Source organism: Morus notabilis, unplaced genomic scaffold (genome assembly GCF_000414095.1).
Source record: "Morus notabilis unplaced genomic scaffold, ASM41409v2 Scaffold49, whole genome shotgun sequence".
NCBI lineage: Eukaryota > Viridiplantae > Streptophyta > Magnoliopsida > Rosales > Moraceae > Morus > Morus notabilis.
Window position 1 is genome coordinate 179,393 of NW_010358054.1, and position 71,023 is coordinate 250,415.

The 71,023-nt window shown below is 39.7% G+C and overlaps 6 protein-coding genes across 8 annotated transcripts; 3 read left to right on the forward strand and 3 right to left on the reverse strand.

The window, feature by feature from the left end:
- Positions 1-1,644: 1,644 nt before the first annotated feature.
- Positions 1,645-18,073, forward strand: LOC21397085 (mediator of RNA polymerase II transcription subunit 25). The gene is given in 13 exon segments (XM_024161218.1): positions 1,645-1,719; positions 1,876-2,085; positions 2,329-2,394; positions 2,674-2,875; positions 3,321-3,388; positions 3,512-3,617; positions 3,620-4,311; positions 4,993-5,046; positions 5,369-5,397; positions 5,785-5,853; positions 5,956-6,040; positions 7,689-7,775; positions 16,939-18,073. Coding segments are annotated over 13 exon segments (2,310 nt in total). The 5' UTR covers positions 1,645-1,716; the 3' UTR covers positions 17,578-18,073.
- A 4,148-nt stretch (positions 18,074-22,221) lies between these two features.
- On the reverse strand, positions 22,222-24,413 carry LOC21397086 (60S ribosomal protein L6-1). The gene is made up of 4 exons (XM_024161219.1): positions 24,072-24,413; positions 23,873-23,979; positions 22,792-22,973; positions 22,222-22,594 (listed from the first exon to the last, which is right to left on the reverse strand). Exons 1-4 carry the CDS (start codon positions 24,326-24,328, stop codon positions 22,439-22,441), a joined length of 702 nt encoding a protein of 233 aa, XP_024016987.1. The 5' UTR covers positions 24,329-24,413; the 3' UTR covers positions 22,222-22,438.
- Positions 24,414-25,519: 1,106 nt separating this feature from the next.
- Positions 25,520-30,886, reverse strand: LOC21397087 (phosphatidylinositol 4-phosphate 5-kinase 4). 3 transcript variants are annotated; one of them, XM_024161213.1, is made up of 10 exons: positions 30,762-30,886; positions 30,311-30,674; positions 29,454-30,076; positions 28,687-28,854; positions 28,096-28,261; positions 27,892-28,011; positions 27,587-27,780; positions 26,786-26,916; positions 26,622-26,691; positions 25,520-25,808 (listed from the first exon to the last, which is right to left on the reverse strand). In XM_024161213.1, exons 1-10 carry the CDS (start codon positions 30,872-30,874, stop codon positions 25,520-25,522), a joined length of 2,238 nt encoding a protein of 745 aa, XP_024016981.1. In that variant the 5' UTR covers positions 30,875-30,886. The 3 variants fall into 3 exon arrangements, with proteins under 3 accessions (XP_024016981.1, XP_024016980.1, XP_024016979.1); XM_024161212.1 differs by having other exon boundaries at positions 30,311-30,886; XM_024161211.1 differs by having other exon boundaries at positions 26,622-26,692; positions 26,781-26,916; positions 30,311-30,886.
- A 1,481-nt stretch (positions 30,887-32,367) lies between these two features.
- Positions 32,368-34,635, reverse strand: LOC21397088. Its single transcript, XM_010091431.2, has 4 exons — positions 34,556-34,635; positions 34,285-34,411; positions 34,067-34,139; positions 32,368-32,719 (listed from the first exon to the last, which is right to left on the reverse strand). The coding sequence occupies exons 1-4, from the start codon at positions 34,584-34,586 to the stop codon at positions 32,468-32,470; spliced, it is 483 nt and encodes a 160-aa protein (XP_010089733.1). The 5' UTR covers positions 34,587-34,635; the 3' UTR covers positions 32,368-32,467.
- Positions 34,636-36,018: 1,383 nt separating this feature from the next.
- Positions 36,019-36,357, forward strand: LOC112090283. The gene has a single exon (XM_024161201.1). The coding sequence runs from the start codon at positions 36,019-36,021 to the stop codon at positions 36,355-36,357; it is 339 nt and encodes a 112-aa protein (XP_024016969.1).
- A 2,332-nt stretch (positions 36,358-38,689) lies between these two features.
- On the forward strand, positions 38,690-39,232 carry LOC112090287 (coiled-coil domain-containing protein 96-like). The gene has a single exon (XM_024161206.1). The coding sequence runs from the start codon at positions 38,690-38,692 to the stop codon at positions 39,230-39,232; it is 543 nt and encodes a 180-aa protein (XP_024016974.1).
- The last annotated feature ends 31,791 nt before the right edge of the window (positions 39,233-71,023 follow it).

Consider the following 71,023-nt stretch of genomic DNA (forward strand, 5'->3'; position numbering starts at 1 on the left):
TTATTATTTTATTGCATTCTAAGATAACCGGTACGTTTTTTAGGAATATAACATGATTCTCTTCTGCTTCTTCCAACTCATGTGCTCCATTACAAGACAAATTTTCAATGAAAGTCATTCCGAGTCTGCAAAACTAAGAAAATTTTCCATTGTGCTTGACATTTGTGATTGAATTTCACTTCATAGAATAACTAAAAATTTTATCCCGTGTATTTGTGGTCACGAGTTAGAGATTAGGTTTTGTACATAAAATTCCTTGAAATGTCTAGTGTATGGATAGTTTTTCTAGATTTTTAAACTTTTGAATTGAATCCAATAATAGGAAATTTAGTTAGCATGGAGAAAGTCCTTGTAATTGCTATCTAATTCATAGAACAGCCAGCCGAGAATCTGACTCTACTTTTACTTTCCATTTTGCAGGTTGTCTAGTGCAGCGGAGTGGCTGGACCAGAGACATTGATAATTATTTGCAGTGGCTTTCAGCCATACCTTTTTCTGGTGGTGGTTTTAATGATGCTGCAATTGCGGAAGGGCTTTCTGAAGCTTGATGGGCCCCCAAAACCTCCACTGCGTTACACTTACGCCAGGAGAAGGCCCAAAGTTAATCAGGGTAAACTGGCAGGAGAAGGTGTTACGGAGAATGGTGAGGTGGAAGCTGACATGGAAGGAGCACGCAGCATGGGAGAAAGAGTTGCTGCTGGGAATACGCAATAGTCCTTCCTTCGAGATGAGGGCAGGAAGTTAGGAAACGGTTAGGAAGGAAGAAGAGAATAAAAAAGAGAGGAGGAAGGCTGAAGAGGACACGGAAGTTGTAATTGATTTCTTTGCTTAACAAGCTTAGCTCTAGGGAGTGCAAGGGGTCACTCGAATACCCCCACATCTCTTGTATTTTGTTCATTTCCTTCAGTAAAGTGGTGCGAATTTGTTTACAGGCCCTAATCAATAGACTCGGACTTAACAAAGTGGTATCAGAGCAACAATTCTGGGATGGCACCGGCCAAGAAAATGGACGAGATAGCGGTGGAGGTTCGCGAGGAGGTCCAGCGGGACTTGGAGACCATGAAAGGGGAGTTGCAGGAGGCTTTCCGTGAAGATCTCAAGAAGATTCCGAAGCTGGAAAAGAGCTTGGAAATGGTGATCGGGAAACTGGGGGAGCTTCTGAGGCAGCGAGAAGCTTCCACGCCGGGATCGACGGCTTCGGGCAAGGAGCTCCCTTCAAACCCAACCATGACGCCAGGCGGATTGAACGGGAGGAATGGTGGTCCGTTCGACACTGCGGGGCGCCAGGAAGCGTATGACGGCGGAGGTTTTGGGGGCCCATCATATGTTAGGATCCTGGTTGAGTCCCACATTGCTAAAGTATGGGCTTAGCATGTGGGTTTATAACCATTTGGGCACCCTCTCCCTACAAGCTAGCTTTTGGGGATGAGTTCTACCCAAGGGTTATAACAATTGGTATCAGAGTATGCTCCTCCTCAGACCCACGTTGCGGAAGGGGCGACCTGGAGAGGGGCGACCTGGAAAGGCCAGAGTGGGCCATCCAGAGTGGGCCGCCGTGGACGTCGGTATCGGAAGCGTGGGGATATGTTAGGATCCTGGTTGAGTCCCACATTGCTAAAGTATGGGCTTAGCATGTGGGTTTATAACCATTTGGGCACCCTCTCCCTACAAGCTAGCTTTTGGGGATGAGTTGCGGAAGGGCTTTCTGAAGCTCTAATGGTGTGTCATGTTTTTCTGTGACATTTTTTTGTTTTGTTTTTATTTTATTTTTTATTTTATTTATTTATTTTTTTTTTGAAGGAATGATTTTTTGACCCTTATTTGTGTCCATGTTCCGGCTTTTAACAACGTTTCTTTTTCTATTGAATATTTTAGATGTTTACCTCTGTGCAAAATGGAAATCAGAGTCAACCAAATATGGATTGTCAAAGGCATTGTATTCTTATTTCTGCAAGTAACCCTCACCCCCTGTCCACTCCTGTCTTTCGACCACAAGTGCAAAACTTAGAACAGAGTGAAAATATTGACGGACAAACAGAAAACCGTCTATCTGACACTGAGACCATTGCTAAATCATTTGCTCAGGTAATGTTACGGGCGTGTTCTTTCCACAACTCAAGTCATGACTCAAATTTTTTTATGTGAGAGATAACACTAGCAAAAAAGTTGAATTTGAATTTTTGTGAGAAAAACACTGTAGCAAAAGAACTTGAGTTGTGAAAAGAACAAGTAGTTATTTTTCCTTAGTCTGCCAGCATTTTCTTTTCCTTTTTTTAACTCCACAAGGGTTGCACATCACAGTTGTTGAGTTTCTAATTTTCCCTGCAGTGCTTGGTTTCTCTGTCAGTCATTTCTCCAAAGCAGCTTCCTAAGCTTCGAGCAATATACAATGTGGTAACATTCCATACATCAACTGAATTTCTTATTCTTTATCTTCCTCTTCTTCAAAGCTTTTCAAATTGTAAACAGGACGTGTTTATTATCTCAATCACGTCTCTCAATCTGCTAATTCCTTCCCTACGTTTTTTGCATGTCTTATGTGACCTGAGACTCCAAAATAAATGGCTTGAGCTACCATGTAGAAGTGTTAGCTTTTTGGGCACATTGAATTCAATGTCGATGGAATGATAATCTTCAAATTAACTTCCCCCGAATTTTCACTTTTAAATACAGGGAAAGCGCAATCCCCGAGCAAACGATCCTCCTATAGATAATGCAAAAAACCCTTATTTTCTTGTTCTACTGTCTGAGAATTTTTTGGAGGCTCGTGCTGCTCTCAGAGTTCCAAGTTTGCCATCAAATCAGAGTCCTGTAAAAATGGACATGGCTTCTGTTCCTTCTGTTACGGGGCCACCTCCAACTTCTATGCCATCAGGTTATGTATTGTGGGCAATTTGGTGATCCTTTTTGTAATATGGTGTATGTCAATATGTCATGGATTTCAATCAACTTATACTTTTAGGATCCTTTCCCTTTTATCGCCTGAGTTTGATTTATAAACAAAAATATCAATTAACTTGCATGCTTTGAATTTTTCTTATTTATTCTGCACTTTTAACTTTCGCCATGTGGATAAAGCTATTTTACCCAGTTATAGGTGCTTTGATAACATATGCTTTCTGACAATTGGAATTCAATAAAGGATTCCTTTATTATGCTTTCTTTTTGTTCATTAGTGCTTTGATGGCCGATGTTTGCACTTTAATTAATTTCTCATGTAAATGAACACGAATTTGAAAATGGCCAAAAAAAAAAAAAAGTTAAAACTTCTGAGAAAATTTGTCATTGAAGAAGACTAACATCATTTTTCTTATCCTTAGTGAATGGATCTGTTATGAACCGGCAACCAATTTCTGTTGGAAACATGCCTCCTGCTACTGTAAAAGTGGTAAGATTCATTTATATTTCCATTTTCTTGCTCCACTCTATGGAAATGATGGTTGTTTTCCATTTCAATTTTGTTACTTTAAGGTATCTTAGAATGGTTTTGATCTCATAAACAAATCTTCAGGAGCCAAGTACTGTAAGTTCCATGGTTTCTGGACCCACTTTTCCACACATTCACTCTGTTGTTCGTGCTGCTTCCCAAGGAGTCCCGTTGCAGACTTCTTCACCATCTTCTGTTCTCAAGACATGATCTCAAACAATGAGAATGGGCCAGATTTGAAACCTATAGTGAGTAGTATATCACAACCGCTGCGTCCTGTGGGACCTGCTCCTGCAAATGTGAACATCCTGAACAATCTGTTGGCAAAACATCAAGTCATAAACTCTGCAGCCTTACCTATGGGTCAAACTCCTATTGGAATGCACATGTCAAACATGATATCTAATGGAATGGCATCTTCTACACCTGCTCAAAACATATTGCCATCTGGTCAACCAGCGATAACATCATTACCTGGGTCTGGGCCTCTGACACAGGTTACCCAAACCCCTGGTCTTAGTACATTCAGTGCAGCTACTTCAAATGTGTCTGGAAATTCAAACATTGGGGTCTCTCAACCGATGAATAATCTCCAAGGAGGTGTTAGTATGGGTCAGTCTGTACCTACCATGAGCCAAGGAAATATCTCAGGTGCACAAATGGTGCAAACTGGAATGGGCATGAATCAAAACATGATAAGCGGCCTTGGTCAATCTGTTGTCTCTTCTGGAACTGGCACAATGATGCCTACTCCTGGAATGTCTCAGCAAGTACAATCCGGGATGCAGCCGCTTGGTGTAAACAACAATTCAGCAGCTAGCATCCCAATGTCACAACAGGCTTCAACTGCTCCTCAAGCATCCAAATATGTGAAGGTCTGGGAGGTAAGTCTCCTATATATGTGGAAGATATTGGAGATGGATGTGCTTATACCTGGTTACAACGTTCTACAGTTTCATGATTTTGTTATCTTACAATGTGTCTCATCGTCAGTGTCAAAAATTGTATTTTAGTCTTGGCCTTTCCAAGTTCTTTATCTATGGAAATTGGAGAACTGATAAATTTTCAGCATCCCCGCCTCTTGTTTAGGTTGTTTCTCAATTAAGTTGAAAATTGATAAATGCAATGTACAGCTGTTTCAAGTTAATTCTTCATAGACGATTATGGACTTATAGAGATGTTTATATTAGGTGTACAAATTGACACCTTGTTCTTCTTACTCTTCTCTCATAACTGAACAAGAATGGAAATCTTTGGAAATGAACCTATAGTCCTAAAATTTTTTCTTTCCCTTGGACATCAACTTTATTTGTTAGGCAGAAAGCTTGTTTTCCCCCCTGATGGAACACAGCAACTGTAATTAACAAAGCGAGTTCTAATTATCGAGGAAGATTTCCTTTTTCTTTTCTTCCCTTTTCCTTCTTTTTCTTCCTTTTCCTTCTTTTTCTTCCTTTTTAAAAAAAAAAAAAAAAAAAAGAAGCTATGAGTTGTGGTCTCTAGTTTAATTGTTTTTTTTCCCCCTTACAAGAGTAATTGCTTATAATTAAATCATCACACATATGCAGGGAAATTTATCAGGGCAGAGACAAGGACAACCTGTATTTATCACCAGATTGGAAGTATGTTCTACTACCGTATACATATACATATATATATATATATATATTCTTTTTCTTCTTAGGAGGTTTGTTTCAGGGTTTTGTTTTCCTTTGTAGTTTGGGTCTTCCCTTGTGCATTTACTAGGATTCTGCTCTTTTCGTATTCCAAACCTGTTGTTTCTGTGTAGAATAACAAGTATTTGTTGTAAATGTTATACCCCCTATGATGTTTTTGTACTTGTCATTTTTGTGCTTCTTCAGTCAATCTTTTTCATTATAACCATGCTGTATCCCCCTATATTTTATCACAATACAAACTAATGGTTGCTATCTTTTTTGTCAGGGCTACAGGAATGCTACGGCTTCAGAGACGTAAGTCCATCAAATTTTTTTTCAATTTATTTTATTTTATTTTATTTATTTATTTATTTATTTTAAGAAAAGAAAAGAAATGGAGTCTAGGAAATTTTTTCACCGTTCAAAGAAAATTTTAAATGTTCAATTTAATTTTAGTTTAAAAGTAAGAACCCATGAAACTAATATTCCAAACTGTTGAAGTATTTGTACAAGTCCTACAAAATATTACACTTTCAGTTGCCACTGCTTATTTATTATATATGGTCTATAAACTTGAGTTTTATCAACTTTCAAATACCCATGTTTACATTTTCCCAAATTTTTTTAATTTTTTAATTTTCTTGTGGTTTTTACACTCGATTCTTATTTTATTTAACGGCCTGTCTTTTCCACATATTTCAGACTTGCAGCAAATTGGCCAGCGACGATGCAAATTGTTAGGCTTATATCTCAAGACCACATGAATAACAAGTAATTGCTCCTGCAAAATTTTATATCTCGTCTATTTCTATAGATTTTTTTCCTTGAAATGATATAATCTGACCTTTGTTAATTTAATTGCATTGACCTCAGGCAATATGTTGGAAAAGCAGATTTTCTAGTTTTTCGGGCAATGAATCAGCATGGGTTTCTTGGTCAGTTGCAGGAAAAAAAGCTTGTAAGTCTATATTTTCTTCTCTTTTTTTAATTGATATGTAGCAACCTATTAATTTCACATAGCTTTTCAAAATAACAGTTTCCTCTTACCTTGTTAGAATTTAGAAGTTCAAGACTTGAGTAGAGTAGTAAGCGTGGCAATGGTAAATGAGTGGCAAGCTCATTGTAAACTGTAGTATAAGGAAAATTGTAGTAAATAGTAGATTTTTAAAACTAAATTAAGTAAATAGCATATTTTAATACTATTTGAAGTAAATAGCAATTTAAGTGGTAAATGAATCATTTACACGGTAAATGATTCATTTATGACTCGTAAAAAATAACTTACGTGCTAAAAAATCTTTTTATCAATTAAAGGAATTTTACGTGAACAAAATATTTTTACTAGCTGTAAATGAACCATTTACACATTTACGCTGTAAATGATTCATTTACCACGTAAATTGCTATTTATTTCAAATAGTTTTAAAATCTGCTATTTACTTAATTTAATTTCATAAATATGCTATTACTACATTCTCCCTATTTTTTTCTCCTTGAGAAAAACCTATTTCAGCTTTTAAACCAAAGAAGATAGGTCATAAGGCTTTAAATATGAAGTGTGAAATCGGTCTTGAGGCTTTAGTCCCTTACATAGAGTGTGGGAGAGAGAAATGTCAGTGTGTTTGCGATTTGAGACTTTCAACCTTTGTCATTTTCAAGTTTTGAAATACGTGGATTTTGTGCCTAGATCAGCAATAAGAGTCTGCTATTTCCTTTCCGAGCATGGGTTCTACCCTTAGTAGCTGTAAAATTCTCTCTTCCTTTTTTTTTTTTTAACAAGTGTAATGGTGGTCAGTTCGGCTCACTGGTTTACTTTGGTTTGTGAGTTTTTCAATTTTCTACGGTCGGTTTGTTGGTCAGTGTTGATTTTTCGGTTTTTTTGAATAGCTTTACCTTCCACAACAAATTTTTGTACTGTGTTGTATCTTCTGGGAATAGATAGGGCCATTGTGATGTCAAATTATCAGGAGGCTTTTCCCTCTCTTTCTTTGTTTTCCCAACTGCAAGTCGAGTGTATCTCACTTTCTTTTCATTTTGATCTCTGTCTTGTTTGCATTCCAAGTATATTACCATAACATTATGCATTGGAGTACAGAATAGTATAGCACATCAAGGCCCCGTTCATTTCACCGATTCGAGTTTTGCTATAGTAAAAAGCTCTCAGAAACAGTCACATCTAACTTTTTTGTTATAGTAAAAAGCTCTCACATAAAGTTACATCTCAACTCGAATTAAAAACTCGAATCAGCGAACTAAACAGGCCCCAAATATGTCACTTTTATAGTTTTTAGTAGCGAATATAGCATTGATTTTGCGTTTGCATTGGAGATGGTCAAGCGGTTGGACCATCATAACCCAGAGTTTTGTTTATTTACTGCTGAGTAATGTACTATCTTGTAAAAGAGTATTTGGTTAAGTTCATTTATACGTTTGGTAGTTAGATTATGCTATGTAAGAATGGGAATTAGTCTTGGACAGTGTTGGATACTAATGAAGACTCAATTGCATATTATTTTAGATTTTTTTTCTGTTATTTATATGAAATCGCTGACTATTGTATCATATGATTTTTCTGATAATGGATTTGTCATTTTTCCTTTCTTCAGTGTGCAGTCATCCAACTACCGTCCCAGACGCTGCTGCTATCTGTTTCTGACAAAGCTTGCCGCTTGATTGGAATGCTTTTCCCTGGGGTGAGATTCCTGTGAACTGAAAATCCCTAAAAAACATGGGCCCATTTGTTTCTATTTCCAAAATCGATTTTCGTATTTCTAGATGTAGCTGTTTTGGAAACTGTTTTTAAATAGCGTTTATGTGGTATGTTTTTTCAGGAATGCCTCGTTTAGTTAGGAAATAGTCTTTAAAAAAAAAAGAAAAGAAAAAGCCCAAAGTTGTTTTTCCTTTCTCATTCTATTTTTCTAGGACGTAGCAGCATTAATTAATTACTAATCAAGTAATCATTAAATATATTAATAATTAACAATTATTTATTAAATAATTAATAGTAATTAAATAAATAAATAATTAGATAATTGTTTATTTTTCATGTGATTATTGAAATTTCTTTCCTATAAAAAAAAAAGATAATTAGAGGTTAAATATTTAGTTAAATTTTTTTTTTATAATAAAAACTCTATTGATAAAAATCAATAACAAAGGCAGAGGACAAGGCATCCTCAAGCCGAAAAGAAACAAAATGGCCAGGTTTGAAAAGCTGACCAAAACTAAAAGAACAGGATAAACACAGAAACCAATCTCTCAAATCAATTCCCTATTATATATTTCCAATTCAAAATAACAAAAAGAACATGGGAACCCTTTAAATGCTTTATCTGAAGCAGCCCATAGCGATGCAGAGAATTTAGCCTTCTCAAAAGTATCAGTTGTCTCCATCTCCTTTTCCTAAAAAATTCTACTATTCCTTCCATCCACAGAGACCATAGTAATGAAAGCACCGTACTATTCCATAGGACTCTGGCCTTGTTAGAACCAAAATCCACAACTCTCTCAACCATCTAAGAACTACACTTTGCTGGAGTTGCCCAACTAAAACCCACCTCCACACTTAGCTTTTTCCAAAGTGACCTGGCAATCCTACAATGTAGTAGTAGGTGATCAGTAGTTTCTTCATTTTCCTTGCAGAGAACACACCAAGATGGGGAGAGCACCAAATGAGGGTTTCTCCTCTGTACCCTATCGCAGGTATTAAGTGGACGTTTGGTTCATGGGTTCAGAACCATGATTCAAAACCATTCTCAGTTAAGGTGTGTTTTTTTATGAGAGAAAACACTGTAGCGAGCCACGAACCATAATCCGAACCATGGCATGAATCCTTGCTCCAAACGCAGCAAAAGTTTCCCATGAAAGACCAACCAAGCAAAGACTTTAATTCTATGGGACACAAGACTTCCAAATGAATTTTAAAGGTTCAAAATTCGGGATATCAACTTTGTCCACTAAGGAACTCAAATGGGATTGACACAAAGAACCTAAGGGATCACACAACCACACTCTACGATTAGATGAAGCTGAATAATTTGAAACGAAATTAAGAACTTGAAGTAGAGAATGCAAATCCTCCACCTCTCTATCATTGAGGCCTCTCCTAAAACTAGGGTTCCAATTTGACTCATCATTACTAGACAATGATATAATATCATAAATTAAAGCATTTGGAAACGCCAAAAAGCTAAAGAGCCGCGGAAATAAACACTCCAAAGGTTCATTGTCACACCATTTATCTTTCCAAAAAAAGATTATGTTGCCGTTTCCCACACTCAATTTGACATTTTGAAGAAGAGAATTTGATAAGCCCCCTATGCGCTTCACTTATGCTAGAAGGAAGCGTAAGGATTTGTTTGATGGAAAGAAGGAGGAGGAAAGGAGGGGGGCTGAGTCGGAGTCTGAGTCAGCAAGGGAGTTAGAAGTTAGTTAGACTTGTGTATAAATAGGTTGGAGATAGAATTAGACATTTCATTCTATTTTTCTTGTAAAGCTTCCGAGAGAAGTTAGTTAGGGAGAGTACAGGATCTCTCGAAAATCCCCATACCCAATCTGTAACTGAATTTCTGCCATTGTTAGTAATTCAAGCTTTCCGGTGACAAATTTGTCTCCGATTAGTCTTAATTGTTGCCAATTCGATCTAGAGTCTATCATTTGGTAGCAGAGCACTCGATCTTGGAATGACGAGACGCACTGACGGACACGAGAAGGAGAAGACGGAAGGACCTAGGGAAGAATTCCAGAAGGAATTAGAAGGAATCCGGGAGGATCTGAAGAAGATTCCTAGGCTGGAACAAGGAATGGAGTTGTTGCTTGAGAGGATGGATTTGTTGATGAGGCAGAGGGACTTGGGAAATATGGAGCCACCGTGGGCCGCAGAAGGAACAACGGCAGATCCGCCGGCGCCGAGGGAAGATTTGCACCGAGAAGGTGGAATACGTGCTGAATTATGTACTCGACGGGTAGAAATGCCAGTATTTGACGGTGAGAATCCTGATGGTTGGAGCATTCGAGCCGAAAGATACTTCGCCATGAACAAGATGACGGAGAGGGAAAAGTTGGATGTGGCGGTGGTAAGCCTGGAAGGGGAGGCCTTGGCGTGGTTCCAGTGGGAGGATGGTCGCAGTCCGATCCGGAGCTGGATGGTGCTGAAGTTGATGCTTTTAGAACGTTTTCGTCCTATGCAAGAAGGGAGCCTATGCGAGAAGTTCTTGTCACTCCGGCAGGAAACAACGGTGAGAGATTACCGGAGACAATTTGAGATTCTGGCGGCACCATTAACAGAGCTCTCGGAGCAAGTCCTGGAGAGCACGTTCGTCAAAGGTCTGAAACCGGAGATTAGGGCGGAAATAAGACTGATGAAACCTGAACGGCTGGGCCGAATAATGGAGGTAGCCCAGCGGGTGGAGGAGCGTAATCAATCTGTATGTGGACCAAGAGTAACAGGCCCACAAGGCCCACAAATTTTTTTTCTGGAATAGGAGTTAAAATGTGAATACGGGCCCTTCTGGTTACAAAGCCGGTCAGGGATATTCTGGAGCAACACCGAGAAACATGGGAGCACCGACGGAAAGAAACCCAACGGCGACAGAGAAGAACACCGGGACGGGAGGCGGCGCGGCCCCTTTTAGAAGGTTGACCGACGCGGAACTGCAGGCCAAAAGGGAAAAAGGTCTATGTTACCGTTGCGACGGTAAATATAGTTTCGGCCATCGTTGTCCCAATCGGGAGTTACAGGTATTGATCGTCAGGGAGGAAGAAGAGGAAGACCTTGAAAAACAAGCGGACGAGAAGTATGAGACTGTAGAGGAGGAGGAGTTGGTGGAATTGTCACTCAACTCAGTGGTAGGTCTCACGGCACCGAAGACGATGAAACTCAGGGGAATCATACGGGGGTGCGAGGTAATAATTTTGATTGATAGTGGGGCTACCCACAACTTTATTTCTTGTGATTTGTTTAAAAAATTGGGACTGAACATTGATAAAACTAATGGATACGGGTGGTTATGGGAACCGGGGTCTCTGTGAAAGGAGAGGGTGTTTGTAGGGGAGTGGTGGTTACCTTGCAAGAGGTTGAAGTGGTGGAGGATTTTCTACCGTTAGAATTGGGAAGTTCCCATGTAATCTTAGGAATTCAGTGGCTAGAAACTCTGGGTGTAGTCACGGTGAACTGGAACACTTTATTCATGAAGTTCAATTTAGGTGATTGCCACGTGACACTACGTGGAGATCCAAGTCTGAACAAATCGCCGGTCGCCCTCAAGGTGTTGATGCGAGCTCTGAGACGGGAAGGCCAAGGGGTTTGGGTGGAGTTAGGAAATCTAGTGGTGAAACCGAGTGACAAAGAGAGGGAAGTTGAGGAGGAAGTACAACTGGGGCTGAAGTCAGTATTAGAGAAGTTTGCTAGGGTTTTTGATTTGCCGGAGGGGTTACCACCCGCCAGGGCAAAAGATCATGCCATTGTGTTAAAGGAAGGAACATCGCCAATAAACGTTCGACCATATCGGTATCCTTATATTCAGAAAACGGAGATTGAGCGGCTGGTTGGGGAAATGTTGGCAGCCGGTATCATCCAAGCGAGCGTTAGTCCGTACTCCAGTCCTGTGCTTTTAGTAAAGAAAAAGGATGGGAGTTGGCGATTTTGTGTGGATTACCGCGCCTTAAATAAGGAAACGGTGCCCGATCGTTTTCCGATCCCCGTTATTGAGGATCTCCTTGACGAACTTCACGGAGCAACAATTTTCTCCAAGATTGTCCTCAAGTCGGGTTACCACCAAATTCGGGTGCGTCCGGAAGATGTGCCGAAAACGGCATTCCGTACTCATGAAGGGCACTACGAATTCCTCGTTATGCCTTTCGGTTTGACGAACGCTCCGGCGACTTTTCAATCCCTTGTGAACGAGGTTTTGCGAGCTTTTCTCCGCAAATTTGTGCTTGTTTTCTTTGACGATATACTCATTTATAGCCATTCGTTGGAAGAACATGAGTTCCATCTCGCACAGGTGTTAGAAGAATTGCAGCGTCACCACCTTTATGCCAATGAAAAGAAGTGTAGTTTTGGTCAACGATCAATAGAGTATTTGGGACATATTGTGTCCGACCAAGGAGTATCGGCGGACCCGGCCAAAATTTCAGCCATGTTGCAATGGCCAATTCCTGCGAATTTACGGGAATTGAGAGGATTCTTGGGATTGACCGGTTACTACCGGAAATTTGTGGCCGGCTATAGTCAAATGGCGGGACCCTTGACGAATTTGCTTCGGAAGGACTGTTTTCGGTGGGATGAAGGGGTTGCCCAAGCATTTAATAATCTAAAGCAGGCCATGACACAAGTTCCGGTATTGGCATTACCGGACTTCACCAAACTCTTTGTTCTTGAATCGGATGCTTCCGGGTTTGGTGTAGGGGCTGTCTTGATGTAGGAGCAGCGGCTTATAGCATTCTTCAGTCAGGTATTATCCGCCCAAGCTCGAGGTAAATCAGTGTATGAGCGAGAATTAATGGCAATTGTGTTGGCTATCAAAAGTGGCGGCCGTACCTATTGGGACGCCATTTTGTCATCCGGACTGATCAGCGTAGCCTAAAATATTTGCTAGAGCAGCGTCTAGTGAATATGGAGCACCAGAAATGGTTAACTAAGTTGTTGGGTTACGATTTCGAGATCCAATACCGCCCGGGAGTTGAGAATCGAGCGGCGGATGCCTTGTCCCGCTGCATGGCTGCCTCGGATCTCAATGTTTTGGTCGCCACGTTCGTCATCAATTCCGAGACCATACATCAGCAAGTGTTACAGGATGCCCGGTTGGCAACTATTTGGTCGGATCTTCAACATGACTCAGGGGCGCACCCTGGGTATTCCATCCGGCAGGGGAGGTTGTTTTTTCGGGGCCGCATGGTTGTTCCTTCGAAATCTCCTATCGTGCAGCAACTCTTACGTTCCTATCATAAGGGCGTGTTAGGGGGACATTCAGGGGAATTAAAGACCTATAGGCGGATTGCTGCCGATTGGCATTGGGTGGGCATGAAGAAAGATGTGACTTCTTATGTGGCAGCGTGCGAGGTGTGCCAACGTTGCAAGGCCTCGACTTTGGCTCCTAGTGAGCTCTTGCAACCACTTCCTATACCCGCCCAAGTGTGGGAGGATGTTTCTTTGGACTTCATTGAGGGGCTGCCACGATCAGATGGTTTCGATGCTATTTTGGTAGTTGTGGATCGCCTCGGCAAATATGCCCATTTTCTGGCCCTCAAGCATCCTTTTTCAGCAGAGGCAGTGGCATGACGATTCATCCAAGAGGTGGTACGGCTTCATGGTGTTCCTCGCACCATTGTGTCGAACAGGGACCAAATTTTTCTCAGCCACTTCTGGACGGAGCTTCACAAGCAAATGGGGACTATACTTTCCCGAAGCACAGCATACCATCCCCAATCCGACGGGCAGACGGAGGTCGTTAACAGGTGCGTCGAAACATACTTACGTTGTTTTTCGGCAGATAAGCCCGGCCAGTGGCATAGGTGGTTGTCGTGGGCGGAATACTGGTACAATACTTCGTTCCACACTTCTACGCAGATGACACCATTTCAAGTGGTGTATGGACGCGCTCCTCCTCCCTTGCTACGCTATGGGTTGGGGGTGTCGCCGGTGGAGTCCGTGGAACGGCAACTGATGGACCGGGATGCTATGTTAGATCTTCTCAAGTTTCATCTCTTGCGTGCCCAACAGAAGATGAAGGCCGTGGCGGACAATAAACGCTGTGATGTTCAATTTGAGGTGGGCGACTTGGTGTATCTCAAGTTGCGACCGTATCGGCAAGTCTCGTTAGCCCGTCGACGCAATGAAAAGTTAAGCCCACGTTTTTACGAACCTTATGAGGTTACTAAGCGTGTTGGTCCAGTGGCTTACCGACTTGAGTTGCCGGCGGATGCGGCTATACCTCTGGTGTTTCATGTCTCTCAATTACACCGGGCCGTGGGACAGGATCAGGCCGTTTCACAGCTGCCCCCGTAGTTATTTAGGGATCTGGAGCTCCTGGTTGCCCCAGCGGTTTTGCTTGGAGTGCGTCAACGGCTTCATGGCGGGCGCACTGACTTAGAGGTGCTGATTCGTTGGGAGAATCTGCCGGAGCATGACGCCACTTGGGAATCATTTGATGTCATGAATGACCAGTTTCCTCATTTCCACCTTGAGGACAAGGTGCGTCTTTGGGGCGGGAGTAATGATAAGCCCCCTGTGCGCTTCACTTATGCTAGAAGGAAGCGTAAGAATTTGTTTGATGGAAAGAAGGAGGAGGAAAAGAGGGGGGCTGAGTCGGAGTCGGAGTCTGAGTCAGCAAGGGAGGTAGAAGTTAGTTAGACTTGTGTATGAATAGGTTGGAGATAGAATTAGACATTTCATTCTGTTTTTCTTGTAAAGCTTCCGAGAGAAGTTAGTTAGGGAGAGCACAGGATCTCTCGAAAATCCCCATACCCAATCTGTAACTGAATTTCTGCTATTGTTAGTAATTCAAGCTTTCCGGTGACAAATTTGTCTCCGATTAGTCTTAATTGTTGCCAATTCGATCTAGAGTCTATCAGAATTCAGCTCCTGAGAGATAAATTTCCAAGGATTTCTAAAGGATCCTCTAGTCACAACGTTCAAATCCCAGCCATTAGGTTGCAACCCATACTTCGTGTGACTCTAGCCCATGATGAATTTTGTTCCAAAGGAAACCTACACAACCTCCATTTTTCTTACTCCTTGTAATGGTGTCCCAAGCTACCAAGCTCTTCAATTTACCACCCTCCTGGTTGTCCCAAAGAAAAGACTGCATAACCCTCTCCAACAGTTAAACTACCGACCCAGGCATCTTGAAAAGGGACATATAATATATTGGCATACTTGCAAGAATGGATTGAACTAAAGTTTGCCTTAACTATTGAATTAATTAACCGTAGCTATTAATTAATAAACTAAATGATTTACTAATATACAATTATTTACTAAATACTAATTAATTGTTATTATAATAATTATTGTTAGTCCTACTAATTAGCTATTACTTACTAATAATTGGTAATTAAAGATACTTACAATTATTAGCATATTACTAATATATTAATTACTAATATCCTAATTATTTTTACTAATTAATTACCTAATGTATCAATTAAATAACCAAACACAGTTTCACCTTTTCTCATACTTAAAAACAATCTCTTAAATAACCGAACTTAATTTAGAAATTACTTAGCACTATTCCCAAAAAATTTCTTATTTCCTTTCTCAGACCCAAAACAAAACCATTTCAAAAGCACTTCCAAACAGGTCGATAAATTCCAAGTCTAAATGGATTCCAATTCTTTTACATCCACTATAAAACTTTTCAAGGTTTCTTCAATATCAAAAGTGGCCAGCAAAATTACAGTAACATTTTATTTCATAGCTATCCAGTTGGTAACAAGTTAAATTGTTTTCAACATGTACATGTCGCTTTTGATTTTGAAGGTGTTAGCCCAAAATGACTACCCAAAAGTGGGTGAATTGGATTTTAAAAATATTTTAAAAGTTTTATAATTATTAGAAAAGCTTACCACTAATATTCAATCTCAAGAATCAATATCATAATACACATTATGCAAAACTCAACAAAAAGGATTATCAACCAATTATGCACTGTAGAGCTATCTTCACAAATCAACTGAACATTTGCAATGAACAAAAAGAGTAAGGAGAGAAGAAATTTTAAACGAGATTTATAGTGGTTTGGCGATAAGCCTACATCCACTGTTACCAAGCAATTTGAGTTTGACCAATTCCACTTTCTTGATAATCTTTTTGGCACAATATCTCCAAGTACAATCGGTGACTTCTCTACCCGAGGTTCACCGCACCTTCAACGATTGTCAAGTTTCAATTTGGATGTCAGCTATCCTTTCCACACCAAATTAACTTAGGGATTGGCAACCTTTACTCTTGATTTTTGTTTAGAAAGTTTGCTTCATTCAGGAATCTCTCCTAGTAATGTTTTGATACGAGTTTTCAAGCTAGGAGATATGTGAACACTCAATGAAGTGCTTGCCACAAGGTTAGCTCAAGAGTGTTTTTGTAATCAATGCTCTTTCTAAGCAGTAGTAAATGCCATTTTGCTTTGAAAAAGTATGAGAATGTTTTTGACAAGTTGAGATCTTTTGCATTAGTTATTTGACAATTTTAAACCTCAAAAACACTAATATACGGGGAAAAAAATATATCCAGTTTAAATTATACCGATCCACTGGACCTTCTCATGGGTTGACCAGAAATGCTTAAAACCCTCGAACAAGTCTACTGAAAATGTGCAGTGAAGAATTATCTCTCTATTGCTGATCCACTGCAAAAATTTGTCTTGTTTTTCATTTCCTATCAACTTGATCTTGATACAAAGAAAATTTATTCTCAATATCTTGATTGAGTACACGTTTATGTCTCAAAAAATACTTCTCTCTACTTTAAAAAATCGCTATGAATAGATTTTTTTGCAATTTTGTAAAATGTGAATCTTTAAAGTGTGCGTGTCGAGTCAAAACCATTGAAACAAGAATTGAACGCTCACTCAAGCAATACAAGACTAAGATAACCTAGTAGACTAGTCCTGTGAATCTTCAAACTTCAAGCTCTTTATCCATCTTCAATCTTTTTCTTTCAAATCTTGAGTTGATCATAATTGTTAATTTTGCTTATAAAAATTCAAGATTAATTCTTTGCAATTGTTTGTTATCATCAAAATTATCATTAATTAAACCTTGGGCCAGGAAAAAGTTCCTTAAATATTACACATTTCATGCTCTAGTATTTCTGTCAGATTCTACCAGTATCCTAAGGGATCTTTGTGTAACCAGGACATGGTCGTTTTTAAGCCACAAATATCTCAGCAGCAGCAACAACAGCAACAGATGCAGCAACAGCAACAAATGCAACAACAACAACAACATCCTCAGCTACAACAACATCCCCAGTTGCAGCAACAACAACAGCTTCCTCAACTTCAACAACAGCTTCCTCAACTTCAACAACAGCAGCAACTTCCTCAACTGCAACAACAGCAGCAGCTTCCTCAACTACAACAGCAGCAGCAGCTTCCCCAACTACAACCACAACAGATGCCGCAATTACAACAGCAGCAGCAGCAGCTTCCCCAACTGCAACAGCAGCAGCAAATGCCGCAATTACAACAACCGCAACAACTTCCGCCATTGCAACAGCAGCAACAAATGTCACAATTGCAACAACAGCAACCACTTCCGCAGCTGCAACAACAACAGAATCAGCTCTCAGGACTTCAAACGCAGCAGCAACAGCTTCCTCAACTGCAACAGCTGCAGCAAATGCAGCAACAACAAATTCCACCGCAACAACAGATGGTAGGTACAGGAATGGGTCAAGCTTATGTTCAAGGTCCGGGTCGGTCACAGTTGGTTTCACAGGGACAAGCTTCGTCGCAAGTCCCACCTACCATGCCTGGAGGCTTTATGAGTTAAGAGCTGCTCGTTTAAGCAGGAAGGAAAAAGAGTGTCAATAGATTGTTAGGAAATTATCCTGAAAGGAACTCCGTTTAGAAGGTCATATAGGACCACTAAAAGCAGTAATTATCTCATCTTTGAACAACTAGTGAGTTTATGGATAGAATTTGTCCCTAATTGGACAGTAACTTATATAAGAAAAATATTCCTAGAAAAGATTGCCAGATTTTGTATGGTCACCAAAACTTGGTAGAATCATTGTCTAAGTGCATAAAAATTTAGCTTTCATTGCATTTTGCTGATAAGCTGATACAAAGAAATAAAGACATTCCTCCAAAAACTAGTGTTGAGCCATCTATAATTCTGATTTGGTAGTTCTCCGAGCTTTTAAACTAGAAAGTGGTTTTTTGCGCTCTAGACTCTGGCTACAAGTGAAGCAAATATGGTCAGCACCTTTCTCCCTAAATATCAAATGTCAACCTGTTTTTAGTTTTTTTGTTCTATTTATTATGGAAGCGTGACGCTTGTCAGTGGGTCATTTGCTTATAAATTGTGCATAAGATGCGTTTTCTTTTGAGGTAAAGAGGTTCTTATATATGAGCAATCACTTTTGGCGATAGAAGCCACTGGGGTCACAAGCAAAAGGGCTTAGTTTGGTAGTGCTGTGGATTTTAGAAAAATTGTTTTTAGCTGTACTAAAGGAAGTAGTAGCTGTTATAAGAAGCAGCTGAGTGTTTGGTAAACTGTAATTATAGTAGCTGTGTTAGTTTTAAAATCAGTGTAATAGCGTTTGGTAAATTTTGAGGTTGAATTGTTGTGGGTATGTAAAATGACCAAATTAAACATGGTATGAAACTTAAATATATATAATTGTTTTTGGTATTTAGAAATACTTGTTTGACTTAAAAAAAAAAAACATAATGCTATGATTTTGAGTTTTTTAACAATAGATTTATGATAATTAATTATTATTATTATTATTATTATTTTTTTTTCATTTCTTCATTTCTTCATTCACAATATAATTACAACTAAAAGGATCATTAGTGAGTAATCAATTTGTTGAACAAAAATATACATTCCATAAATAAGTTAAAAGTTTGATCGTCAAATGACCAAGTTACATAAACAAGTTTGGCCTTAATGCCTTGTCTGTGGTCTTCAACTTTGAGTTGTGGAATTGTTTTGTGCTCTCTCTCTCTTGTAAAGCTTGGCAAGGACAGTTGTAATCTTGATAATGCAACTAAATACTATAATTATCAATTTTGGTGGGGTTCTCAAAAATTTGCAAGAAAATATGATAAATTTGTTGAGAAATTTCATGCCAAGAAACGGGCTAAGTTAAATGATAATTAATTATAGGACCACAAATAAAGAATATTTCAAACATATTGATATCTACACACACAAGTAAATGAGCAACTTCACACATTGATGTCCATACACACACACACACACGTAAATGAGCAAATTCACACATTGATGTCTACACACACACACACACGTAAATGAGCAAATTCACACATTGATGTCCATACACAAGGAAAAAGAGCAAATGAAAGGAATAGTTCTTGCAAACATATATATCCATACACACACACACACACCACGTATATGCCTACAAACATGTATATACCTACAAATACAAGCTTAAGTCCTACAAATACACACGTATATACCTACAAACTTAACTCAAATGAAAAGAATTAAGTCGTATTCATTAAACTTGCTGCAATTTGATCTCGTACTTCATCCATTTTCAGTGATAGTAAAGCTTGATTCTCTTCTATATTATTGTCATCTGGTTGATTCTCTTCATAAACGAAATCATTTGGATTATCCTCGACCCTTTGAAAATGTAGATCACGCTTATCATGTTTCCTAATGTAGTTATGGAGCACCATTGTAGCCATAACTATTTTCACTTGCTTTGCAAATGAATAATTTTGCATGTCTTTCAAAATTTTCCATTTTTTCTTCCAGACACCAAATGTGCGTTCAATGACACTTCGAAGAGAAGAATGTGCTTGGTTAAATACCTCTTTATAGCTAGTTGGTCGACGACTCATTCGAAATTGTTCTAACTGGTATCGTTCTCCTCTATAAGGTCCAAGAAATCATTTTAATTGTAGATAACCCGCGTCAACTAAATAATATTTACCTATTGAAATAAAAATACAAAGACTTTATAAAACAGAGTTCTCATGAATATAGAAGAGGTTTTAACTTTCTGGTGGTGTTGGGAAGTTCAAATTTATATGACGTAGTGCTGATAAGAATATTCTTGTATCATGAGCATACCTTCCCAACCTGCATATGCATATGCAAATTTCATATTGAAATCACAAGCAACCATCACATTTTGGGTTGGCACACGCTTTCTACCAATATATGGGACTTGATCTTCTGGTGATATTGTAGTTGGAACGTGTACGCCATCTATTGCACCAATACAGTTCTAAAAAGAAGAGAGTTCTATGTTTAAAATGAATACTTTAAATAAGGACGGAAGCATATAATTAATGAAGAGAATACCTTAAAATGTGGCATATATATACAATCCATTAATATCTCGTGAGGCACTCCACTAAACTCTGGATCATCAGGCTTTATAACATCCATACTCATACGACAGACAATGTCTAGAACGTACTCAAAATATCTACTAACTGTTTCACCAGAGTGTTGAAATTGTTCTTGTGTTGAACGATTTCTCGCACGCTGACCTAAAATGAATAAAAACATTTCGTCTATTTCAAACGTGGACATATTTCTTGATCCATGTAATCCGTAGTTACATTACAAATCATTACATAGCGACATAAATACATCCTAAACTCTAAATACAAAAGGGTATTCTGATCTCGGCTTTGTTCAACAAAATTCCTCCCTCTAGAACACAAATCAAACTCTAAACTATAGCGTCACCTAGGTTTTACATTCACAAAAGGGTGTTCTAGTTTGGGGTTATTTTTGCATGACGACTCTAAAGTTTTGGTTAATTGTGGTCTTGCAGATGGGCAAACAATTTGGTTTTAAGGACCGAAACAAATTGCTACCTTTTCCTACAATTTGGTTTTAGGTTTATTTAAAAGTTGAATGTTCTCTAACATTTAACCTGCATGAGAAATATTATCATATAAGGGATAGTGGCTATAACACAATCAGAGTAAACTTGACCTTTTCCTACAAAGAGCTTTGGACCACTGTATTGTATAAAACGTGAAATATAAGGACCGGAACAAATTGCTACCTAACATTCGGAGTGAGTAAATTTTTGGCTAGAACTACATTTTTGGAGATAACTAATTATTTATAGAAGAGGAGCCTAAGAAAAATTTTTTGTGGAGTGTGCCAGATATGCTAACCAAAGTGATTTTACAAGGTCTTTGAAGGACTTGTGTCAGCACTCAGAAAAAAATTAGATAAGCAGTCTTCTAATGACGGTCTGAATCTGACTCAATACTCTGCGACTCTGTATTTGCGACATGTATGTTCATTTTTCTCATGCACATTCAATCACTTGGATGTTATTAGAGGATCCTTCTGCCCTATTGTCTTGTGCAGTGCTTTATGAACAATGAGTTTAATCCTACTATAATTACAAATGAAAACTGTAGTCTTTCAAGCAATGGGCTGAAACAATTGTATCAGACATCAGGTTAGGATTGTTTGAACCGTCATTTTACTCCTAATCTTAAGAGCAACCACTTGATATTTGTTAACATCATCTTTCTGCACTAAAGTTGTTTAAACAAAAAATATTGTTAATTAATTTTTGTTGATTTTAGAATATGACATGGGAAATAAGTAAATGGGATTATTGGGTGTTATTAATCGACCAATCGACATTCAGAGAAAAAAAATCCCTTGACCAAATCGACATTCAGAGGATAAACAAAGAGTTTACGGTTTACAGAGCCGAGAAAAAAAATTGTATAAAAAATTCATCAAGCTAGATACCAAATCGACATTAAAAAAAAAGCTCAATCGAGTACTTAGAGATGCAGAGATGGTGAGCTCCAACCAGATCCGGTCTTAGTCAGCGACGAAATCTGGAAACCCTAACACGAGCAAAACCACCAACACCGAGAGAATAGAGATTTTGGGGACTCCGTTGCTGACAATCGCATGAGAAACTAGTCACAAACGGAGAGTAATCCGAGAGAGAGAAGAAAGATAAACAGAGGGAGAGAGTTTTGGCTAAGGCTGAGAGGAGGCTTCGGTTTCAGAGAGGAGAGATGGCGAAGGAGCAGAAAGAAGCCTTGGAAAGGAGAGATGGGGAGAAGAGGCTTAAGTTTGAGGGTTATTTTGAGAATAACTAAAGTTTCATTAATGAAGACAGATAAATTCCCGCACAATCTACAATCAGGAGCAACAAGTGAACTGCTTCTGATTTCAGCCTAAAATTACTTATGGATTCTCTAAAAATCTGTTTTTAAAGTGTTTACCAAACACATTAAATAGCTTCAACTGAAAAAAAAAAGATTTTGGCCTCCAAAAATCTCTACCAAACTAAACTAAGCCAACATTCGTTATTGCGCTGTATGGTGTTTACAAAACACCGAAATCACACTCAGTCTGATCCATCCCTCCCTCATATTTTCATTTTTTATAAGAAATTCACACAAACCAGCGAACAATTGTTTGGCAATTTGAGGGTGAAATCTATTAAATGATCCAGTTTTTCTGGTTTTCTAGCAGACTAGAACTCCAACCAATCGAATGGCAATAAGAAAAACTCTCCATAATGCAAACTGCTTAATACAAAATTATAGCTCTGCCAGTGATATGAAAGATACATAAAAGTCAATGATCTTAAATCAAACAAAAACAAGACAAAATTATCCTAAAAGAGTAACAACTGAAACACCCGCCTTTAAAAAACCAACTCATGAGGTTTCATGCCTGCCTTAAGAGAGAATCTTGCTCCGAGGTATGCCTTCAGTTCCGGGACAGCCTCAATGGACTTTATCAATGGGGTGTCCACAGACTTCTGATTATCTTTCTTTTCTTGCGGAAGCTGATTCTTCTCCTGCAAATTTTCAAAGGAAAAACAAAACATTAAAAGAAAACACACACTAATAATAACAATAATAAGAATGGTCGAATCACAACTTTGTAATATCTACGTATACCACATTCTGAAAAACCAAAAGGTGCTAAAAGAAAAGAGGACTATAAACTGATAAAAAGGATATACACAAGCAAACAATTAATGGCAATACTAACCTCCTTCTCAGTCTCAAAAAATTCTCCCTCACCCTTCTTCTTCTTCCTTCCGGATTGCTTTGCAAAATATTTGTCATCAAACTTCTCCACATTCACTCCAGAAATATCAACCTTGGTGGAAGTTCCAATCACATAAGACTGGTTCACACGTCTCAATGGAACCCCGTTGATCTTGAATGGTCCTGTAACAGAAGAGAATAACAAATCAAGCAAAACCCAATATCGAAAGATATAAAGTGTATATGCTAATTGCTAAGTATGCTTTACTAGAATAAAATAAGAAAGAAACACAAGAAAACAAGTCTCAAAATGAGGTCTTCAATATGATTGATTCTTTTTAATGCCAGAAGAAAATTAACATAGAACAAAATGTTGCACTTCTTTCAATAATTAAAACCGCTTTCATCAACCAAAAAGCTTAATAAAATGATAATAAAAGCAACATCCTAAAGCCATTAGCTCTACAAGAATATGAAGCTCAAGTTTATTTTCCATCATTCAAGTAACAGAAAACAACTCAATTATGCATTTTCCAGATTTTCCCTCAAGTATATATATATATATATATCTGGGATTCATATTCAGTCAATCAGCTTTACCCCAAACGCATTATAACCCTCCTAGAAATGGGGTTAAATTAAAATTGCAAGTAAAATGACGGCTTGTCGAAATTCAAAAATCCATAATTCCATATCCATTTCTGGAATTCTGGAATTAATCAGGTTTCTTTTAAGGCAATTCCTGAGATCTAAATCAGTAGTATCAGGCAATTGGAACCAGCTTCGATGAATTCAGAACAAAATTATGACAGGGTTTTATCCAATGAAAGTCCAAATTATCTAGGTGAGAAAAGGCAACGATTAGTCAAAAAAATTTACAAAAATTCAAACATAAAGAAAATTAAATAATGAAAAACAAAATCAGTCGTCAATAATAGTAAAAGAACAAGAAAAATTTCACCTCTAACGAATGAATCAAGACATACAAATTCATTACCACTCAGGAGATGTTGCAATCTTCCTAAAAACAAACCAAAAAAAGAAAAGAAAATTCAGAAAAACAGAGAAAAGAGAAGACTGACCAGTAACCAAAAGAAGACCAGAAGAGAGCTGCTTGAGGAAGACGACTCGCTTTCCCTTAAACCTCCCAGCCAAGATAATCAGCACAGTTCCCAGCGTAATGCTTGCCCTAAAGTTTACACAACAAAAATACAATCAACAAAAAACAAACTACAAAAATGAAATACACAGAGAGAGAGAGAGAGAGAGAGAGAAATGAACCTGAGCTTGGTAGGCTTGGGCTTGCGCTTGTTGACGAGTGGCTTCTTGACGTCGTCAGCGGGGTAGAACTTGGGAGGCTTCTGCAGCGGAGAGTCGATGGCGGGCTTGGGGTCGTGGCGAGGGAAAACGCCGCCGTTTTTGGCCTTGATAGCCCAGAGACCGCGCTTGTGGTACATCTGGGACCTCGAGTATTTTCCGACGCCCTTGATCAGGTCGGGGTTTCTGGTCTTCCTCGGGTTTCTCGCCTTTGCCGCCATTGGAGAGAGCTTTGGAGTTTGGCCTTCTTCTTCAGATGAGAAGTTGTTCGGCGTGAAAATGGTGGAGAGAGGAGGCTGTGCGAGTGAAACCCTAGGTTGCCTCTTATAATTCCCGGCCTTGGGGTTTCTGCTTTCGTGGGTTTGTGTTCGTACTGGGCCTCATCGGCCCATGCAAACCCAGCGCACAGATTGGGCCTGGATTCTCTGCCATCTTTGCTGTCTCTCATAAAAGAGTTTATTTACAATAACGTCCACATAAGCTCCTTGATTTTAAAACTTTTGTTTTGAAATGGTCCTTGATTTTAAAACTGCCAACTTATTATTTTAATCATAATAATGACTCAAAATGTATGTATAAAAACATTTTTATCCTTATTTAATGGAATACATAGATTTCAATAAAAATAGATTAAATAAAGAAATATCACTAAATAAACAAGAAAATAATTTTTTATTCAAAATTATAAAAGATCGCAGTTATAAATTTGTATTCATAAAAGAGAAAGTCAAATAATAATTATATCATCATATAAAATGGTAATATTTTTTGAAAAAGAAAAGTCCAAAATAAAAGATAAGGTATAATGAAAAACAATAATATTCTTAAAATGGGAATTTTTTTAATAAAGAATGTTTTCCCAAAAAATATGTTCACTTTCCCTAATTTTATATTCCCCAATGGCCAATTTGTTGAATATACTAGCTAAATATCACTGCTTCACATGTATAAATTATAAAAAAAGAATTAATGATTCACGCAATAAAGAAAAGGCACTGCAAAAACAACTAGCAATACGAAATTCACACATTCGAGAAATATTGACTTCTTAGCTTATTCAACAGTATTCCTAAAAAAAAAACTGGAAAGGAATAATGTACAAAGAAACCATAAATACAAAATTTATTCAATATACACTTGAGAAACCCCCCCAGAGATATCCTTATCTCTTAGCCAAAACAATGGGTGCAGTTTTTACAATTGAATTACACTAGCAATGACCCTAATCACAGAAAATTTTCTAGAGCTCACTGCAGAGTAACGTATAGTTAGCTAACATATATTTAGCAGTACATTAATATATAGGGAATTAGGAAATAATGGTACTCAAGGCCAAAAAAAAAAAAAAAAAAAAAAAAAAAAAAAAAAAAAAAAAAACTAATCAAGTTTTAAATCCAATTTTGATGGCTTGTTCAAGTGTCTTCAGCAAATATTTTGAGTATGAAATCCCGAAAGCGCTTCGAGTACTGCTTGGGATCGACGGCTGAGATGGAAGTGGGATCATATTGAATGGACTTGTAGGCGTGTTCAAGCTTCTTGCTAATGTCATAGTCCTGAAGAATGTCTATAATACCGAAGAACATTATGACTTCATAACATTCCCCGCTTGGTTCTATTATAAGCTGAAGTTCGCAGTCAGTTCTTCTTTTTGTCTTTTCAACCCTTGCTGGCATGTTCAGCCCCAATTTAATGCTAGCCCACCTGCAATCCACCACACAAAAATTGTAGCAAAACCATTTTTCTTTTATTTGAGGCCATGAATCTTCAAAAAGATCATTATCTTCTCCAGATGACTTATTACCCTAACGTTTGCAGCCCACTTTCAAACCAAAGTGATAAGTTTTTTCACACAAATACTTGGGGCCTATTTGGAACCCAAATTTTACGGAGGAAAAGAAAAAAAAAAAAGAGGGATTAATATTTTCCTATGTTTGGAACCGACGTAAGGGATGGGAAAAGGAAAAAAATCAAGAAAAAAGTGAGAAAACTTAAAAGGCCGTGTTTGGAATTGATCCTATTTTTATTTTTCACATTTTTTGAGAAAGAAAAAATAAAAATGTTTCTAAAACGGCGTTTGGCACAATAAAGACAAAAAACGGAATGAAAACGATTTTTTAGTTTAGTGTAAAATGAGAGAGAAATGAAAAACGACTTTTAGTCGTTTTTCATTTTTTGTTTTTATTTTCTCCTCTCTCGAGCAGAGAGAGAGAGACATTAATGAGTTTTTTTTTTTTTTTACACTAAAAATAATCTCTTGATAAAACTACCAAACGCATTTTCAAAAATGATTTATGTTTGAGATTGAAAACGTTTTCATTTTCATTTTTATACAAAAAATAAAATCATTTTAGAATGAGTTCTAAACGCGCCCAAATTGTAAATCCTGTATTTTATTTTCTTAAAACATCTATCTTTATTTCCTTCCTTTTTTTTTTTGAACTCTCTTTCATATTATTTTCCCTCCTAAAATCTAGGTTCCAAACATAGCCCTATAGTCCTATGTAGAAATTTTACCTGGATGGATCTAGAAGAAGCTGATCCATGTCTTCTCTTGAAAGTTGGGGAGCTCCATCATTATCATCACCTGCAAGAAGTTAAAAAAATAGCACAAATTTATATAATAACCAAAAAGTTCACAAATTTATATAAGTGGATAAAAAAAAAATTTATGTAATAACCATTGGGGGTTCTAGCTCCAGAAGGAATCAGATTCCCAGCAGCAGATGTATTTCTGAAATGAAGACCAACCAAAAGGCTATAATCCATAATCCTCTCCTGTTCAAGAAACTCACAGTCTCTATCAATTTGCCTGCAAGAGAAGATAAAAAAGTGAGAACCAAGGCAGGCAAAATTGGTACTAAAAGACTAAAATATGATACCTAGGAGTTGGGAGGGAGAATAAAGCACTAGAAAATTTCAAAAAATATGTGGAGTTGAGCCATAACTATAGTTCTAACAGGTCCTTTTTTTTTTTTTTTTTTATCGAACAAATTAATCTAGACCATTAAAATTTGAGCTACTTTGATCAAGTGTGACCCAACAATAAGAAATTTCAGCCGCCTAGATTCCCACAGACCATCATTTAGGCTTCGTTTGGTATGAAAATTCAAATCAGGATGATTCTAGTTTTGATTTTAGAACAAGAACCATAATTCATAATTTTGAATCCAAATCATGGTTCTGAAATCAGAACCAGAATCAGGGGTTTAAACTACCCAAAACTAAGGAAATGGTTTTAGAATAAGAGGTGATTCTGATTTAAAACATCACATCAGAGTTTAAACTTTAAATCAAAACTATTCAAATCAAACACTGATTTTGAATGAGTCAAATTAAAAATACTTTTTTACTTTTTATAAATTAGTTTAAATTAGAACAACCCTTATGGCTTATACTATGAAAAACTGTTGTATGATATGACCAAATTTGACTGGTTGCACCACGAGGAGACTCTGGGAGCTTTGTCTTCACATTCTCACCTGCAAAACTCCTGAAACCATGACTTCTGAAGCCGGAACATGAAGTTAAGATCAAGGTCCTTAAGGATTGTGGTTTCATCAATCTCTGTCTCAGGTTTATCTGTTGTACGGCCCAAGACTGACCCTTTCAAGTCGAAACGTCTATGAATCGTGTATTCGGTACAGAAGAGGTTCCCCATGATGATGAATCGTACCTTGATAATACAATTCTGATCAGATAAATTATTTGCCACATTGCTATGGACACAAGAAATAACAACCTTCTAATCATTTCTTGAAAAAACATGCATTTTTCTTTTCTCTACCTTCTTCTGAATTGGTTGCCCCATTAATTTTACACAATGTAGACCATAAAATTTGGTCACTAGAGTATTCTCGAAGGCTCGAACATGGTTGTAATAGGCTGAAAGCATCCTTAAAAGCACCTTTGTAATGAAACCAAGATAACTAGTTTAGCTATAATTAACCAGAGTGCATAAGAACATAAAAAGCACACACAAAAAACTCACTTTTACTTCTGATTTCTTTATGGTCTTGATCATGTAACGGTCATCATTTGTCAAGTAAAAGAAACTACCACTTTTTCCGGGAGAAGATAGCTCTCGGAGCGCGTCGTTTCCGCATATAGATATCATGTAATCAGCAGGGTCTACTTTGAACAGCTTTCTTAATGTCCTGACAAAGATCAAGTTTTAACGTTAAACATCTTCCAATTAGAAATAAATTGTATGAAAATCTCTTCACAAGTCCTCTTTTTATCTGCACTGAGAAACAAAAAAAAAAAAAAAAAAGAATTTTTGGAGCTTTTAGTTTCTGTACTCTTTGGATTGTGTCAGTTTGGTAAATAATTTTCTCTTTTCCAATTAATCCTAGACAATTCTTTTTACAATTTTGGTTCATAGTCATAAAATGGTGCATGGATTTTCAAAATTTGATGGCAGTGGGTAATCACAATGTACATCTCTGCCATAACTTAAAATTTTACTTAAAGAGTCCTAAAAAACAAAGGAGTGAAAAGACAATGAAAACTGAAAACCAACTTCTTATGTGCATTAAGAAAGTGGAAGGAATCAAGATGCATAAAACTGAAAAGGCCTGACCTGAAAACTAATGGACAGTAATCTTTCCATTTAAATTCACTGGATTGGTGTGGAGGAGTATATTTAGTTCCTTCTGGGGGAAATCTCGTCCATAGTTTTTCCTTCGGGTCGAAAGCCGACGGCTTAAGATCAACGGATGCAGTCGGAGCTGGTCTTCCAACAGCATGCCTGTATGCAATTCATCACCCCACAATCACATGCTGATAATGAGTAGACAAAGATCTACATAAATTTAATATCCATGTGTAAATGCATGAAATTTATCCTTGGAAGCACCAGAAAAACAGGGTTGTGTAGGAGTTGATATAAAATTCAGACTAATTGGTTTCTTTTTGGTAAAATTAGGTTAACAAGTAGATTACTTGTTAATAAAAGTGACTTTCTTGTTAAGCAAAAAGTTTATTAGTACAAAGCTTTTCTTAAGTTCAATTTGATTTTTATGATTTTCATACATATAAGCACCAACTATGGTGCAAAATAAGTAAAACAAAGGGAATGGAAAAAGAAAAAAAGAAAAAAAGAAATGTACAGAGGACCCAAATCATTTGCCAATAGAAACAACTTTCATGTTGCATTAAAAACCAGACATAAGTGCAATGGCTTTCTTTAGTCCAATTTGTTCTATACCAATATGCATCAAAACTACTAAAATAAGGAAAACAAAAAACATGGTCCGAAAAAATGAAAACAGAGCAAAGAGCCTGATTTTAATATAATATCATAAAGATGAGCCCACTATAAGTGTAATTATATAGTATGAAAAACACCTTATTCCAAGCTGCAAATTTAGCATGAGCTCATAATTCTTATGCCCTTTACAAATGGTCTCCCCTTGCCTCTTTACACCACAACTCCCATCGTCACCGCCTTTTAACCCCACCAAACCCTCAAGCCTATACTCGTCCCCGCCACCACCCCACAGCTTCATCCTATCAAACGGCCGCTCCCCCGCTGCGCTGAGCCGTCCATCCACTGAGAACCTCCTCGGCCTCTCTCCACCCCCGCCATCGCCTCCCTTGGAAGATCTCCAAACAGCCAGCTTCTTTTGGGAAGGCATAATGGACACCTTCTCACCCGGACAAACTCTACACTCACTCAAATCATGGTCATACACCTCCTGTGGGTCCCACTCCAGATTCCCATCCGGAGACGACCCAGATGGGTAGTAAGTCCCGTTTCGCTCTCTGGCGTCCTTACTCCAGTTCCCCACGTAGAAACTCCCGTCTGGCCACTTGAACGTCCCGTTCCCTTTCGGAACGCCCTCTTCCCAATAACCATCATAACGTTTACCGTTCCTCCATATTAACACCCCTTTCCCACAAATCTCGCCGTTCTTCCATTCTCCCATGTAGCAGTTTCCGACTCTCCATTGGTATCTCCCTTGACCCTCCTGTGACACGTCAAGAATTATGAAAATATCGATATCAATAGAAATATATAGGTATCCAAAAATTTAGTACAAATGACTCATTTTTATCAAAATGAATGTGTCATAATCGATCTTCATGTTTCACAAATTCAATCCATTTAAATTATGAGATGAGATTCTCAAAGTTCGTCTAATTCTAAGCATTATTGAAATTGTGTGATCATGTTTTTCTCAGAATTTTCTTTTCATGCTTGCCTGTAACCCGCGTCGCCATTCTCCATCATACACATCGCCAGTGAAGTAATTCTTAAGACCATGGCCATGCTTCAAGTTCATGAACCATTGGCCTTTGTAAGTGTCCCCATTGGGACCCGTGTACGTCCCCGTCCCGTCCATGTATCCGCTCTTGAATTCGCCCTCGTAGGTGGCCCCCGACGGCCAGCTGAATCGGCCCCGCCCCATGCTCTTCCCCCTAAACCACTCCCCCACGTACATGCACCCGTCCGTCCACAAGTACTTCCCCTGCCCGTGCGGGAAGCTGTCCGACCATTGCCCCGTGTAGTAGTCCCCGTTCGGAAGCACTTTCTCCGCCTGGTACACCTCGTATGCCATTCCCGCGCTAATGTTGTCGTTGTCGTTGTCGTTGTACTCCTCGTCATTGTCGTCGTCGTTGTTATTCCCGGTGGCGGGGGTTATGGCTGCCGACGACATTGTCGTTCCGAATATGGTGTTGGCTCGTCGTTTGGCCGCTAATTGTGTCCTCTTCACCGTCGCCTCCCATGCCTTTATCATGCCATTGCCACTGCTTTCTTTGCTCATTGTTTTGATATTAAAAAAATTGTTGTCGTTTATCTTTCTTTTTTTTTTTTTTTTTTTGCTAGCTTCAAAATTTCATTTTTCTTCTTCTTCTTCTTGTTTTTCTACGCACTTCCTGATAATCTGTGTTTGTCTGTGGAAGTTTCGTTGGTTGTTTTGTGATCCTTTGTTTTCGAGAAGAGAGTACCGAAAAGAGCGATGGTACCAAAGAGTGGCTTTCTTAACCAGAGCAACCGTTTCGTGGTGTTCATCATTTGGGTGGCGAGTTTCTGGCTTTCATTATTCGGAGCCTTCAAAAATCAAAATGTCCTTTTTTTTTTCCTTTTTCTTTTTCTATTTGTGCTCTCAGTAGTTTTCATGCAATTAGACATAGGATCTCGTCGACCAACTAACTTGTTTGATTTTTCAACTAAAAATACCCATAACAAAAATAATTATATTAGTAAATAATAATGAAAAGTATTGGCAAGGCGTATCTTAAGTCAAGGCCCCTATTATTAGAATTATTAACTAACTATTTTTACACCGCAAAATATTTTTGTGGAGCTCATCAAATTAAAGAATGTGTTAGTATGACTATCTTTTCTATTTTATTAAATTGTAGCCCCAACATGGTTTATTCTTTTTAGAGTATACTTAGATTTGTGTCAGGAAGCTCTGTAATTTCGCATGGTATAAAAACTTTATTTTTCATATAGAAAATTGCCGAGCCATGGGTCTAAATTTTTACTCTTTAATTTTTTATTAATACACTTTTTACTAATAGGGTTATTTGACTAAAAAATAAATAAATTAAGAGTAAATATTTGTCTCATTTTTTCTTTTCCGTAAGGCTATCTCTTATGACGTTGGTACACACCGGGAGGTTTTGAAGGACTTGGAGGAGTAGCGCTTCGAGGATTTTTAGATGCAACGCACTAATGATTGTATTGTGTATTTTTTTTAGGCTTACCAGTTAACCGGGCAGCGCAGTAAAATACCTCCTCATCATCATCATTTTTGTGTTTTTCTTCTTCTTTTTTTTTTGTGTGTGTGTGTGTGTGTGTGTGTGTGTGTGTGTGTGTGATTTTTGTGAATATTTGGTATTTTTAAAGTATCTCATGAGGAAACCAGCGCTAACACGATAGGCCACCATTGGTATCGGTGTTCTCTGACCGAAGACCATAGCGTATCACGCTAATATATCGATGGCCGATGATTTCAAAGTATCACGATAGGATACCAGTGATCCTTAGTCGGCTCATCGATTTGTTGGAATTTTAGTAAAAACTCAAATGAGTTGAATCTGTATAACTCTAATAACACTATTAATGTTTTCAGAAAGCAGGCCCAAATCGAACAAATATCACGTGGAAATAAACCAATCTTTTAAACAATCACACACTATCCCACAAAAAATACATCACGTATTTGGAGGATTTGTACCAAGTACTAGAAATATTACCATCCGTTATGGTAAATCTTTAATTATATGAATTAGTTTTTTTTCCCTCCAAATTACCCCTTTTAAGACAGCCATAGAATCATATATCAATTATTTATGACGATAAGAATACACACAACAAACGTAAAAAACAAACACTTTTTTTTTTCTTTTCAAATCTTGTTAAGTTTGGCAAGAACAAAGACAGTTGCAGAAGTGACTCCTGGTATGAAAACCTCATTAGGAACTGCGCGCGGAAACAGTTTCTGCTTCACAAACAATGCAGCAAGAGGAACACCAAAGATGTATACGAGCGTGTCCTTGGCTCCAAGTCCAGTGAATCCTGAGTCTGTTATGAGTATTTCTTGGAGGATCTTCTGAAATTCTTCCCTTGTCACCGGTTCCTTCTTGTGTTCGTGGTGAGTCTACCGAATTGAACGACATAATTTTCCGATCATGAAATTAGAAAGTTCTCTAAGAAATTAATGACTAACTAGGAATTTAAAAACTAGTTGTACACATAGAAAACTTCTAATTCTAGATTATGGTTCAAGAGGGGCTCTCACCATACAGCTTGAAACATACATTTAGATGATCTTTGTTTTAAAAGTTCTGCTTAGTTTAGGATCACGGTTTTAGGTTATGCTATAGTATTTTTTTCTCACAAAAAATTTAAAATTTAAAAATCAGAATTATGAACTATGGTTTTGAACCCATGAACCAAACGTCACCTCAGTAAAAAAGAGAGGCTTAAATGTATAAACAGTTACAAATTTTTAGTCTTTGTTCATGGTTATGTATTTTTTACATGGTTTGTATAGGAAAACGTTCCATATAGTCTATCAATTTTCATGTGATAATATTTGATAGAAAATTGACATGCATGATGTGACATGATGTCACACAATTAGCTGGCATTAATAGACATCTAACATGTTGGTCATAACTTTTATTTATTCATTTTCTAACTGAGCTATATAGTTTTTACACAACTGTTTAAAGAGTAAATAATAGTTGAAGACAAAAGAAAAAGGACAACGATCTCAAGCCTAAGTGAGAATATATATATATATATATTTAAATTTTGTGGTGGCGCATTTGAATTCTAAGCTTCAAAGTGGACTCATATGTAAATTTATCGTTAATTAATTACGCTGTTAATCACCAAAAATTAAGATTTTTCTTTATTTGAGCTGTCAATTTTCTTCTCATGACAATATATTTGACGAAAAACCTAACATAATTATCGTGAAGAGTAATGCTAGGGACACTAACTCAAGTCTTAATTTTTGTGTACCAACTGATGTGGCATATGAGTTGTCATATTTTTATTAGTAGATGTAATCACTTATCATTAATTGACGTGATAATATTTTAAACATCCACCAATATAAAAATGACAATTCAATACATACCACATCAGTTGGTACACAAAATTAAGATTTAAGTTGGTGTTGCTAGCGTTATTCTTATCGTGAATATTCCCACAAAATGATGATCAACTCACATCAATAAATATTTAACGTGTAGGTTACATTGATATAGCCAAATAAAGGCTAAGATATCGACGAGTGATCTTCAGAAGACTACATACACCTAAAACTCATATCGTGTGACACATCAGCAAGATCTCGAGTCAGTAGCTTGGAAGGAAACGAGTACGTTTTGTATTTACAGGAATTTTAGCAAAATTTAATAAACCATTAATCAGAAACGTAATGAAAGAATTTAGAGGCAAAACATGAATAACTATATATATATATAGTGCTTACTTGATAGGCCTCCCTGATCGCACGAGCACTCGGTACCTTGAATTGTGTGTTACCAAATGTTTTGTTGATTTCTCTGCCAAAATAGGATTAACAAGCAAATTAATTAATTAATTTTTATTTTTGTTTCTTGTAGCGGCATGGAATAAAGAAATTTCTTCCAAATTGTAACAATTTCTAACAATTAATGTGAACAAGGAAACTGCGTAAAATTTTAGTACTCGACTGTTTCGCATACTGCTCCATAGAAATCAGCCAAGTTAGGCTCAGAAGATCCCTTCCCAAAATGCTTAGTGTAGCGTTTTTCTATTATGGGAACAATGTCCTTCATCTTATTCTCCTCACTTCCTGCATGAATTAATGATAATAATGCAAAAGATAATATTGATGATTTATTCTTAAAAATCTCTCTACGTAAATGATCAATACAATAATACAATTCATGATAGAAATATATACATATATATATATATATATATATATATATAGTACCTGGAGCAAATTTCTTAAGGGATTGGCCCATATTGGCAATTGGGTGTTTTGCGAAATATAATTTGGGTGATTGCTAATTTATTAATCGTTGGATAAATAGAAGTGACAAGAAGATAATTATATGGTTTTGGGAGGTAATCCTAGCTATAGGATCAACGAGACTTGTTTTGTAGGAATAGTATATTTGCATCTCTTTGGCAATAAGCAAAGCCTTGGAGAAGTATTAGCTTTGATATAAGGTAGCACATGGAATAACGTAGTATCATCCTTAAGGAATGGATGCGCAAATGGGCAATTTACTATTTAAGTTGACAAAATTGTTGGCCATCAATCGCACCTTATATACTCATCGCCCGAAACGGAAAGCACCTTAACCTCTTAAGTAAGCAGCTAAAGCAGAAATATTTCTCACTATTGGATTCATGTTTTATGTCCAATTTTAAAGTTGCATGGGCTGTGTTTAGAGTTATTTTTATTTTTATTTTTCACGTTTTTCGAGAAAGAAAAATGAAAACGAAAGAAAAACGGCGTTTAACACAATTAAAGATAAAAAACGGAAATTAAAATGACTTTTTAGTTTAGTGTAAATAATCTCTTGATAAAACTACTAAACGCATTTTCAAAAATAATTTATGTCTGAGATTGAAAACGTTTTCATTTCCACTTTTATACAAAAAATAAAATCATTTTAGAACGAGATCTAAACGCACTCATAATGTTTAACTAACCATATGATGTCTCATTATATAATGGACTCAAATAGAAAATAGCACATAAATAATTAATTTAAAAATATTTAAAATTTTTCAAATGACGTACGCGATATATTGTGGTTGATTAGACACAACTTGAAACATCAATATTAAACGAAAAAAAAAATGCCCTTGACTTTGGTTCTTGTTAGGTATTTTATGGCAAAACCCAAGTTATGTTTATCCTCTAGGGTTTAAGGTTGAGTTGAATTTAAAAATTGAAAAGAAGATAATGTGTGGAAGCATGATAGATTCATAATCAAGTTCAAAAGAAGATAAGGACAAGAAGATTGAAATCTTAAAGAAAATCAATATAAGATTATATTTTATCTCATAGGGCAAAAAAAATAAAAAAATAAAAAAAAGAAGACAATTACTAATTTAATTAGAGATAAATTCTAATTCTACTTGAATTTACCATTCAACTTTGAGAGGAGTCTATATAGATTGCTCTGTAAGTCCCAAATCAAAAGAAATTGTTATCTTCCTAGGTTTCCATGCATATTATTTTGAGAAGTCTGAGTTTAATTGGTATGACACTCGGGAAAAGCAGCTTCACAAGACAGAATTCGTTCAAGAGGTCATTGACACAGTGCAAAATATTCGCAGAAGATTAGAGACGGCTCAGAGCCGGCAGAAGAGTTATGCAGATAAACGCTGGAGACCCTTGGAATTTTCTGTAGGGGACTCGTATTCCTGAAAGTCGCACCAATGAAGGGTGTGATGCGTTTTGGGAAGAAAGGTAAGTTGAGCCCATGGTACATAGGACCTTTCGAGATCATTGAAAGAATAGGAAAGGTAGCTTACCGACTAGCTCTGTCGCCATATTTGGCTTCAGTGCACAGCGTGTTTCATGTAGCAATGCTCCGGAAGTACATCTCGGATCCATCACACGTGTTACAGTATGAACCTATCCAGGTCCATGAAGATTTGTCCTATGAGGAACAACCAGTTCAGATTCTAGCCAGAGAGGAAAGGAAACTCAGAAGTCGTAGTATTCCAATGGTTAAAGTTCAGTGGAAAAACCACCATGTCGCAAAAGCCACTTAAGAAGTAGAGGAAGAAATCAGACATAAGTACCCCAATTTGTTCTGATTTTTGGGACAAAAATTTCTTAAGGAGGGGTGAATGTAACGACCGAAAAAATTTTAGGTCTAATCCGGACAGTCTGGTATTTGACTGAAATTCTCTCCGGAACAAAAAGTAGTAGAATTTCAGCTTGATCAAGGAAATGTTATCTAGAAACTTTATGTATGAGGTAAAATTTTCCAAAAAGTGTAAAGTTATAATACAAATATTTTTACAGAGAAAATTCATAAATATCAGTTATGAATAGTGAAATATTTGTTAAAAGTTAGAAATTTTAGTGGGTATATTTTAGTTATGAAAAATTGAAATATCTGGTAAGTGACCAAATAACCAGTTAGAAAAAGTGCAGAAATATTATAAGGAAAAAAGTAAAAGTTCCTAAAACAGGATTTTCCCGAGTTAGTTAAAGCGGGAAATTGCTCAAAAACTAGTACCGCGAGGGTACGCGTTTTGGGTAATTCTGAATCAATTAAAATGAAAATTTCAGAAAAAGAAATTGACTAATGAGATACCCAAGAGAAGTGGGTTGAACATGAGAAGTTTGACCCAGGGTACTCGACAGTCCAGAAAAGCAGTATAGAACCTGTACCGGGTAGAACGAGTTATTGAAAACTCAGGAAACGAGAAAAATAAGGTGAAACTCTGCCGAAATTTCCTAAAATTTAGTTAGTAAGCAATGAGTTAGTAATCCAATTTTAGAGAATGAATAACAGTTTTAAAGCTCGGAAGTGAATAGATTACAATTCAGAAACCGAGATACACGAATAGGTGTAATTTGCCTTTTGAGCTAGAATTCGGCCTAGAGGGGAAAAAGGTTCAGAAATGAGTTGAAATTGATTTAGGAATCTAAGTATGAGGAATTGTGATTTGGAATAGGAAATTTATACCTATTTCCATGAAATAGGTTTTGACACGAGAGTCGAAGCAACGAGAAAGAACTTCCAGCAAGCGGGAATCCTAGTAGTTTAAAGCATGTTTCACACGAGCATATTTGCATCATAACTCTTAATGTAATTTTTACTAGTTTATCATGTATGCATGTTTATACTTGCTGAGCGTTAGCTCATCAGTTTACTCGTGTGCAGGTAACAAAGGTAAGCAGCCAACCATATAGTGGTTTTGCTTGATGGACATGCAGAGGCAAGGGTAGCAGAAATGTCATGGGCACACGAGAGTGGTCTCTACTACGCACGCTTAAGAAAATAAATTCTGCTGCAAATTAATGTAACATAGAACATTAGTATGTATATTCAGTTTTAAGAAAAAGATATTACAACCATTGTCTTAGTAAAGAACAACGGACTGTAATAAGTTAAGATAAATTTTCGGGGACTAGTTTTATACCCGAATCCTTAAAGTAATAGCAAGATATGTTATTAGTGTAACAACATAACATGTTAAGAACCCGAGGGTTAAAGTAAAGAAAAAAAATTACCCGTGTACGAACATAATTTAAAGAGACGATAGTCTAGAAATGAATAATGGATTAGACTATAACTTAGCCTATTAGTAGTAGTGTAAGGTATGGCGACCGCACTGCCAGGGTGCGAGTCGTCACAGTTAGTATCAGAGCGGCGTTCCTATTCCAACCATGATAAGTCCCGCACCTATGCTTCTGCACAGTCCAGGTAAATTAGTTTATGAACTAAAACTGAAATTGCTTATTTCTTTTGGCAAGACAGAACATGTACTAATGGATCGATCACATCCATCATCCCGGTTAGTGCCCACATCATGAGAGAATACGTTGTGGGGACAGGTAGGAACGTTTCTAACCTCACGGTTCTGACAAACAGAGAGGTCGGTACCCACTCCTGCTAGATATAGCCATCCGCTAGTGGATCGGGAGTTAAGGGCTCTAGAGCCCATGGTGGCCGAGGCTGCACACCGAGCAAGGAGAGTCGTCTTGACTACAGGTCGAGCCGCAGCCAGGTTCTACACCTGTAATCCACCTTTCTATGATGGACTCTCATATCCCACTAGAATTAGGGATTGGCTGCACCATGTTGAGTACGTGATGCGAGCTTATGATATAGCTCAAGAGGAGTGGGTTATGCTCGTAGCTAGTTTGTTGGACGACAATGCCCTAATCTTTTGGCAAGCTTTAGATGAGGATGAGATATCAGAGATGCAATGGGAAGAGTTTTGCCACATGTTGAAACATCAGTTTCTTTCCCAAGTCATGCCATCAGAGTCGGCGCCACAACTGAGTAGAGAGACACAGAACCAGGTGAGTGTAGCTGTAACCTACACCTAAGCTCGAGAGTTTCTCATATAAGCCGAGAGGGCTAGTATGAGATCGGTTGAAGCAGTTGTAGCCTATATAGCGAGAGTCTTGACAGAGGGACTAGCTCCGAATCAGATTTTTAATCTAAGTGAGGAGGAGCGGTGTCAAATCCTATGGAGAGGTCTGACGGAAGAGTACCAGTTTCGGCTAGTTTCGCGATCGGATCAGACCCTCGCACAGTTTATCACCGAGGCGAAGCAATGTGAGCGCCAGATGCTAGAAGAGAGGACAGGGCCAGCGGCGGTTAGGCGAGACTTCCCATTTTCTAACACCCGTATCAGGAGACATGACACGGAAGCCACTACCTCTCGACAACGACCGAGACTCGAGATAGAGGCAGCGGACGAGCCTATAGCCGTTTGGCAAAGATGGACCTACGTTAGGACCGTTGGTGAGGAAGCTAGTGATAACCCTCAGTTGGATCCAGAGGAAGACCCTGAGGAGGATCCCGAGGAGGATCCGGAAGAGGATCCTGAGGAGGATCCGGAGGAGGATCTTGAGGAGGATCTGGAGGAGGATCCTGAGGAACACTTAGATGATGAGGATTAAGTTAGGACTTAGCGTTTTATTTATTTGAATATGACGCAAGGTTATGTAAATAGTATTGACTGAAAGGCTTAAAAGCCTTAACTTTTGTGATGATTTGTATATGATGTGATATGCATGATATGGGACATGCATAATAGATAACATATAGAATGTATGTTTTGATAGTCATTATGAGAATGAATGATAGTTAAAAGTATAGCCAGTCAAGAACTTCTAGAAGCAGTTCTTTTTGCACTTAGATTAACGATGTTGCTCTTTTGATTAATATAGACACAACAACATGGTTCGTACACATCCAAAGAGAACACAAGCAGAACATAATCCTCCAGCACCAGACCTAGCTGAAGAAGTAGCAGGTCTCAGGAGGCAAATAACATCCCAAGTTGAGGAATGCAGACAGTTACGTGAATTGCTTACCCAGTTGATTCAGGGTCAGCAGGTTGGAGGAGCACCCCCTCCACAGGCTGTGCCAGCGCAAGCCGCCCAACTTGAGCAACCCCCAGAGAGGGTTGAACCCCAAGAGCCAGTAAGGGGTGAGATGAGGCATTGAGTAATGGTTCCACGGGAACCATTGTATGTGAGGTTTAAGAGAATGGCACCTCCAGAGTTTGATGGGTCAGCGGATCCAGTTGAAGCTGAGGAATGGTTATCATCCATTCAGACAGTGTTTGAGTTTATGGAACTCACCGACAGGGAGAAGATTCAGTGCGCTGCTTTCGTGTTGAAGAAAGATGCCCGCTATTGGTGGGAATCAGTGTGCGCTAGAAGGAATGTGAGACATATGTTATGGGATGAATTCTTGTGGGAATTTAACCGTAAGTATTACAACTTAGAAGCCCTGAAGACTCAGCAGAATGAGTTCAACAATTTTAAGCAGGGCGACATGACAGTTGTAGAAGCATGCCGGCGATTTAATCAGTTGGCACGACTATGTCCTCAGTTGGTTCCAACATAGGAAGAAAAGGTTAGGAGGATGGTTAATATGCTCCGAGGAGATATAGCCACTGTTGTGGAAAGTGGGGAGTATCCACCAACCACAGTATCAGATTTAGTGAACCGGGCAATACGTGCGGAGCATAACATTGCCAAATCTAGAGAGGAACGGGCTAAGATGTGGGAAGACAAGAAGAAATAGAGAGAAAAGGCAAAGGCACCCACCAAGCAGAGCCCCGGTGCTAATCCACAAAGCCAAGGAAGCCGAAGTGACTAGGGATCAAAACTTGGACAGGGGAGCCAGCAAAACCCCAGTAAGAGAAAAGGGAATCGCAATCAGAATCAGTGAAATCTCCAACAGAAGCAGGTCCAGTACACCAGTCCTAGTGTTCCTATCTGCCTGACGTGTGGAAAGAAACACTTCAGAGAGTGTAAAGCCGGCACAGATGTATGCTATACGTCTGGACAGAAAGGACATTCTGCAAGGCAGTGTCCGTTCAAAGCAGGATCTCCTGGAACGGCACCACCAAGGCCATAAGTTATGCAATTTCACGCCATGCAAGAGCAAAGGGTATTCTTGACCCCTCAGCCGAACAGATTAGAAGCTTCTCCATAGGCCAATGCTCACCTAATGACATACACCAAGGAGGAAGCTGAGGCAAGCACATCCAACGTAGTGACAGCTCAGCTTACTATTGCTCATGTCCCTGCATGAGCATTATTTGATGTAGGAGCCACACATACATTTACATCAATAGAATTTGTTAAGCGAATACTACATCCTCAAGAAAAGATAAGGCAAGCCTTTAAGACAGCGCTACCATCCAGTGATGTGTTGTTGTCTAGTCACTGGTTACGTCATGTACCAGTAGAGATAGTAGGAAGAGAACTAAGTGCAGACCTAGTTGTACTGAACTTAGTAGATTATGATGTGATCCTAGGAATGGATTTTCTAGGAAAGTATAATGCTACAATAGACTGTAGAAAGAAAAAAGTAGTTTTTCAGTCAGAAGGAGAACATATGTTTGAGTATATGGGTTCCACATTAGGGACACCTAGACGTTTTATTAGTTCCCTAGAAGCCCGACGATTGATGTCTAGCGGATGCACCAGATATTTGGCGTATGTGGTGGATAGAAACCAGGAAGGGAAACTTTAGTCAGAAGACGTTCCCATAGTCAAGGAGTTCCTAGACGTTTTTCCAGAGGAACTACCCGGACTTCCTCCAGATCGGGAAATAGCTTTTGAGATAGAGCTTCTCCCAGGCACCGCACCAATATCCAAGCACTGTACAAGATGGCTCTAGCGGAATTGAAGGAGTTATGGGTTTAACTCCAAGAGATGTTAGACAAAGGCTTTATTAGATCGAGTTTCTCGCCATGGGGAGCTTTGGTCCTCTTTGTCAAGAAGAAGGATGGCACGCTTCGGATGTGCATGGACTATAGAGAGCTCAACGAAGTCACCATCAAGAACAAGTACCCATTGCCACGAATTGATGACTTGTTCGACCAGTTGAAGGGAGGTACCACGTTTTCGAAGATCGACCTTCGATCAGGGTATCATCAGCTTAAGATTAGAGGAGAAGACATTTACAGGACGACATTCAAAACTTGGTATGGACACTCTGAATTCTCAGTGATGCCATTTGGACTTACAAATGCCCCAGCGGTGTTTATGGACCTAATGAACAGAGTTTTCAGATCCTACTTAGATAAGTTTGTTATTGTTTTTATCGATGACATCCTTATATACTCACGAGATCCGCAGGAGCATGCAGAACATTTGAGGATCGCACTACACACGTTGAAGAAACATAAGCTATATGCGAAGTTTTCTAAGTGCGAGTTCTGGTTAGATAAAGTCCGTTTCCTCGGACATGTAGTATCCAAGGAAGGAATCACCGTGGATCCAACAAAGGTGGAAGCGGTTGAAAGTCGGCCAGTTCCAAAGAGTGTTACGGAAATTCAAAGTTTCCTAGGATTGGCAGGGTATTACAGAAGGTTTGTGGAGGGATTTGCTCGTCTTGCAGCTCCCTCACTGCCTTGACCAGAAAAGATAGAAGGTATGAATGGACAGATGAATGTGAGCAGAGTTTTAGAGAGATCAAAAGAAGATTAACTAGTGCTCCAGTGCTCACGATCCCAGAAGAGGGAGAAAAATTTGACATCTACAGTGATGCCTCAAAGACAGGACTATGAGCCGTGTTGATGCATAATGGCAAGGTCATTGCTTACGCATCTCGGCAACTGAAGGATCACGAGCGTAATTACCCAACGCATGATCTTGAGCTAGCTGCAGTAGTCTTTGCACTCAAGTTATGGCGGCATTACCTGTATGGAGTTCAATGCCAAATTTATACGGACCATCAGAGCCTAAAGTACTTCTTCACGTAGAAGGAGCTTAATATGAGACAGAGACGATGGCTTGAGCTTGTGAAGGACTATGATTGTGAAATCCTTTATCATCCAGGTAAAGCCAATCGTGTAGCAGACACCTTGAGTAGAAATCCAGCACTGCGGACTCCAGTGGAGACCGAATTGTTACCAAAGCAGCTTCGACAAGAGATTAATCTTCTAGATCTCGAATTAATCTCCGGTAAGTTAGCTTCTCTGAGATTGCAACCCGTGCTGCAAGACGAGATATGAGAAGCTTAGAAATGTGATCCAATTATGGATAGATATAGGAAGGAGATAGTAGAGAATGCAAGGTCGAATTTCAACATTTCAGAAGACGGAATTCTCCTGTACCAAAGAAGAATTTGTGTACCGGATCAAGAAGGGATTAAGAAGCAGATACTAGCAGAAGCGCACATCACGCCATATTCCGTACACCCAGGCACCACCAAAATGTATCAAGACTGGAAACAACATTTTTGGTGGAAGCGAATGAAGAACGACATAGTTGATCATGTTAGTCGTTGCTTGACATGCCAGAAGGTCAAAGCAGAACATCAGAGACCAGCTGGAAGCTTACAGCCACTAGAGATCCCAGAATGGAAGTGGGAACACTTAACCATGGATTTTGTGACTGTACTTCTGAGAACCAGTGATGGACATGATGCCATCTGAGTAGTAGTAGATCGGCTAGCGAAATCAGCGCATTTCATTCCGATCAAGATAACTTACTCCTTAGAGAAATTAGCTGAGTTATATGTGGCTAAGGTATAAAGCTACATGGAGTACCAGTTAGTATAGTGTCGGACAGAGATAGCCGATTTACCTCCCATTTTTGGAGAAGTGTTCAGGAAGCAATGGGGTCAGAATTACGCTATAGCACAGCATTTCATCCCCAGACAGATGGACAATCAGAGAGAACAATTCAGACCCTAGAGGATATGCTTCGCACTTGCGTTGTGGATTTCAAGGGCGCATGGAGTATGAAGTTGCCATTGATCGTAGTCTCGTATAATAAAAGTTATCAAGCTTCCATCGGCATGGCTCCGTATGCAGCACTTTACGGAAGGAAATGTAGATCCCCAGTTCATTGGTATGACACTCGGGAAAAACAGCTTCACAAGACATAATTCGTTCAAGAGGCCATTGACACAGTACAAAAGATTCACAGAAGATTAGAGACGGCTCAGAGCCGGCAGAAGAGTTATGCAGATAAACGCCGGAGACCCTTGGAATTTTCTGTAGAGGACTCCATATTCTTGAAAGTCGCACCAATGAAGGGTGTGATGCGTTTTGGGAAGAAAGGTAAGCTGAGCCCACGGAACATAGGACCTTTCGAGATCATTGAAAGAATAGGAAAGGTAGCTTACCGACTAGCTCTGCCGCCAGTTTTGGCTTCAGTGCACAGCGTGTTTCATGTAGCAATGCTCCGGAAGTATATCTCGGATCCATCGCACGTGTTATAGTATGAGCCCATCCAAGTTCACGAAGATTTGTCCTATGAGGAACAACCAGTTCAGATTCTAGCCAGAGAGGAAAGGAAACTCAGAAGTCGTAGTATTCCAATGGTTAAAGTTCAGTGGAAAAACCACCATGTTACAGAAGCCACTTGGGAAGTAGAGGAAGAAATCAGACACAAGTACCCCCATTTGTTCTGATTTTGAGGACAAAAATTTCTTAAGGAGGGGTGAATGTAATGACCGGGAAAATTTTAGGTATAATCCGGACAATTCGGTATTTGATCGAAATTCTCTCCGGAACAGAAAGTAGTAGAATTTCAGCTTGATTAAGGAAATGTTATGTAGAAACTTTATGTACGGGGTAAAATTTTCTGAAAAGTGTAAAGTTATAATACAAATATTTTTACAGAGAAAATTCGTAAATATCAGTTATGAATAGTGAAATATATGTTAAAAGTTAGAAATTTTAGCTGGTATATTTTAGTTATGAAAAACTAAAATATCTGGTAAGTGACCAAATAACCAGATAGAAAAAGAGTAGAAATATTATAAGTAAGGAAAAAAGCAAAAGTTTCTGAAACAGGATTTTCTCGAGTCAGTTAAAGCGGGAAACTGCTCAAAACCAGTGCAGCGAGGGTACGCGTTTTGAGCAATTCTGAATCAATTAAAATGAAAATTTCAGAAAGAAATTGATTAATAAGATACTCAAGAGAAGTGGGTTGAACATGAGAAGTTTGACCTAGGGTACTCGACAGTCCAGAAAAGCAGTATAGAACCTGTACCAGGTGTGAGATTATCGGTACCGGAAAGAGACTCATTTTGAAAAACGGAAAGTTAGGTGTCGGCAAGAAAAATGTGAGGAACATAGAACTACTCAAATTAAGTGTTAAACTTAAGTAGAATTTGTAAAATTAAATTATGAGAATTAAAGTAATTTCTTTAATTTAATATATAAAGTAATAAGAGATATTATTAGAAATATTAATATAATATTCACTTATGTTCTAAAAAGGCCTACGCGGGATATATTAGAAGCCAAAGGTGGGTTTTTTTTCTTAAGTGTGACCGAGAGAATAGAGAAAAGAGGGAAAAGAAAGGAAACAAGGGGAAAACTAAGGAATCACCCGTTTTCACCGAAATTTCTTCCGTTCGGTCCGGTACAAAAATAACCCGAGGCATCCTAGTGGAGAATCTCAACTTTTAAAGGTAAGATTTCGGATTTTTCATGAGAAACTGCATGCTTTTTCGTTTTGATGAATTGTAACTCATCTCAGGAAAAATCCGTAAAACTGAAAAACGAAACTGAGGTTTTGTCGGGGACTGTGATAGGAGTCTAACGTGTAAGTATTGAAACAATTGAACAAAATTTTTTAGATTTGCACTAAATACCCGAAAAACCCTAGAAATGGAGGAAATGTGTTTTTGTTCAATTTATGTTGGAATCTGTGTTTAGGAATGTGAATCTTGACTGCAGGTACCGAAATCAAAAATAGAACGAGTTATTGAAAACTCAAGAAATGAGAAAAATAAGGCGAAACTCTGCTAAAATTTCCTAAAATTTAGTTTGTAAGCAATGAGTTAGTAATCCGATTTTAGAGAATGAATAACAGTTTTAAAGCTCAGAAATGTATAGATTACGATTCAGAAACTGAGATACACGAATAGGTGTAATTTGCCTCTTGAGCTAGAATTCGGCCTAGAGGGGAAAAAGGTTCAGAAATGAGTTGAAATTCATTTAGGAATCTAAGTATGAGGAATTGTGATTTGGAATAGGAAATTTTTACCTATTTCTATGAAACAGATTTTGACACGAGAGCCGAAGCAACGAGAAAGAAATTCCAGCAAGCAGGAATCCTAGCGGATTATCTGTAAGTATAGACATATATGTTTGTCTGGACTCGAGTAAGCTGTAGTTACACTTAGAACTATGAATTTACTTATGTTCCTAAGTCTATGTGATTATACGTGATTATACGTGTTTGGAGGGCTTAGTGCTCTAGATTGCAGAAGGGCGACATATGGTTACCCTTATGCACAATTAAAGTATGTAAGAAGTATTATGCATTTTATATTAGCATGTGCACGTAGAGAAACGTTGCATATCATTTAATAAAGTTTTTGACACTTCGAAATGAAAAACCCAAAGTTCAGAAATGTAAAAAGACTGACGGGTCGTCGGCCTCCCAAGGGAGGAAAATCTCTAAGAGTAGAGATTCTGACTAGACCAGACAGTAACCAGTGGCCAGTAAAGTGAAAGACTGACGGGTCATCGGCCTCCCAAAGGAGGAAAATCTCAAAGAGTAGAGATTCCGACTAGATCATACAGTAAGCATGGGCCCAGGCCCACAGAAGTAAGAACAGAAAGACAAAAAGCAGTTTAAAGCATGTTTCATACGAGCATATTTATATCATAACTCTTAATGTAATTTTTACTAGTTTATGATGTATGCATGTTTATACTTGCTAAGCGTTAGCTCATCAGTTTACTCGTGTGCAGGTAACAAAGGTAAGCAGCCAGCCAAATAGTGGTTTTGCTTGATGGACAGGCAGGGCAAGGGAGGCGGAAATTTCATGGGTACACGGGAGTGGTCTCTACTACGCACGCTTAAGAAAATAAATTTCACTACAAATTAATGTAACATAGAACATTAGTATGTATATTCAGTTTTAAGAAAAATATATTAAACCATTGTCTTAGTAAAGAACAACAGACTATAATAAGTTTAGACAAGTTTTCGGGGACTAGTTCTATACCCGAATCCTTAAAGTAATAGCAAGATATGTTATTAGTGTAACAACATAACATGTTAAGAACCCGAGGGTTAGAGTAAAGAAAAATAAATTACCCGTGTATGAACGTAATTTAAAGAGACGATAGTCTAGAAATGAATAATGGATTAGACTATAACTTAGCCTATTAGTAGTTGTGTAAGGTATGGCGACCGCGCCGCCAGGGCGTGAGTCATCACAAATAACCTCTCTGCAATATCATTGCCTACATCTACTTATGCATGTACTAATTCTCAGAAAGTACAATCAATCTCTCTTAGAACATAAAGTTTTGCATAGAAAATAAATAAGGGATTAAGCCCTTACTTATAGGCTTTTTCCTTACATCTATTGAGATTTCTATTATCTCGTGAAGTGATAATCCTTATATGATCTAATCTTCTAGTCGTTATCTTGTATTTCAATTTGAATGCGAGATTAGGGTTATCCCCTCCGGTTTTCCCAGTGCCAGGTTTATGCTCTTCTGCTCTCAATTCACGTGACATCTTAACGTATTGATTCTGGACACCTCTCGGCCTATTTCACCTACTGACCTTGACTTCTCGAATAGAGTCACGCTTGGTCAATAACCACCTCTCGACCCTGAAGTCTTCCCATTATTGACTCATCTCTTGACTAATATATATGGCTCTGTGGTCATATTTCTCGACCATGGCACAACAATTGCCCCTAGCTTGGAGAGTCGTATCGTGATTTTCCAAGCTAATCTGTCATGGTCGAGGTGATGACGTGGGTTTCCTTCTTCATTAAGTAGGGCGGTTATTTTCTCAAGAGGTGCAATCATCACAGCTCGTCAGGGATTGGTTTCTCAGGAAGCAGAATAATCAAGTCCCTTATTTCAAGGATCACGTCTGTGGACAGGTCACACCATCTTTCAGTCAAGGATATTTTGGCCATCCAATCATTTCCCATTTTTCCCGCACTTTCTCTACCATGGGTGAGCATCTTTTTGATCTAACAGTAGGGGATTCAAGAATCCCATTACTCGATCCCTGCCTATAAATATTGGCATTTACGATTTTAGAAAACTACTCTTATTTGACAAACATCCCAAAACATTGGCATTTTCTTCTTTGAAGTTTTATAATCTCTGAAGCTGCCATCGTTCTTTCTTTGATTTTGATCTCCACATCCTTATTCTAGGCACTTCATGAGTGTTTCAAACTTCATTCTCCATTGTTTGGTGTTGACGGTGTTTTTCTGACAACGCGTGATTTACTCTCCAAAGACACTCTCAGTAACACTTAAGGATTAAAGTTGAAAAATAATGCAAATGAGACAGAGATTTATAGTGGTTCGGCAAGAGCTCTTTGCCTAATCCACTTGTGGATGCACTAATATCTTCTGGGATTACAAACTCTCTTGGAGTAATGAAATAGTGTGTAACCCTTTCATGGGTTTTCTTGGCTCTATTTATAGGCCTTTACATGTGATTATCCCCTCTGTATTCCCGAGGAGGAAGCCATCTTCTATCCCTCGATTTACGGGCGGGGTAGGTGCGTTTTCATGATGGTAGCCTTAAGAAATGCGGCTGATCCCTCTCATCTGCCACCTGATTTCTTGACTCCTGCAGTAGTAGTTGGAATAGTACTTCCTTCCCCGAGTTGATAAGACCGTTGATGGATTTGACTGGACGTGCTGCCTTGATGTAATGGCCTCCAGAAGTTGAGTCATGGTGCTCAACGCGTCTCACCACGTATGGTCTCTATACATAAAGGGCACTTTAGCTATAGTTGTTCCCTCGACGCCAGCGACTGATTCTCAACATGGAGTCCTCGGCGTCTATCGTTTGAGCGAGTGGTCGACCCTCGACCATGGTGTAATAATTACCCCCTAGACTGGGATGTCGCACCGTGACTTTCTTGGCTATACGACGTCGAGAACGCCACATGGGAGAAGCTTTTCTGCGGGTAAGGGAGGCCGCTTGTCGGTACAGTGCATCATTACGGTTGGTTTCTCGGGCAGTGGAGCGGTCATGTCGATCGCGTCAATAGTCACGTCTCTACTTTCTTGACGCCGCGTGGCACTGGGAGGATGAATCACAGCCGTCTGATTAAGTCCTCTTCCGTTGCTTTCTCCCTAACCGTTCGATCACGCCTTCTCGGATCCACCGTCAGATGGAACCGAATCGGATTCTACGGTCGAGATTTGGAGTCCTTTGAACTCCTCAGGGATCCCTGGGCTCCTTCTCGGGTGTATATATATGTCCTTATATTCGCAGCTCTCTGGTCACCAAGCGTTCAGGACGCCGTTACTCTGCCAGATTTTTGCCAGAAACTTTCATCTCTGTGCATCCTTCCGTGCATTGCTCATTTTTGCCTTTAGACTCAGGCCTTCTTCGAATCTGGTAAGCCCTCATTTCCTTCGTTCTTCTTGTGAGTCTGGTTCCAGTGTCTGCAAAACCAGGCCCAAACGTGTTGTAAAAAGGGGAGATGTACTTACCTGGTGGTGCCGGCCATGAGCCGGAGGCTGAGCCTGCACGGCCTGATCCGTTTGGGCGCAGTTGTTTTGGCCTGAGACCTTCGAGCTCAGCTCTGGGTCTCTCTGACTTATGGTGCAGTCTATTTTTTTTCTTACACTGCACTTTTGACCTCTCGACTGTTAGGAACTAACTCATCCCCCTTGTTTGCTTATTCTCAGAACATGTCACCGAAGCAGATTATAGTTCGAGAGGTCTCCAAACGCAGGGTCAGAGAGGATCATGAGGATGTTGTGACTTCGAGCACATCTTCAGGTGAAAGCGGGGACTCCCTGCTTCGTCAGGTGGATGAGTATGCTGAGGTGTCAGCCTCGGCTTCTCAGCCAGACGCGCTAATACTCCTCGACGATGAGGATGTTGACCTACGGGTTGGCCCTTTTGAGGGTCAAGGTTATGGGTTAGCTTCGACCAGTGCACTATCGAGAATGGCCACATATGTCAACCCGTGAAAGATCAAGCCCTAAGCTGCTATGAGGGCATTCACCAACGCAGGGATCGACCCCTTGAATTTTTACCTGATCGTTCCAACCCCCAACGACAGGGCTCACAACCCCCCAGCCGGTCACATGACCGTCTATACTCGCGCTCTCAGCTTCAGGCAGACTCTGCCCTTCCATCCCTTCGTGAAGGCCCTCTGCGGTCTCCACAGGATTTCCCCAGCGCAGCTGTCACCCAATTACTGGGTGACAATAAACTCCATGATAATTTTATGGAGAAAATTTTTGAGCCTCGACCTAACTATCGAGGAGTTCTTGTACTGTTACTCCCTTAGGGCCTCCCCTAACCAAAGAGGGTTTTTCTATTTATCCTCCCACACTAAGTCCAAACCTCCTGTCCCTCCCGTGGTCATCGAGAAGACCTCCAGCGCCCATAGGTGATAGCCCTAATTCTTCTTTCTTGGTGGCAATTTCAATTCCCACCCCCTCGACGGTGAGCGCCCAATGGGAACACAAACAGTATTCAACAAATACTGTAGGTTTTTATTTTTACCTTGCTTCGACGATCTCTGCTCAGCCTGCCGAGCCTTCTCACATTTGTTGCTGCTTACCTGCAGGTGAAGATATTCCACGGCCAAAGCTCTCCACAGCCGCTCTCGACCACGTCGAGAAGATACTCTCACTCTCTGCAGATCGTTGATGAGGGGTATTTCTACTAACAAATCAAGTACTTTTAAGCTTCAATATTTGTAAGTCTTCAAGCATTTTTGTTAGTTTAATGTCTTTTGTATGCTTTTTATATGAATTATAAATAAATGCGAACTTGGATGATTTTGCATGAAGAAAAGAAGAATATTTGCCCAACTTGTGAATCAATGGCAAGAGGAGGTGAAAAAGGATTTTAAGGCACAAAAGAAGAGGCTTTGGAATGCAAGAAAGTGGACTACGGTGCATAGATAACAGAGTGACAGGCGATATGTCACCTGTAAATAGGTGATATATCGCCTAAAGAAGAAAAAAGAGCCCGCGTGCCCAAATCAGTGAAGCCAAGTCAGAATGGGGCACGCGCCCGTGCCCTAGCCCCCTGCATGCCCGCGCCCTAGCCACCAGGCGCGCGCCTCACACCCAGGCACGCGCCCGCGAGCCCAGAAGCCTACCCGCGCACTGCAGCGCGCCCAAAGACCAGCCCCGCGCGCTGCAGCGCGCCTCAGCCCACAGCAGCGAGATCCTTCTTCCAAAAATGCGCACTGCAGCGCGTTGTCATGCAGACTGTAGCGCGTGTATGAATCCCTAGCTCTGAAACTGAGTAGTATAAAAGGAAGGAGATGCCACTTGAGAAGGAGAGCCCCGAAAAACTGAAGAAAACATCAAAAGGAGGCCGAAATCCTTCATCTTGGAGGTCCTTGGAAGCTCTTCAATGGATTTTGGGTTTTATCTTTTTTCATCTATTTTTTCATGTTGAGCTAGACATTAGATTTAGGACTTGACGTAATTTTATTTGAACTATGTTTTGAATATTTTGTTAATTGTTAATTTAATTTTGTTTTCAATTCATTTATGTTTCTCTATGCTTAATGCTTCTAATTTATTGGCCAATGAGTTAGATGATTGTTAGATTGTGAATTTGATGCTTGGGAGAGATTGAGTTCTTTATCTAGATTTGAGAAACACAGTCTAGGTTGTGGTGAGACCGGGAGGAGATCAGCGGTTAGATAATCAAATTAGGATTTAGGTCGTTGTGAGGCCGGGAGGCGATCAATATTCCTATTTTGTAATTCTAAAGGTGAAGCTTAATTTGTGTTTAAATATTTATTTCGAATAGGGATATTGTTTTGGGTATTTAAATATAGTTCCTTGTGAGGCACTCGAGAGAGGTTGCGAGGTGATATTAGAGTGTTGATTAATGAATTGAATGGAATTGATTAGCGATTACATAATAGGATGAACATAGGAATAATAAATCGAAATCAAGTCCCTAGACCATTTGTGTATAGATACTTTATTTTTATTTTTATATTTATTTTGTTTTTATTCCTAATTTTCATTTTATTAGGTTGCCTAGATAAAGTTAAGTTACAATAATCGTGGTACTTAACGGCAATTCTAAACCTAATCCCTGTAGAGACGATACTCACTCACCCTATACTCAAAACTTGACACCGTACGCTTGCGGAAATTTATTATACAAAAAATATTACGCATCAAGTTTTGGCGCCGTTGCCAGGGATTGGCGTTTGAAATTGTTTTTAATACTGTGAGTAAATAACTTGATTTTAATTTAGGCTCTTATTTCTCATTTTTAATCTTTTGTTTCATTTTTGTTTTCTTTTGTTTTACGAGGTACTTGGAGATGGTTAATCGACAAGTCCTCTTAGATTTGCTTAACGAGACTCCGAGCCATTTTTTAGTGCTTGGGAGAGATACAAAGAGCAGCTCATTCAGTTTCCCGACCATGGTTTCCCGAGGGAGGTGCAACTACGAATCTTCCTCGATGGGTTAGATGCCGCAACAAGAACATGGTTTGAAAGAGGAAATGGTACCACTTCTTTTCACCAACTATCCGCGGATGAAGCTTATTGGTGGTTGGAAGACATGGCCGATGTTAACAATCGGTATGAGAGGTATTCAACAAACCACCACGGTTTTGAGGATAGCTTCAACATTTCGGAGCCATGGCTTGACACCCCCCGTCACAAAGCGGAGTCTTCTACCTCACTTGAAGACCTTGTCGCCCAATTTTCGGAGGAGACAAGACTTCGCATAGAGAAGTTAGAGAGGATGGAGGCGCTCGACCAACTTCACGAGGAAATGAAGACAAATCTAGCGGAGTTGTTTAGGTTGAAGCTGCTTCCAGATGAATCTACTAATGCCATGAATAGAGAAACACAAGAGGAGGATTGGGAGTTATTTAAAAATGACTCTTTGAGAGAGTATGAGACTCAAGAATTGGTTAGTGAATAATTTTAAGAAGATGTCAATGAGTCTCAATCCTTCGAGATCCCCATTGTCGTGCCACCCCCGGTTGAGAAAGATCACATCTATGAAGACCCAATGTGGCCGGCAACTCCCCCACCATCTCGAGCGCCGTTATTCCACGCCAACCAAGCGAATATGCCGGTGCCGAGTCGAGTTGAGCAAATGAGCCAAAAACTGCCAAATCTCTCCAAGCTTGAGGGTGTAAAGAATCAAGACCCGTACGTTGTGTTGTATGACACGTACTATGGGTGAAAGCCACTCTTTGACGAGTTGGCTCGGCATAGGAATAATTGAGCCTAAAGACGCAATTTATGGAGGAGAGTCCCGCCCCAACCCGAGTTTATGCCATCATGCCCGGTGCAGCATGGCCAACCATACTAGGAGGCGAGATTGTCTTGCCTCCCCGGTACGTGTTCTTATTCCCTTGTTATTAATTTTAAAGATTGTTTGATATTGAGTTTGGGGGTGAGACACTTTGTGGTTGATTTCAGTGGATTTTGAGCATTACTTGTGAGTTGGTTGTTATGATTTGTCTCCATTGAGTTGTGTTCTTTTGGCCATATTTTTACTCACGTTTCTTTAGGTTATTTGAATAAATTGTGAGTTTTGTTGAGATGAAATGACTAGATAATAATGATGAGTATAATCACTTGATGCTTTCTTAGGTCTTTTAAAATGAATTAATTGAGATTTCTATGTGCTTGACTCGCATTGATTGAAATTCACTCTTGATTCTCTATTTTGAGCACCATGAATCATGATCACTTGATCTTTTGAGCATTTGGAGAACATTTATGTGCATTAGGTAGACTTTGATATCTCATGAACACTAGAACCCATTTGAGTGAAACTTGAGGCGAAATTGTTGGTTTAGTATCATTGGAGAGAAGATTAAGGTATTTTATTCGGATCAATTGGGCCTTTGAAGCTAACCCTTGAAAAGAAAATTCATCATTTGTTTACCCCCTTTGAGCCATATTGCTTATTTTGTTCATCACCCATGTTTGTACATCCAAACCACCAAATGCGTTTTCACTTCCTAAACATATCACTACCTGGCATGATTGCATTAAACGCTAAGACTGAGAGCAAGTGTGGGTTATGTTTGGGAAATCATTAGTGGATTGGCTTGTGTTATTTTTCATTCTCAATTCAAAAAAATGAAAAAAAAAGAGAAAAAAAATAATAATAATAAAGAAAAAAAAATAATAAGAGTCAATCAGATGAGGAATTGAGTTACCATTTCCATTTCTTTACAACATTGGGGACAATGTTGATTTTGAGTTTGGGGTGTGGTCTTTATTTCTCAAATTTTTGTGGTTTTTATTTCTGTTTGGGTTCGATTGAAAGTGAATGTATGATGAAATGAAGAGTTGGTAAAATATTTTTTTTTCTTTTGTTGGGAATCATGTGAGATCCATGAGTTGTGATACATGCCTAGGGTGATTTGAGCCTAACAAAATTCTAATCTCATCCATCTTTTACCCCGGCCATACATTACAACCCTCAAAAGTCCTTTTGATCTTTAATGACAAGTGAACCTTTATTAATGGAGAGTGACACGAAAAATGGGCCTATGGTAGTTCTTATTAAGATATCACTCATAGTCTCCTTGGCACATAGGTCTATCCGGATTTTATTTAGTTGATTGAGATTGATTGTGCACACACTTACACTTTGAGAGTCTTGAGTGGAGTGAAATTGATGCTTGATGTTGAAATTCTAGATAATCTCAGTGTTTGCATTTCCTTTAAGCTTAGAGCATTATGTGGCTTCAGAGATATATGCACAGTTGTTGACTCGATACAAAACTCACACTTTTTCATTTGTGTCTTAGTACTTGATTTGTGTTTTCTTTTTCTTTCTTTTCTTTTGCTTGAGGACAAACAAATGTTTGAGTTTGGGGGTATTTGATGAGGGGTATTTCTACCAACAAATTAAGTACTTTTAAGCTTGAATATTTGTAGGTCTTTAAGCATTTTTGTTAGTTTAATGTCTTTTGTATGCTTTTTATATGAATTATAAATAAATGTGAACTTGGATGATTTTGCATGAAGAAAAGAAGAATATTTGCCCAACTTGTGAATCAATGGCAAGAGGAGGCGAAAGATGATTTTAAGGCACAAAAGAGGAGGCTCTGGAATGCAAGAAAGTGGGCTATGGTGCGCAGATAACAGAGTGACAGGCGATATGTCACATGTAAATAGGTGATATATCACCTAAAAAAGAAAAAAGAGCCCGCATGCCCAAATCAGTGAAGCCAAGTCAGAATGGGGCGCGCGCTCGCGCCCTAGGCCCCTGCGCGCGTGCACCCTGGCCACCAGGTGTGCGCCCCACATCCAGGCACGCGCCCCACACCCAGGCGCGCGCCCGCGTGCCTAGAAGCCTACCCAAAGACCAACCTCGCGCGCTGCAGTGCGCCCAAAGGCGCTGCAGCGCGCCTCAGCCCACAGCAGCGAGATCCTTCTTCCACAAATATGCACTGCAGCGCGTTTTCACATAAGCTGTAGCGCACGTATGAATCCCTAGCTCCAAAACTGAGTAGTATAAAAGGAAAGAGATGCCACTTGAGAAGGAGAGCCCCGAAAAACCGAAGAAAACATCAAAAGGAGGCCGAAATCCTTCATCTTGGAGGTCCTTGGAAGCTCTTCAATGGATTTTGGGTTTTATCTTCTTTCATCTATTTTTCCATGTTGAGCTAGACATTAGATTTAGGACTTGATGTAGTTTTATTTGAACTATGTTTTGAATATTTTTGTTAATTGTTAATTTAATTTCGTTTTCAATTCATTTATGTTTCTCTATGCTTAATGCTTCTAATTTATTTGGCCAATGAGTTAGATGATTTTTAGATTGTGAATTTGATGCTCGGGAGAGATTGAGTTCTTTATCTAGATTTGAGAAACATAGTTTAGGTTGTTGTGAGACCGGGAGGAGATCAACGGTTAGATAATCAAATTGGGATTTAGGTCGTTGTGAGGCCGGGATGCGATCAATATTCCTATTTTCTAATTCTAAAGGCGAAGCTTAATTTGTGTTTAAATATTCATTTCGAATAGGGATATTGTTTTGGGTATTTAAATATAGTTCCTTATGAGGTACTCGAGAGAGGTTGCGAGGTGACATTAGAGCCTTGATTAATGAATTGAACGGAATTGATTAGCGATTACATAATAGGATGAACATAGGAATAATAAAGCGAAATCAAGTCCCTAGACCATTTGTGTATAGATACTTTATATTTATATTTATATTTATTTTGTTTTTTGTTCTTAATTATCATTTTATTAGGTTGCCTAGATAAAGTTAAGTTACAATAATCGCGGTACTTAACGGCAATTCTAAACCCAATCCCTATGGAGACGATACTCACTCACCCTATACTCAAAACTTGACATTGTACGCTTGCGAAAATTTATTATACAAAAAATATTACGTATTAATCGTCGACGTGCCTCGGTCCTCAACACCTTAGAGAACCGTCAGCTGTACGATCTGGTTGTAGACCTCGCCCCTCCGCGCCAGCCCGTAGGTCCTCCCGCGGATCTCCTTAGTGGTAAGTTGGCTTTTTCCTTCCTATCCCTTTAGCAAAGGCCAGGGGATGTGGTCGAGATACCTTTGGACTGATCTCTTCTTTTCTATGTAGTCGTGCCATCCGAGATGATGTATGCCATTCCCCCAAGGCCGAGAAAGAATAAGACTGGAGGGGAGTCAAGTAGGACGTCGAGCCAGCCCGTAGTCGAGATCGTCCCATCCCCTGGCGTCACTGTAACCCCTAGAGGGGGAAGGATTGTGAGTGAGCCCTCTTCAAAGAGGCGTAAGGTGGACGAGCCACAAGACCCTTATGCAGTCGAGGGGGCACCTCAAGAAAGGGGAAGGGCGCCGAGGTTGCTGCAAACTTGGCAGTTCCGCCCACTCCCGATAAGCCCCTTATGATGCCGGGGTCGAAGGTCAACGACCCCAATTTCCTTGTTCCCGATATGGTCGACCTGGACTTGACGCATGCCCTGCGCCTCCCTCCCCGCTTTAGCCTCCCCCTCCAGGCCATCTATACCTACTTTCACGAGGACTCCTGGCACATTTATGCTGAGGAGAGCATCCTGGAGTGGCAGCGCCTGACGGTGAAGCGCCCGATTTTGGTATGTTCCCACCTCGACCGATATTACTTTTATTTTTTAGAAGTCTGGTTTCCTCATCCTCGCCGTCCTCCCTTCTCCTTTTGGTGTTCAGGCCCTTGAGCTTGCCCTCCAGAACTACTTAGAGCTGGAGACCCTTCTCAAGCGGGAAACGACGTCGGCGGCTGCCGAGAGGGAGATCAACACTCTCCGTGTTATCCAGGATGAGCTCTCGACGGACTTGGAGGTCGAGAAGGCCAAGGTGCGGTCCCTTGGGGATAAGATCTCCACCGAGAAGGCCCGCAACTTCCAGGAGGGTTTTAAGGAAGGGAGCTCTAAAGGGGTCGAGGCGTACCTCTCATCTCCGGAATTCCAGCAGCGGCAGAAGAAAGTGACTTCCAAGGCTGTCTAAGAATTCATGGCCTCCGAGGAGTTCCGCCGCCTGGTCGACGCCAAGCTGGAATCTTTCAAGGCGTCCCAGGAGCTCAAGGACATGGTCGAGGGTCAAGTAGAGCAATTCAAATCCTCAGAGGCCTTCGAGGAGCTCGTTAACCAGAGGCTTGATGCCTACCAGTCCTCTGCTGAGTTTGATGAGCTCCAATTGTCCTTGATGCAATCTGCGGGGGAGTAAATCCTCGACCACTTTCAAAGGAAGCGTCCGGACGTCGACCTATCCTTCCTCGATGAGTCTGACAGCGAGGACGTGGAGGTGGTCGAACCGACTCAGGGGGCTGAGGAGGTTGGGCAGGTACAGGGGGACGCCGAGCAGGCCCCGGGCGATGACAGTGAGGAGTGAGGAGATCTCTTCCGGTTACTTTTGTTGTTCCTGCAACACTTTTTTTTTTTGAAGGGCCGTGAGGCCAAGACTACATTCATTTGGTTTGTAACGACCATAAGGCCGAGACGTATGTTATTATTTTTATTTCTTTTTATATATATTTATGTTTATTTGGCTCATTGTGTGTGTGGATGCTGTGGATATTGCGTGTGTGGAGAATTTTTCGCTAAGTGTGGTTGAGCTCTGGTTCGACCACCTTTGCAAGTTGGAGAATTTTTCGCTAAGTGTGGTTGAGCTCTGGCTCGACCACCTTTGCAAGTTTTTTTTTTTTTTTTTTTTGTTTTTTTGTGGGGGGCTTCATTGTTGGCCATATTACCCCCTCGCCAAAGCTAAGTTTTAGAACTCGGTTTTGGCGTTTCATTGTCAACGCCTCGACGTAGATGGTAGATTATTAAGTGTAGACAATTTCTATTTATTTATTGCTTTAAGTACGGTTGGGCCGAAGCTCACCGACTTTGCAAGTTTTGGGGGGCCCTATTACCCCATCATCAAAAATAAAGTCTTGGAGTTATTTTTGACGCACTGTGGTCGACGTATCGACAGCGTTTAGTCGACGTATCGACATTTTGGTTGACGTATCAATATTTTTTAGGTCGACGTATCGACGTTTTGGTCGATGTATCGACATTTTTGGTTGACGTATCGACATTTTTTTGTGGTCGAAATATCAACATCTTTAGTTGGTCGACGTATCGAAGTTGACAGTAGATGGGTGAGCCCATATGAGAATCAGCCGTGATGCAAAACAGAGTTGGCTAAGTAGACAATACAATTTGCCTTTATTTATGTAGGATTTACAAGTCGATGCTCTTCACAAGAATAGGAACATGCAAAAAGTACTTAACTTAGCCTTTTTGGTCGACGTACCTCACAATCATTGGTAGTAGAACTTTAGCTGGTCTGCGTTCCAAGTGTGCTTGAGGTCTCGACCATCAAGCTCTGCCAATCGATACGACCCGTTGGCCACAACTTCCTTTATTCTGGAGGGTCCTTCCCAAGTCGGCCCTAAGGTATCAGAGTTCTTGGGCTTGGTGTTTAGGGTTACCACCCGTAGGACCAGATCTCCAACCCTGAAGCGCTTCCGCTTGACCTTTTTGTTGTAGTACCTAACACTTCTGGCTTGGTACGCGACGAGCCTTAGCTGCGTATCCGTGCGTCTTTCTTCTAGAAAATCGAGCTCCAGGTTCGTCAGCTTGACGTTCCTGCCTTCCTCGTATCGAGCTACTCGGCAGGTCAGAATAGAGACCTCGACAGGGAGGACTGCTTCGGCTCCATAGGCCATCGAGAAGGGGGTTTCCCCTGTGGTGGTCCTGCTCATCGTCCTGTAGGCCCATAGGACTTTTGGCAGCTCGTCTGCCTATTTCCCCTTATAGCTGTCGAGACGTCGTTTGAGCGTGACTTTTATTATCTTATTGACTGCCTCGACTTGCCCGTTGGACTGTAGGTATACAACAGAGGAAAAATTCTTGTGGATCCCTAATAGCTCACAAAACTGGTTGGTGTTGTCGTTGTTGAACTGTCTCCCGTTGTCGGACATGAGAGAATGTTGTACACCAAACCTACAAACTATGTTATTCCATATGAAGTTAGTACATTTCTCCTCTGAGATAGTCGTCAATGGCTCGGCCTCCACCCACTTGGGAAAGTAGTCGACGGCCACGATAGTGAACTTGTATCCCCCTGGGGTTTTATGTAGTGGACCAATTAAGTCGATCACCTACTTGGCAAAAGGCCAGGGGGAGACTATTGACGTTAAATCCTCTGAATGCAGTCGAGGAATAGGGGCGTACCTTTGGCAGCTTTCACACCTTTTCGCATACTCAGCTGCATCCTTTTTGAGATTAGGCCAATAGTACCCCTGCCGTAGTATTTTGTAGGCTAAGGACTGCCTTCCTACGTGGTTTCCATATATACCATCATGCACTTCCGAGAGCGCCCTCCTCGCCTCTTCTTCGCCGAGGCACCTGAGCAATGGCATCGAGTACCCCCTTCGATAGAGAACATTGTCGTCCAATGTATATCTCGACGCCTGATACCTCAACCTTTTTGCCTGCTGCCTGTCCTCAGGGAGTTCACCGTCGACCAAATACCTGATGATTGGGTCCATCCAGTTTGGCTGGTAGTCCACTGGCACGACCTCAGGCCTCTTCTCCGTGGTTGGGACTTTTAGGATTTCCACAGGTACTAAGTTTAAGAGTTCAGCATCTTTCGACGTCGCCAACCTGGCGAGAGCGTCGACATTGCTATTCTCTGCTCTCGGCACTTGCTGTATATCATAGGCCATGAACTTCCCCATGGCCTCTTTGACCTTCTTTAGATACGCGGCCATTTTCTCATCCCGGGTCTGGTACTGGCCCTTTACTTGATTCACAATCAGCTGTGAATCACTGAAGATATCTATGCTCCCCACTTTTAAGTGCTCTACCAACCGGAGTCTGGCCAGCAGTGCCTTATATTCGGCTTCGTTATTGGACGTGGGAAATTCAAACCTGATGGCCAAAGTGATCTTGTGTCCCTCAGGTGTGTGCAACACTAGTCCTGCTCCACTGTCGTTGTCATTGGAGCTACTGTCGACGTAGAGCTTTCATCGTGGTGGTGCATTAGCTTCCTCGGCTTCGTCCGGCAACCCTACGAACTCTGCCAAAAAGTCTGCCAGTGCTTGGCCCTTAATGGCAGTCCGCGGTTTGTAGTCAATATCAAATTGGCTGAGCTCTATGGACCATTTTAGAAGTCGACTAGAAGCGTCGGGCTTTTGTAACACTTGCCTAAGAGGATGATGGGTCAAGACCTGAATACTATGGGCCTGGAAGTAGTGGCGCAACTTCTTCGCTGTCACGACTAGCGCGAGGGCGAGCTTTTCCATCTAGGAATACCTCGTCTCAGCGTCGAGGAGGCACTTGCTAGTGTAATACACTGGCGATTGCACCTTCTTCTCTTCGCGGATCAACACCGAGCTAACGGCGTGATCTGAGACTGCCAGATACAGGCTCAACACCTCTCTGGTCACCGGTTTGGGCAGCAAAGCCGGTTTCCCGAGGTGTTCCTTCAATTGTAGGAACGCTTGTTCGCACTCCTCCATCCATTGGAATGGCTTGCTTCCTCTCAGGGTATCAAAGAATGGTACGCACTTATCCGTAGATTTTGAAATAAACCTATTAAGTGCGGCCACACAGCCTGTCAGCTTCTGGACTTCCTTGGCAATTTCATGTCAAGGAGGGCCTGTATCTTTTCCGGATTGGCCTCAATTCCTCGACTGCTCACCATGAAACCCAAGAATTTTCCTGACGTGACACCAAACACACACTTGTGGGGATTTAGATTCATTCTGTACGTTATGAGGACACCGAACATTCTCCTGAGGTCCTCGACGTGGTCCTCAACTTTCCTGCTCTTCACCAACATATCGTCCACGTATACCTCCATTGACTTTCCTAATTGTCCCGCGAACATTTTATTAACGAGGCGTTGATAAGTTGCTCCCGCGTTTTTGAGACCAAAGGGCATGACTTTGTAACAGTAGAGACCCTTGTCGGTGACAAATGCCGTGTGCTCTTCATCACGGTCGAGCATAGGTATCTGGTTGTACCCAGAATATGCATCCATGAAGCTCAGTAATTCGTGTCCCGCTGTGGCGTCGACCAGCTGATCGATTCTGGGCAGTGGGAAGCTATCCTTGGGACATGCTTTGTTCAGGTCGTTGAAGTCGATGCATGTTCGCCAATCCTCATTAGGTTTTCGCACCAACACAGGATTTGACACCCATTCGGGGTATATGACTTCTCGGATGAAGTTATTTCTAATCAGTTTGTCGACCTCTTCCTGTAGGGCCTCGTATCGCTTAGCATTCATGGGTCGACACTTTTGCCTCTTGGGTGGACACTTTTTGTCGATGTTCAGCCTGTGGCACATGATATCAGGACTTATCCCTTCCATATCTTCGTGCGTCCAGGCGAACACATCGAGGTTGCTTCTGAGGAACTCAATCAGTCCCTCACAGGTCTACTCCTTTAGCTCCGAGCCCACCTTCAGCCCCCTTGAAGGCTCTCTCTCATCAATGGGGACTTCGGTCAATTCCTCGACCGGTCCCGTTCCAGATGCGCGGGAGCCTCGGATCCAGGTCGAACCCTTCTCCCCCGGTCATCACCACCATCCTCATCTCTCACCTTGCTTGCTCCGGCTCGGCGTAGTGGCAGACCGTCTCTGAGTACGTGAGTCTTGACTCGTACTGATTTTCTCAGACTTTTCCGACCCCATTGGGCATCAAAAACTTCATCATCTGGTGATAGATGGACGTAACCGCCTTCAGTGCCCTTAATGTCGGGCGTCCTATGACCGGGTTGTACTGGTCGCCTCCCTTCACCACCAAGAATTTTGGCATCACAGTCGAGGTGTGTGGTCGATCCCTAATGGTCATAGGTAGCTCAATTGCCCCTTCTGGGATGACACTGTTCCCAATAAAGCCTTATAGGGGCTACGCGCTGTTTTGCATTCTCGACCGGGGGATTCCCATCTTGTCGAGGCAATCGGCGTACAGGATGTCCACTGAGCTGCCATTGTCGACCAGGATGTGGAAAATGGTATGGTTACCGATCATGGCCTCCACGACTAGAGCGTCGCTCTGGAAAAAATGCACCCCGTTCGCGTCGACCTCCGAGAATGTTATCTCAGCCTCCTCATACCGCGCAACCTTCGCTTCTCTGCCAAAGACGTTCGTGACCCTCCGGTTGAACTTGTCCTTTGCCTCTCGCGCGTAATCTTTTGGCGTGCGGTGAGAGGTGCCTCCCAGGTAGGGCCCTCCAAAGATCGTCCTTATGACGCCAACGGGCTTGGGCATATTATCATACCTCTGGTCCTCCCGTCGATCATTGTTCTGCCGATTGTTATTGTTTCGATAGTCGGCTCGGTACTTACCGAGCCTCCTTTCTCTGATCAATCTCTCGACCTTGTCCCTCAGGTCATATCATTCGGCCGTGGTGTGCCCACTCTCGCCGTTAAACTGACAATACTTATTTTAGTTTCTCCGCACTGGGTCAGACTTCAGCGGCGGTGGTTGACGCAGGACCTGGAGGTGACTGATCTCGTGATAGACGTCCTCGATCCCCATAGTCAAGGGGGTATAGGCGTCGTACCTTTGCGGCTTTGGTCGTTTGTTTTCCCCCTGCCTCGTTGAGGCGTTGCCGCCTCTATTGCTTGGAGCCGGGTTGTACCTCTGCTTGGCTTGCACTGGAGGGTGACCTCGGCGCTTCTTACCATTGTTCTGATTGTTCGTCTGCGCTACCTATTCCTTGACAGGGGCTGCCACCTTGCTCTTCAAGGCCTTCTTAGCCTCCTCGGCATTGATGAATCCCTGTGCCCTTGTCAGGAATTCCTGGTAGGTATGGGGTGGTCTCCGGTCGAGGTCTGTGCTGTAGGGGATATCCTTCTTCATGCTTGACAGTACCCCCATCAGGGCTACCTCGTCGGATATTCCCTCAGTGGCGGTGACATGTTCCCCGAACCGGGCTATCCAGTTTGTTAGGGACTCATTAGGCCTCTGGTATACCCTCGACAGGTTTTGTTTAGGTGGGATGTACTTTTTGACACCTATGAACTGAGTCAGGAAGGCATTCTTCAAGTCATCCCAACTGGTGATGGAGTTTGGTTTCAAGGATCTGAACCATCTCCTCGCGGAATCAGAAAGGTGATTCCTGAATGCTCGGCACATGACCTCCTCGGGGTATCCATGCAGGACCATATGTCCTGTGTGGACCTCCAAGTGGTCGTCTGGATCACTCCTTTCGTCATACAGCGGAATGGGGGTGGTTTGTACTTATCTGGTAGCGGCACCCGGATAATGTTTTGTGTGAACGGGTGATCATGGGATGTGTACATCTTGGCATCGACATTTACCGCCTCGGCTACCTTTCCCACAACTTGCTCAAAGTTGTTTAATCGACTCCCTATTTGTTTTTCAAGCCTGGCCATCTTCTCGGCCAGGGCTTCATTCTCGGCTGCTAGCTCGTCCTCCCTGGCGCGTTGGGCGTCTCGATCATGCTGAGCATTTAACTTTCCCCTGAGGTCTCCTCCGTGCGCAGATGAGGATTCCACGGGGACGACATTCCTCCTGTTAGCGTCGACCCGGGGCCGAGGAGGCGCGCCCTTGGTATTCATAGCTTGGGTCGCAGCCCTCTCTTGAGGCGCGCCCTGATTATTCATGGCTTGGGCCGCAGCCCTCTCCTGGGCTCTTCTCCTGGCCGCCCGCTGCCGGCTTCCCACAGATCTGTTCGACCTGGCTGGGCGGTGGCTGTTGGCCCCACTATCACTGACCTCCTTGGCATCACCACGTTGGTCACTAGTCACTTAGTTCCCAATGGTGGCGTTCACCGGGTTCATCAGTGCGTCCTCCAACGGGGGCATCAAGTTTTGCCGTTGATCCCGCCCGGCGAAGGACGTAGCCATCCTTTCCACGGCTGCAGCAAGTGTTTCAACCTACTTCTAGAGCTGTTCAATACGGTCTAGGGGATTTCTAGCAGACGGCAGGGGTGGAGTCGTTGAGGTTCCTGCGGCGGCGGGAGCCTTGTCTTTCTGATTAGCCGCCGTGCTGCGAGTATTCTTCAGAGCCATGGTTGTTGTTTCTCACTGGATTCAATTTTTGGGTTTAGCAGGCCCTCCTTCTAGCGCCAACTGTTGATGGTGTTTTTCCGACAACGCGTGATTTACTCTCCAAAGACACTCTCAGTAACACTTACGGTTTAACTAAGGATTAAAGTTGAAAAATAATGCAAATGAGACAGAGATTTATAGTGGTTCAGCAAGAATTCTTTACCTAATCCACTTGTGGATGCACTAATATCTTCTGTGATTACAAACTCTCTTGGAGTAATGAAATAGTGCGTAACCCTTTCATGGGTTTTCTTGGCTTTATTTATAGGCCTTTACATGTGATTATCCCCTCTGCATTCCCGAGGAGGAAGCCATCTTCTATCCCTCGATTTATGGGCGGGTAGGTGCGTTTTCATGATGGCAGCCTCAAGAAATGCGGCTGATCCCTCTCATCTGCCTCCTGATTTCCTGACTCCTGCAGCAGCAGTTGGAACAATACTTCCTTCCCCGAGTTGACAAGACTGTTGATGGATTTGACTGGACATGCTGCCTCGACGTAATGGCCTCCAGAAGTCGAGTCATGGTGCTCGACGCATCTCGCCACGTATGGTCTCTCGACGTAAAGGGCACTTTAGCTACAGCTGTTCCCTCGATGCCAGCGACCGATTCTCAACGAGGAGTCCTCGACGCTTGTCGGTCGAGAGAGTGGTCGACCCTCGACCATGGTGTAACATTTGGTAAGTTTTTACACCTCTCTCTTTTTTTTTATGCCGAACAAACTTGAACTTCGAAACCTGCAAAATTTTATGTTAGAGGGAAAATAATCAAAACTGACTCTAGACTTACTCGAAGGTTGGTTTGGCTTATTGCTTTCAAGTTTTGTGGTTCTGGGATTTTGGATGATTTTGGATGCTTGGCATTTTTGTTTACCCATTTTTGGGTTTAAAAGTGTTCTTTGAACTTCGAATTTTGGCATGTTTGATCTTAAAATCGCAAACATTTATGTTAAATCCTTTTTTGTAATTTCTCAGCTTTTTTGTCAATCCTAAATCTGTAGATATAGCAGTGACATCTTGACGATTAGGGTTTTAATTTGGTTTTTCCTTTTCTTTCCAGAACAATGTCCCCTAAGAAAGGTAGGTTCGAGAGGTTCACACTTCTAGAGTTCGTTCTGACCTCAGAGGGATTGGCATGTTGAGCATGATTTCAGTTGATAGTGAATATTCCCTGCTTCGACAAGTTAATGAATGTTGAGGTCATGGACTAGTTGATGAATATGTTGAGGTCACGGCGTCGAGCTCTCAGTAAGGGGCTAAAAAACAAATCAACGATGAGGACGACGAAGTTGTTGCCTTTGCTGTTCCTATAGATACTCACGTCAGTCGAGGTTATGGAATTAGGTCGATAGGTAGCCTCTCGGGCCTTGTTACCGATGTCAATCCATCAAAAATTAAACCAAGAACTGCTTTCGAGGCATTTAGGAATGCTTTTATCGACGCTCACAATTGTTATTTTCTTATTCTGACGCCGAGCGATAGGGCCCATAGTCCCCCTCCAGATCATGCGACCATCTACACCCGACCCCTAAGTTTTTCCCAGGGCATAATGATTTTTTTGAATACCCTACCTAATTTATAGGAAAAAGCAGTTGATGTGGTGAAGAATTTTACCCAATTAGTACGGAGTTTATTAGAAGCTAATTTTGTATTAAATATTATTTAATCGTGAAGAAAAAGTAGAAGGATCAGAAAGAAACTGATGAAACAACATCATTTAAAGAAATCAGGACCATATCAAGACCGTGTAAGTCACATCGAAGCTCTATAGAATGAAATTAGTAGTCCGTTTGGTTTATAAGTTTAAACAAAAAAATTTAAACTAAAATTTAAATTTTATAAGAGAAAATATTATAATAAAATGATTTGAATAGTATTTTAAACTTATGAAATAAATGGGTATATGGACTGATTGACCCATAGCAGATGGAGAAAAGAGCCGCTGAGCAACATAACTACTCTAGAAATAAGAACGTGATTCAAATAGAAAGTTATGGAAATTAAATGTACGGACTGGTTTGATTAGTTATAAATCGACTGACAACATTAAATCTTTGGAACGAACTCTCCCACGCTCTAGCGTATAGATGTGAGGTGGACAATTGTACGCTTAACTGACTTGAGAATTAATATGAATTAACTTTGAAGTTTTTTCTCATAATTCTTAAATCCAATTAAGCGAGGTATGCATGGTTCGTTTAGAAAGTATATTCAAATTATAATTCTTAATTTTAATATTTAAAACTTAAAATTTTTATGAGAAAAATACACTGTAACATAATTATTAATTTAAATTTAAGTATAACGGGCACTTAATTTCTTCATGTTTCGTTTGTGCAATATTATAGTACACACATCAACTTTCTTGAAAGGATGAAAGGGAAAAAGTAGTTGTACGGATTTTCTATATGAAAGGAAATAAGATAAACTCAAACATAAGAAGCCTCCAAATAAATTGATAAAAATTTGTAATTGCTTCCTGCATACATGACAAAACCAAACTTGAAATCAATATCAATATATAATTCATTATTAACTAGAGCAATATGTAGTTACAAGAACCTGCATATCACCTTAGTATAATTTGCTCTGTCCAATTTCCTAGCCTGAAAAGAAACAAGAGAAAGAGTATTCCTAAGAGTTTTACTTTTAATTTAAGTTTATTTATTTTTTAAAATTTATATATAACAAACCTGAAAAATTAACCACATTGCAAAGATTGTATGAGCGGACAACATTATCTCACACTTGAAAGCCTATAAATAAGAAATAAATAGAACTTGTTTATCAATTCTTATATATTCTCCAAAACTTAAAAAGAAAGAATAAGACAAAAAAGTAAATAGCATATTTTAAAAATATTTAAAGTAAATAGCAACTTATTATATAAATCTTTCATTTATAACTAGTAAAAAAGATTTTTTTTTTTCACATAAAATTACATTTTACTAGTTGTAAATGAAATATTTACAAGATAAACGACTACTTATTTCAAACAATTTTAAAACATATTATTTATTTAATCACGTTTCAAAAATACGCTATTTACCGTAATTTCCGTAAAAAGGGGAATAATAAGACAAAGAAAGTAGGAAACTGTGCTGAAGTTCTATAAATGTTAATATACGTGTGTGTGTATATACATTTTTATATATTTTCTGTTGTTTTAAGTCTAATATTTGTATGGTTAATTAAGGATTACTTAGCTAAATACATGATTGTAATTAATTTGTTAAATAATTTATTGGGAATTTACTTGGAGTAAATCAATATTTTCTTATGTAAAATGACTAGAGAAGACAAATGACATCAGTGGGAATAAAGCAAATAGATTACCTTTAGTAATCAAATTAGAAAAGAAAAAATGGGCATAAAACGGAAGGAAATAAATTCACCAACATTTAAAAAAAAAAGCCTAGGATGTCAAATTATTGATGCAAATATTTCTCAAAAAACAAAAAAAAACTATATATGTAAGTAAGTGTCCCGGTAAAAAATTAATTACCTGAGGCATGTAAATGACAGTCACTACAGCGCCAATATAATTTACTAGAAGCATTCCGGTGCAAAAGACTGCAATGTTTTTGAGCCCGAATATTGCCGCAAATGTCTGTATGTTATGTCTATAATATTGTTGAATATTGTTTTAGTGATACTAAAGATAAAGGCTAAAATATTGTTTCATGATCTAAAGCGTGATCAAAATGAAAAAAAAAAAGAAAAAAGTTTTAAATTCAATAGATGTGTGACAAAAAAAAAAAAAAAAGAAACAACCTACTTCATGTCTCCTTCGACGTCGGGGAGATCTTTCGCAAGGCCAATGACCACATAAAACAATGTCCCAACGATAGTGATAAAGACAATTGGGGGGCTACATAGAAAATTGAAATCCAAACATGAGATTAATAAAAATAAATAAATAAATAAATAAATAAATTAATAAATTAATGAGAATAATGATAAAATTTTCGTCTATTTCATCCACACAACCTGAAAGTTCTCTAAACTTTTTAATTTTTGAGATAATATATCCAAAACCTTGATTAACGAAAAAGAAAGACGATAAAAATAAACAAAAAAAGTAAAAAAATAAAACAAAAAAATGTTTTACACACCTCCACCAAAATGGAAGTCCAAGGGATGTTGTAGCAGCGTAAATAATACCAACATTCTGAAGGACGCCCGAGGTCTGCATAATTTGCCTTTGTTATCAAATATCACTTTTTTTTTTTTTTTTTTTCCATTTGTTTCTTTTTGTTTTTCCTTCTCTAAACAGATATATGACAAGCTACCATGTTCTAAGTTCAGCTTTTTATATTAGCCAAGATAGAATTGGAGATGCTGACCTCAAGAATAAATGACTCAGCAAAATGAAAAATAAGACAAAACGAAACTGCACTTCAATATTATAGCACAATAGAAAGCAAAGTGACTTTCGTATACTGAAGTACTGTTTCTCATGCTTCTAGAAAGAAGTATTTCATTATTGTGTCAGTTATTAAGGACTTCCAAATACATGACACAATGTTTTCTAAATCATAATGTATTTTTTGAGCAGCACTGAATTTCCAAAGACCAGCTGTAAAGGTTATAATAAAAGAAAACACAATTTCATCTCAAGGATGTTAAGTGGATTGGAGGAAAATATACCAAAGAAAGCAGAATGATTGTTGCAACACAAGATCTCTTGAATCTTACGGGAGGAGCAGAATATATGGTGCCAATGAAAAGAGTTAAGCAGTAGAGAGAAGTAATTATTTGGTCCGCGTTCATCAGCCACAATATCATTAGGCCAAAAGATACATCAAATATTGCAAACAACCACGCTTCTTTTAGTGAAATCTCTCCGGCAGGTATAGGTAAATACGGCTTATTTATCCTGAAAGTAAAACATAAAAATAAAAATAAACTAAAAGGTTTTTTTCCTAACAATTCATAAGATGAAAAATAAATTAAAAATAAACATTTTACTTTAAAATAAAAATATTCACATTACTTTGTTCACAATCCCTAATAGATTAGCGAAAGTAGGGGGCTAAATACAATTTTCCCCAAAAGGAAGGCTCCTAACATTGTTTCAACTTATAAAAACATTGTTTCAAGTAATAAAAAGATATGTTTTACAATTTTTCTTGAAGGGTTGTGGACGGTCTGGTTATTATATAGATGTAGAGGTAATAAAATGGATTGGTTCTATATATATGGAATTTGGCAAGCATACCTGTCAATATCGGCATCATATATATCGTTGATGCAAACACAATAAGCGTACGCAAGCAATATGGCAATTAGGCAAGGGACCGCCTTAATCAGCAGAGACAATTTAAGCAATTGTGGGTTCTCAAGTAATACTCTTGCAAACAAGCAACTGCACAAGAAAAGAGATCACAACCATGCATGAATTATGTAAGGTTAGTTTGTTACTACTTTTGAAGACACCAAAAGTCCTTTGAAAATCGAACACCATGTTAGTGTTGATGTTTTTGTGTTGGACAAAAATAATGCTGAAATGTAGAGTCCGTTTAATTCACTGATTCGAGTTGAGATGTGACTTTATGTGAGAGCTTTTTACTGTAATAAAAAGTTAGATGTAACTGTTTCTGAGAGCTTTTTACTGTAGTAAAACTCGAATCAGTAAAATGAACGAGATCGTACTTTGTTTACACTTTTAAGAAAGTTTAACTTCAAAACCCCACCTCCGAATTCCAAATAAAAAAAAATAAAATAATGCAGAAATGTATTCTTGCAACAATTTTGAGAAGTTTAACTTTTATAATTCGTGATTTCCGCTTCTACTTTTGCTTTCTTTTACCGTAAGGAGAAGTAGAGTGTAAACTTCAAATCCCCACCTCCGAATTCCAAAAAAAAAAAAAAAAGTTAAACTTCTTTCGAAAGCACAACAATTGAAAACTAAGCCATATAAGCCACAAACTAATTATACCCGGTTGAGTTTGTGAGAAAGATAAGTATATTTAGTTGTATGTATAGCCTAACAGTAAATCGACACTTGACCCTATCATAAGCTGTTAAATTCAAAATTGAAATTTCTCGTTCCAAATTTAGAAACATAAAAAAAAAAAGACGAGAATCTCTATTTTTCTGTAAAAGTTCTTACATGGCCGATATACTTGTTGGTAGAATAACATAGGGCCGTAGAAATTTTTTGAAAGCGGATCCACAACGATGTATTTGGACAAGCACTGAATCGGAGCCAGCAGATTCAACTTGAGCGCGTGCCTATCACAATTTATTTGATCACTTTATAAATGGAATAGCAAAACCAAATATTGGAGCAACTAACACAAGGGTAATTATCCAATCACAAGAGCAATTAATTATAGCACGTTAGTTTAACAATAACAACCGATGAAAAATTGTCCCGCCAAAAAGTAAATGAAAATGTTGAATTGAAATCATGTGTCTCAACATTGATCTAATTTGAAACTGAAATCTTTGCGAGTTCCATTTCACATTAACGTAAATTAAGTAAATGCAAATAACAATATTTGGCTGATGAATAAGGATATATTACACTAATATTCACAAAATTTGCATGATTACCATAAATAAATAAATAAATAAAAAGTTAATTAATGTATATATATACCTGGATGGAATTGAGCTTATGTTGGCCATATAATGTCTCTGACGACCTGCTGCTTTTCCGATGGAGCTCCATTGGTATGATCAATTAATTTTTTGATGGAGAAATTTTTTAGACTTGATATTGGT

Bases quoted from the DNA above. Each gene is read 5' to 3' on its own strand.
- LOC21397086 (XM_024161219.1), bottom strand. From the start codon at position 24,328: ATGGCGGCAAAGGCGAGAAACCCGAGGAAGACCAGAAACCCCGACCTG. The intron at 23,980-24,071 runs GTTCATTTCTCT...TGTAAACTTTAG, and splicing joins CCCAAGCCTACCAAGCTCAG to GGCAAGCATTACGCTGGGAA. The intron at 22,595-22,791 runs GTTAGTATTGCC...GAAAATTTGCAG, and splicing joins TTTTTGAGACTGAGAAGGAG to GAGAAGAATCAGCTTCCGCA.
- LOC21397087 (XM_024161211.1), bottom strand. From the start codon at position 30,874: ATGAGCAAAGAAAGCAGTGGCAATGGCATGATAAAGGCATGGGAGGCG. The intron at 30,077-30,310 runs GCAAGCATGAAA...GACGTGTCACAG, and splicing joins AATGGCGACGCGGGTTACAG to GAGGGTCAAGGGAGATACCA. The intron at 26,917-27,586 runs GTGAGAATGTGA...CTTCTCTTGCAG, and splicing joins TGGTTTCAGGAGTTTTGCAG to GCAAATTGATAGAGACTGTG.
- LOC21397088 (XM_010091431.2), bottom strand. From the start codon at position 34,586: ATGGGCCAATCCCTTAAGAAATTTGCTCCAG. The intron at 34,140-34,284 runs GTACTAAAATTT...CTATTTTGGCAG, and splicing joins GCAGTATGCGAAACAGTCGA to AGAAATCAACAAAACATTTG. The intron at 32,720-34,066 runs GTAAGCACTATA...TCAATTCGGTAG, and splicing joins CGATCAGGGAGGCCTATCAA to ACTCACCACGAACACAAGAA.
- LOC112090283 (XM_024161201.1), top strand. From the start codon at position 36,019: ATGAAGGGTGTGATGCGTTTTGGGAAGAAAGGTAAGTTGAGCCCATGG.
- LOC112090287 (XM_024161206.1), top strand. From the start codon at position 38,690: ATGAGATCGGTTGAAGCAGTTGTAGCCTATATAGCGAGAGTCTTGACA.